The 72,089-nt window shown below is 40.3% G+C and overlaps 1 long non-coding RNA gene across 2 annotated transcripts; it reads right to left on the bottom strand.

Annotated features, from left to right (window-relative positions):
* Positions 1-30,624: 30,624 nt before the first annotated feature.
* On the bottom strand, positions 30,625-64,740 carry LOC109297092. 2 transcript variants are annotated; one of them, XR_002097203.1, is made up of 3 exons: positions 64,694-64,740; positions 37,300-37,424; positions 30,625-31,938 (listed from the first exon to the last, which is right to left on the bottom strand). It is a non-coding gene; the product is annotated as an uncharacterized LOC109297092 (long non-coding RNA). The 2 variants fall into 2 exon arrangements; XR_002097202.1 differs by lacking the exon at positions 64,694-64,740 and adding an exon at positions 39,410-39,538.
* Positions 64,741-72,089: the final 7,349 nt, after the last annotated feature.

The following is a 72,089-nucleotide window of genomic DNA, read 5'->3' as shown; positions in this document are numbered from 1 at the left end:
CAAAAGAAAACAAGCCACCATAACAATGCACCACTGACCCGCCTCACGTTTTTCACACCGTATTACCTCTCCAGAAGCAAAAAGTCCCATATGTTACTGATTAGAAAAGAAACATTTCCTTGGGCAACAACCTTGGATACCAACCTTGAAACCAAATGGGGCCAGTATGCAAAAGAACGGCCAGTGCACAAATGCTCCTGCTAGTCACACTGACAAACAACTGTGCTGTTTTGGGTTTCCCAGAAGGAAAAAAGAGTGCCCCTAAGAGATTTATAAACACATACATAATAAATGGGAGGCTGAAGTTTAAACTGTTATGAAGCATTCTCTACTCTGCTTCCGAGGTCCTCTGTGATTTAAAGAGCTGACATTTACTGTGTGCAGGCCTATTATTCAGAATGACTGTTTGTGTATAGACAATATTTTAAAATGGCTTGCTGTAGATGAAAAATTCTTATTAAGTCAGAAAAACAATTTGAGTAGGTAACACTCTCCCAGTTTAGACTGCTGTAAGTCTCACAGCTCCCCACTACACAAAACATACAGGGGGCAGGGGAGCCAGTAGGCACTGTTCTCCTTCTGCCATTTTAGCAAACTACAGAACGGGAGTTGAACCACAATCTCACTGCAAATAGATTAAAGAATGCCGTAGCATTTTTTTCCATCTCATAAGATTGGATGCAGCAGTCCAGCCCAGTTGCAGATATGGACAATAGCTGACTTTAAACTCCTTTCAACTGTGTAAGTGTTATAAATATTAGCGTTACAAGATACTGGGTGAAATTTTAGCCCCACTGACATCAGTGGAAAAACTCCCATTGATTTCAGTGAGAACAGAATTTCAGCCATTGTCTCGAACTACAGTAGTACAACTATCAGCTACCATTGATTAGACAGGCATCTTTGATCTGTGAATCTATTTATGCATATAAACATGCCCACTCTAATTGCTGCTTTGCCCCACCACTCCACCTCACCTGAACCCTTCACTTACCTATGGCTTCATGTCATAATCCCAGATTGAGATTTATCAGGAGGCAGGAAGCATCTTAAATACATTTAAATAGAACATAGCAAAAGGGACTGAAGCTTCCAAGTACCAATCAGTATAAACAATATATAATAGTTAATAATAATAAACATAATTATTAATTCTAATAATGATTACAATGAATGCAAAATTTAGTCTTGATTCAGCCCCATACTTACTGCTGCTGTAATTAAAGCACCTATAGTGTCACGCCTCAGAATGGTGACAGGGCACGTTAACTGAAGCTTGTTCAAGGAGCTTTAGTGAAAACACCCCTGCTGCCATTTTGAAGTGCAGGGAAGCTGAATACACATAAGGAGGAGGCTGAATACACACAATGTGGATTAATCAAGTCTTCTCCGATGCGTGCTAATTAGGTGCCCATATTGCCTTATATCTTTTATCGGTAGATCTTAAGGCATCTTACCAGGAAGATACATATCCTTATCCTAGGTCCACGGATGAGAGTTACTTCCACACAGGAGCCAGCATGACATGTAGATGGTACTTTGCTCCCAACTAGGCACTGAAGCAAGATCTCTCACTCATACATTTGTAATAATATATTTTGTTGGATTCATGGAGAAAAAGAAAAGAGAAAGGCCAAGGAAACAATTGCATCTAGAACACAGCCACTTACAGGACTGGCTACCTCTTTATCATATGCACTTTAGTCCACAAAAAGATTAGCTCATTAGATTTGATTTTAAGTTCATTCTATTTGACTAAAATGCCTATTATCTGTGAGTAGCTAATAAACAGTGTGTAGATCCAGCTAGACACACCTAGAGTCAGATTAGCAAAGATGGCAGACATGAATTTGAGGGAGAAATTTGTCCTTATGAAGGAAAAAAAGTTGAATACATTTTTAAACCTTAATGAATATAATAGGAGTAAAGCATGTATTTAAGTAGTTGCCTGAACAAAGGACTGTAACTGAACACCTCTCCTTTTCAGTTTCAATTTTAACACTTCTGACCAGGGTACTAAGCTTTCCTAATTCTGTTGGATTTTGATAGAGAATGGCTATTAGTCCTTCTGAAAACCAAATCACAAGTGGCTTAAATTGCGCACTCAGTATACATGGTTCTAAATTTAAGAACAATAATCCAGTTCTGGAACTGTTATAACAAAAGTGCATCTGGATTCCAATACACACAGACTGCAATACTTTTTTAAGGACAGAGACGTACAAGAGAATCAATATTAGAGTATGCAGTCTGCAGGCGACCTTTCTGCAGCTTATGTTATTCTGAACTTTCCACAGTGGAAAGCTAAAGTCAAAATCAGCCCCTAGGACACAATTTTGTAAAACGGGCTTAGGCAAAATTCTAAGGAAGGAAGGAGGAAAGACACTGAGAGCAAACTACTATGCTTTGGCCACTTCTACCTGAGGAACTGACTGCTCAGTCATTACTGCACAGGCATTTAGTATTTAGAATTTAGTTTATACAAATACTAAATGACTGTGCAGAAGTACCTGAATAGTCAGTGTCTCACTTGCATAAAGTACTAAAAGACTGTGCAGTAACTTGAGTTATTTTGTAGTAGTGCCAGCAAATGTCTTTTTTGTGACACTGACTGCACAGTAGCCTAATATTACTGAGCAGTAGTGTCACATCACGGTTGCTACCATGCAACACTACTGCGCAGCAGTATCGCACTACTGCGCAGTCACTGTCTTGTGTAGACGCACCCTTTGTAAACTTTCCTGCTAGTAGTTTAAAGACTAATTACTAACAGCTGATCAAAAACATTTCTATCTCACCTAAGACCTACAAAAAATCTGCAAAAAATAGGTAAACCTTAAAAGATGTTTCTTCATATCCTGACCATTTTGTATTAGAAATAAAAATTATCTGCTTTTTCCCTTATAAATCACATTCATTTTAATATACAATATTTTTAAAATACTTCATATGAAATAGTAGTTGAAAACAGATTTAGCAGATTTAAGGGGTTTCCATTTAACCGATAATTTATGAGAACTTTTGGCTTCCTTAGCTTCATTATGTGTAGAATGGAATATAACACTATTGTGGATCAAGCAGCAATGTATTACCCAAACTTGGCAGCCAGTGCCATAAAATTCTTAGCCCTCAATCATCTGGTTTAAGAGATTTTCCTAATTGCAAAGTCTGCATCTTACTTCCCCCCCTCCTAGTTATGCCAGTTTTACTTAAACTATAATGCTAAACACATAATTTAGACTTTTTACATTAATCCCTGCAAGGCATCATATTCTTGAAAAGGAAGATGAATGAGGAATTGTAGGTAATGATTTCAGCAACATTTAATGTACAAGATAGAAATCTACCAGCAGAATTTTCCCACGGAGGTCCTCCCATCTTTGGAGCCTGCTTCTTACCACAGTTCTCAATAACTGCTCTGTATAGACCTTCCAGAGATGTTGCAAGGCTTATTTATCCCCCTAAACTTTTAGGGATGGCATACTGAGAGGAACTGAGTTTTCAGAGAGGAAGATTACTTTCTTAGGGGGTGATGGTGATGGGGTCAATTGCTATTTGATCCCCCTTAGCAACTGCTCTATCTCCATTGTGAGATAAAAGATACTGGCCGAGATGGACTTGTGAGCTGACCCACTATGGCACTTCTCAGGTTCTTGTGTTTAACTGTTTCTTTTAACTCATCTTATAGGAACCTAGAATGTGAGAAAGGAATCTTTATATAATCATGAAATACTGAAATAAACAACCAAAAGTAAATGGTACCTCTCACTGGGAGTGAAACACTTATTCCAGAGCCTACTGAAATCAATGGAAAGAGTTCTGTTGCCTTCAGTTTGATCAGGCCCCAAATCTCTGTCTCACTGAAGTCAATGGCAACATTCCTAATGACTTCACTGGGACCAGGATTTAGTCCTGGCAGTACAGTCATGCAATCATAAATTCAGTGAAATGAAATTCCAGGAGCATATGTATTTGGTAGAAGTAGGTGAAAATTGGAAGTGAGCAGATAGAAAAAAAATCTGAATCCAACTGTCTACAGCTGCTAAAAATGAGCTGGTGTCATGTTGGTAACCCTTTAAAATAATGGCCTAATCATTATTAATTCCTTCGATATTTAATGTAATAACATTAATCATGATGAACTCATTTGGTATTAATGTGAATGTCAGACATACTTCTTCACATACATGCACATCATTTTGGGATTAGATCTTCACTCTATAATTTTTTTTTTCATATCCTTCAAAAAGTGCTGAGAGCAGTTATTTTGTGACATTGATACTACAGACAAATTTGTTCATAAACTGATTCTGCTGGCCAATTACACACAATAGTACTTTACATACACTGATGTTTACTGATTGATCTTCAGTAAGGGGAAGGGTGCTCATCATAGAGGACATTCTGGTTTTCTGCTACTCTGTCCTCTGTCCTCTATTGATACCCGACACCTTTATATCGGATATAAAAGGCATCCGGTTTTGTATCAATAGAGGACAGAGGACAACTGAACTGTCCTCTATGATGGCCACACTAGTAGGGATGGCAGCAGCTTTCACAGCTAGAGAAACCAAGGGATACAGTTTGGCCACAGACAAAAAAGATGGGATGAAAATTCAGAAGCCTCTCACACCAAGATCCCTGTGCTAGAGCCTATTGCCAATTGTGAAGTGCCATGCTCAGAGGGGACATCAAATGGCATCACATAACTGAAACTAATACACAACAACTGAGGATCCAGACCTTTAAATGGTTTCAATTAGCCTAGGGTGCGATTGCTGTGGTCATTTGTGGTGATCGGTTGTGGAAGAGTTGAAGGTATAACACAAATCTCCTCTAGCATTTATTTTTTCTCCTGAGGCTACTGGTGATACTTGGCATCCCCACAGCTATGAATCTTATGTTCCTACACTTCCACTTACCTCTGGGACATATACTTATACTTGGATATGGAAAGAACCTGATACCTGAGAAAAGGCAGACAATTTACACCGGAGCGTGCAGTGAAGTTCAGTTTACTGCACTGAAGTCCAATTGACACCATCAGGTGAATATGATAATATCTCCTTTCCCCCATGATGTCCACCAGTGGATTAGTCTCAGAATTTTTGTAGGTGTTTTATTACAGTGTAATTCATATGAATGTATCATCACAAGCAAACTGCCCTTCCCACTTGTACCTTCCCACTTGTACCCAGTCCATATGGATGGTCTTTGCTGACTTGTATTTGTTTCTGAATAGCTTGGCATCTTGTTAGTTAACATTCATTCTTTTAAAGCACAATATCCATTTAGCTTCTAGCTGTTGAACTTTATTCATTCATTATTAAACACTGAAAGCCAAAGTGCAAGAGAGACATTCAGTCCTATCGGCATTTTGGATGAAAGTAATGTCTCGGTATATTAGTGATACACAGCACTATCATACATAAAATGCTACCCAGTCCCTCAACAAAGCAGCCATATCCTAGCGTCTAATAGGATCACTTACTTCAAATATGAAAGCACCTTCTTTGAAATATTTGTTTAGGTTTCATAAACATAGGAAGGTTCTCAAACTCAAACAAAACCTCTAGCCTTCAGAGCTCAAGCTCTGAATCTAAAGAGCTTTCTGTTCAATAAATCAGCGCCTGAATCCAGGATTTTTTCCTCTGGTTTCCTTTTTTCCCCCCTTTCTGATAAAAATAAATGTCATCTGGTTTTGACTGCAGATAATGAATCATATTAAGCATTTTAAAAGCACTATTCTCTTTTTGAGACCTAATTTCAGACCTATTAACACTTTAATATGAAACAGAAGCCCATCATTTCATTAGAAAAAAATAAGGCCTCTCTTGTACCATATGTTGTTTCTTCCTTTACAAAAAAAAAGCTTTTGAAATCCTAGATTGAGCTGCATTGGAGCAGAATGGAAATTTGGCACAAAGGCATTGCATAGGTGAACAAACCTTACATCAGGGAGATTAACTATTTCATGCAGTATCACTGTTTTTGGCAAGCCTCCCTTCACATACCTTATTATAATGAATGACCCAGCTTTAAAAATCAACTATTGCAATGTAGAAATAAAATACTCTTGGAAAAAAAAAAGTACAATGTTAATATAACATCTCAACAAAACTGCCTTTGATTGCACCAAGAACAAACAGCTGCTTCTTACAACTGATTTGGCACATTATGTATTTATTAAATAGGTGAAACAAAATTATAGCTGTCCCTTTTCAATATTTAAAATTTAAAAATGATAATGCCTTTAAAATACACAGAACATGAATGCAATAGCTGGTGTGATAGCAGAGAACCTTATTGCACATAATTAACAGACACATAATGTCTGGTTACTAGTAATTTCCTTCTAGCTGAGTAAGGAAATAATTTAATCATGTTGATCAAATGAATCCCATGAGGCCAGTGTAACATTATGCTTTTTTTTTTTTAAATCTGCATTAACTGATAAGAGTCTACTTGGTGAAATCATGGTTCTCAACCTTGTTTAGCTATCCTTCATAATACCTAAAGTATGGGTGTGATTTTAGTAATTGGCTTAATTGGGCATTTCAGTAGAATTATTTCTAACTGCTGATGTAGACTGCAAAAAATTAGCATTTTCCTCATTCAGAAAGGAAGCAAAATAAAGGCAAACCTTCATCACAAACAGGTATTATTATAAAAAGCTCAAAAAGAAATAATACTCCTTAAATAGGCTAATGTTAAACAGTTAACTATAAATTACTATTATTTCCCTCCAAATCCCGAGGTACGACATCGGAAATATGCAGGTAGAGATTTTCTTTTTTTCTAAGCCATGATTTTATTTGGTAATACATCATTTGCCTTGTCAGTCTTGGATTTCACAGTAAAATCTTTTGTAGGATTCTTCTATTGTTCTCTTTGAACTACTTAGAGAAAGCACTGAACTACCTTCTGTGCTATCTCAGGTAGTTTCCTGTAATGAGGTGATATAATTTAACACTTACCATAATACATTTTATCCATCTATTGTTTGCTAAATAATTCCTGCAATAACACTTTTATTCTTTCCATAATTCTTTAGGGTAATGCTGGAGGAATAATATTTTTACTGCAGTGATTGATGTCAGATTTTGCAGCATGAATAGGCCCCATGAACACAGGTTATTGATAAGCATTAAAAAAAGCAGTATGAAAAGAATATCAGGGATCAAAGGGTTAATACCATTTTATGAGGTTGTAAAAATCTACCTCAAGATTCTTGTGTTAGCAATATTCTTTGTGTAAGATGTATGTTATTAAAACAAGTAGCAGCATCTGAATTAAAGTGACAGTATGATGGATGACTACTGAAGTAGAATCGGAGTCATTTGCAGCATTTTGGGCTAGATGTGGGAATTCTGCCTCAGAGGTAGGGAGCTTGGCAGACGCATTGATTCTGGGCTGACGCATGTTCATAAATATGCCCCCAGAGAGGTGTGGCCTAGCAGAATTTACAAAATTATGTTCATGAATTATTTAACATTTATTTATGGATGCTATATTTAAAACAGTATTTGCAAAGGTGAATGGACCATAGCATATATAGTGATCTTTAGATAATGCAAATTCTGCACAAGGCAGAGACATTGTGCATACTGCATGGAGAGGCTAAGTCTATCAGAACTAGCTAAGTAATATGTCAGTGTTGCAGCTTAATATGCTACAGATCTGCTGCACTTAAGAGACTGCTGCCAATTCCGGGAAATACCCGACAAGTTGGCAGTTTTGACCTCTGCAAAAGTGATTTTCTAAGCATTAGGTAAAGGCTGTTATAGTGTGGATGAGGCTTCCTCCTTCAAAACACTGACTCAGAACTTGCTTCTAAAGCAACCCAGGCTTCAGCCTGCCATTTAAATACGTACAAAAGTCCATGGCTCAGCTCTGCATGTGTTACAGCTAAACTTGGCTCCACTGATATTAGCAAAACAATGCTGATTTACACCAGGTGAGTAGTATCCGGTTCCTATGCTATTGCAACATCCAGGGTGCAAAATTAAGCACTAAGTCCTCAGGAAATGGAGAAAGTAAGCTGCCAAATGTTGACCCATTGTGCATATACACTATCCCACAGTATTTTCTTGCTTGGCCACATTATGTTTTACTTGATACAACACTACAGTAATTTTTCTCACCTAAATACACAGATGCAGCAGCATACATTAATTTGCACACACAAGGTAAAATGAGCGATGAAAATCACTGAATAAATGAACTGCACAAAGTGAAACGCAGCTAAGGCAAATATTAAAGGCCAAGTACAGTATAATGAAACAAGAGTATCACTGTAAGGCTTTATATCTTGCTCTAGAAGGCATTACAATTGAAGAACATGAAATCTTTCAGTTACTACATTTCTTTCTGTTGTGTTTCAGTAATATAGCTCACTGGATTGTGCTATTTAAGACCTGCTACATTTCTGACTCTTGTAATCACATATTTTCATTTCAGTGTATGGAACACCACCACCATTACCGCAGCTCTCTATAGAGAGTTTGGTTTCAGTTGTAAAGTTGGAAACTTTTAAAATTCTTAGTGGGTTGTATTGATGATTTCAGACAAAGACCGGAACAAAAGGAGGTGCATAAGCAACACCACCCCGGAAATAGAGCCAGAGATGGTGTGAGTTACAACCTCCTTTGCTTTGGAGAAGCAGTAATATGCTGCAAAGTCCATACCAAGAGTGTCAAACTTGGTCTAGGACTGGTCCACAGGCTGAGTGAATAGTGCAGGGCCAGTCCCATGGGCTGGATTGAGCCCACAGGACCCTTCCACACCCCACACGCTGGATCCAGCCCCTGCTCTGGCTACACCATACATGACAACAACTCCAGGGCCCACACTGCACATGATGCCCACCTCTGACTGACTGGAGCAGGCTATGGGGGCACTAGATTCAGCCTGTGAGGAAGGTTCTGGACACCACATGCAGTGTAGGGTCTGGAGTGACCTCCACATATAGGAAAGGTCCTGGGCCTTGCTCATGGGACCAGTTTGGTGTTTAGTGCCTACTGTCTGTGTGTCAACTCGAGACACAGGACCAGCATTCAGGGCTGGATGATATGGCTCTGTGGGTCATTTTTGACACCCTGGTCTATAACAATAAATGTTCTGGCTAGCAAGTCAGGATTGGATCCAAATCTCTACGCATTTTCCAATAATCGTAGTTTCTTTGCTATAGAAGGAGTGAAGTTGGAGTATCAGAGACTTTTCATTATCACACAGTGCCTTGTGGAGAACAGTTCTTTGTGAAGTCCAGGCCAGTTTATTCCTACATAAAGAGTTAATGCAATTCTCTCTTTTGAATAAATTTTCCAGTGAGTTTTGGCCTTTTTCCTCAAAAAGTTCCTTTCAAATGCATTTTTCATTCAGTGTGTCAAGTAATCTATCTTTTCAAAGACCTTCCTCTGGCCCTCATCCCTGTAACATCTCAGTACCTCATCAACTTTCATGTGTTTATTCTCACAATATCCCTGTGAGGTTGGAAAATTGTTATTATCTCTATTCTACAAATGGAATCTACAGCATAGAGAGATTAAGCAACCGAAATAACAAAAGTTGAGGGGGGAAAAAATCCAAACTATTAACTGAAGATACAGTACCCCTTTTCCTCATACCATGCTCCCCTACCGCAGGGGACTATAAGCTAGGGCTTCAAGGGACTCAGTATAGCTGCTCAGCATCACCCACTGAATGGATCCAAGCATGTTTCTAGCTGCTTTGAAGCAGCAGCACTCTGAGACAAAGAAACCAGGACACGGCAAAAGAACTAACCTGCATACCCCATGTTATGCTCCTGTGTTGTGTTTTCCTGAGCTCTCGGGAAGTTCATGATGCTGAATTTAAGATTAATCTTCTGTGAATATTCGCCAAATTATTCACTTTAGACTTTCTGAAAGAACGAATTGCTGGGTTAATGTGTGCAGTGTGTGCTGCATCACTGGACAAGGGAGGAGAGGGAAAACAAATATGATGTCCGAAACAACTTACCTTGAAAATTTTAGCCCTTATTTTGCTCTTTGCTTTTTTCCACAGAGAGACTTAAACAGGTGGAAAATTTCTTTCTTGGGCCAAACTCCTGTCAAAGGAAGCTTTGAGCTTAACCAGTAAATGCAAGGAGATACACAGAACTCCCCACTTACAGTTTTGTAGAAATCCATGTGTTTCAAGTCACAGCTGATGACAGAGGTAAATTTTAAAGCTCGTCTTTGAACCCTTCAGAATGTGGGGATCTAGACATACAACACACTCTGTCTACGTTCTTCTCAACCCCATATTGTCACCTTCAGCCCAGACCTGTAGACGAAAGGGGAGAGATTAATAGACTGCATCTTGACTGTCCACCAGAGCACGGAAGATCTCTCTCTCCCCGAAGGCAGGTATCTGACCAAACCATTGAGCACTATGGATGTGCAAAGTTTCGGTTCCTGATTTGATTCAGCAGAGATTCGGCCCAATTCAGTGGATGAATCTCTAAATCCAAATTGAATCAGGAGACCCTTTAATCTCTCCAAATTGAATCGGAGAAATTTGGCAATTCAAACATAGACACAGCTTTAAATGGTTTTTCTACATACCTAAAGGTATCAGGTGGCTCATGAACGCTGCAATGCTGGGGTGGATGGAGTGTCCCACAGCGCACTTGGCAGCAGATCCAGAAGTGGACCAGAAGCACTTCCGGTCCACTTCAGGTTCTGCCAGGGAGCATGCCGGCCCCCCCCTGCATCCTCCTGGCTTGGCAACTGGTGCTTCCTGGGTCTGGCGGAGCACCTGGGATCCCCCTGCGACTGATCACTGAGCCAGGGGCATGTGGGGAGCCCCTCCATGCACTCCCTAGCAGACCTGGAAGTGGATTGAAAGTACTTCTGGTCCACTTCCAGGTTCTTTGCTGAGCACGCGGGGAGCCCCCTCCCCTGCACTCCTGTGGAACTCTCCGTCCGCCCCAGTATCACAGCATGCATGAGCTGCACTTGGTACCTTGAGGTATGTAGAAAAAAGCATTTAAAGCTGTGTCTATGGCCGAATCACTGATTCTCCGAAAGAGCATTGAATCTTCCAATTTGGATTCAGCTGAATTGAATTGGGGACAGTGATCCAAATCAACGAATTGAACCACTGTCCCCAATTCGGGCTGAATCCAAATCCAAAATGAACAGGGCCCATTTCTCACACCCCTATTGAGCACAGATCAAGCACTGGTACAATTTAGATCATCACCATCAATCTGGCATTGAGAGAGCTTTGTTTTCTGGGGATTACATGACAGTTTTCTCCAGTTACCAAATTTTGGAAATCAATTTATTAAACATGAAAACTTTCCCAAGTTTAATACTGTAGAATGTTTTAGCTGACAAAGGTGATTGCATTTTAACATTTTGTTCTACATTTATCTCTCCTCTCTGCCAGTGTAAGGGCTTGTCATCCCCAGTCTTGCTGATAGTACCAATTGCATAGTATCAAGTACCACTTCTGGCAGCAGATATGTGATTAAAACGTCCTTTTTAAATTTAATTTAAAAATACATTTTAATTTAGTTTTTTTTAAACAAGGCCAAATGCCTGCTCTGATTTCTTTGTCACTTTCTCTAATGAATTAATGACACTATTATACAACTGTCTAATGAATCTCCTGTATTATTCAATCCCAAATCACAACTTTCCTAAGGTTTAGGGGGTGTTTGCATGGGTGACTTTGGCTTGGACCATTGTCCCAAAGTTATTTGAGGTGATCTATTTTGATTTCCCAGCTTATTTTACCTCTTCCTGCATCTACTGTTGATTTGGAAGCAACTCCTGTCTCTTGTCCAGCTAAACAACTGAACTAGCATGAGCATGCATATGATTAGTACTGTCATCTCAGATGGTGGAAAAGAATTAAATGGAAAAAAAATCTTCAAAAGTTTAAATTACAGATTTGGCCTTTATAAGAGTGAAACTGCCAAATGGTCTTCTATCAAAACTTTGAATGACAAGTCAACAAGCCACAAATAATGGGAGTAGGGGATCTCTGTGATCAGATAAATCACCTAATTCAAATTCTGTTATTCTTTCCTCTGAGTGCCCTTCATGCAAGTCCTATTTTTACTTTTCTGACAATGAGAGTGTGGCTGAGTTGAAAAATTCAGACCCTCCTTTCAAATACTTCTCCCCTTTAACCATTGGGACTAATTCTGAAAGGTTCTGAGTATCTCCTTCAAAGTCTGAGTGCTTAATACGACACAAAACTAGAGCACTCGATGAAATCAAGGTGCTGACCAGGATCTGGGGGAACGTCTGTTCACCAGAGCGCCCCAGGGGATGACAAGGTTGAAAGGTCACAAACTCCTCCATGACTGTTTCAGGCTGAACATAAGAAAGAACTTCTTTACTGTCCAAGCCCCCAAGGTCTGGAACAGATTGCCGGCAGAGGTGGTTCAAGCACCTACTCTGAATGCCTTCAAGAGACATTTGGATGTTTATCTGGCTGGGATCCTATGATCCCTGCTGACTTCCTGCCCCTGGGGCAGGGGGGCTGGACTCGATGATCTTCCAAGGTCCCTTCCAGCCCTAATGTCTATGAAATCTATGAAATACAAACAACTGACTTGGTTTCAAATAATTTTATTTTTTATTATTATTATTTTTACCAACGTGATACAGCACAGTTTCCCTTAACTTAGCTATCACTAGCCAGTGTAACTGAAACTTGTTAGCCTTAATGTAAATGACGACGAAATCTATTATATGGATATTCATTAAATTCCATAAATAGGTTGAGGCAAAAAAATGATGCCCTTGCACTAGCCATCAAACCACTTACAATTTCTTTTGGCTACTGGTGAAAATCCAACCATTTCCTTCTTTCTTTCCCCCCCCCCAGCACTACCTGGCCCCGGCCCCCCACCAAAAAAAAAAAAATCAGTGAATTACAATTCAAAGAATATTCACAATGACAAGCTGAGTTCTGGGATGGCAAGTGATTCTCTTACAGGTATAGACTGGTTTTATGTACTGAATTCCTGCTCTGTTATGGGTATAGACCAGTTTCCAATCACTTATACCAGTAAAAGCATTATGTCTGTATCTGACCTAGGCCAGCAACCTAATGGTAATGCATAAATTTTTTGAACTTGTATATTTGACTTTCCATAAGAGCAAAGAAAAATAGACATGTAGCCATGATACCATGTTCAGTTTTCAAAATAGGAAGAGAACAGAAGAGGTCAAAAATTTTTATTCAGTGACTGTCTCTTTTGGCTGATTAAGAAAGGGAATATTTTTGACTCCTTATAGAGTTGAGCCAGCTGAAATGAAAACAGTGTGTCTCACAAGAGGCCTTGCTAGTGGATGGGTTAGCAGAAGGTGAAAATGGTGGCTACTAAGTCTTGAGAGGTTCTACAGAAATATCATCCTGCATTTATAAAAAACATATTGTATTTAAAAAAGTAGCTTTGTAAGCTATGAGACAGTTCTTCAGTTGGTACCCACAGGAAGTCAGTGCAGTTACATTCAATTATACCTGCTGATGATCTGCCCCAAGTACTTGTCACATCAGTAAGCATAGTTCAGGAGCCTAGGACTCTTTCCTTGTGAAAACAGTGAAGAATATCCATGCAGAGCATAGCAGGTGTGACTTTGGCTCTAATACCTCCCCTGGAAGGAGTCTATTTTTGAAGGAGGAAGGAGGTAAAGGACTGAAAGAGTTTAGACTGAGGTCCCCTTCTGATGGAGAGGCCAAAGAATCCACTTTTATAAACAGAATTATAGAACTGGAGATTGAAATATTTTTTCTTTTAGAAAATGTTAGGATAATTAATGTCAAGTCTATAGAAAAAAACACTTGGAGTTAACTTCATTTGTACCAAGAAAAGGACAAGAAATTGGAAACTGGAGCCCTACTATGGTAGAAGAGGAGCAGGACAAGGGCAACCTATTTGGGAGTTTGCAAACTTTCCCAAGTTTTATTTCCTGCAACTTTAACCCATTGTTCACCGCAAGCACGATTTAATTTAAAAACAAGAACATACACATCAGATTTTTTTAAGCTAAAGGGAAGCTTGTGGAACAGTATGCATGAGGGATAAAAGTTGACTCACTTCATAAAGGTTGCCCAAAGCTCATTGAAGTCAACTGAAAAAAAAATGCTGTTGAGTTCAAAGGGCTTTGGGTCTGAACTGATGGAAGAAACCATAATACTATGAAGTCAATGGCAAAAATCTCACTGGCTTCTATGGGCCAGTGATTTCACCCACTGTGCGGTTTATGGTATTCAGATTTTGTACTTTTCCCCTCCTGCTTTCACGCTCTCTGTGTTTGTTTTTTCACTCTGCCTGCTCCATTTATCACCTTATTTATTCACTGGATTATTGCCCTCTGATTGTTCTTTGTTCTTTTAGCCTCAGGTTCTCTTACATGAAACTACAATCTCAGTAACAGTCAAGTCTGAGTCAGACTAACGAACTCAAAGGGTTCAAGCGGGTTCAGATCTGGATAGGCCAATATTGTCCACTCTAAGTTATTGTTTTGTGCAGAGTCTTACAAAGAGACAGCTTTTAATTTACCCTGTAGTCAGCTACACACACAAATAAATCCAAAGACAAAAATATTCACCAGATCAGGACTGGTGCCATAGTCAGTGCACACACATAATTCCTGCTGGAGTTAGTTTGCACGTGAAGGTCTTCATACAAAAAGGTCTTCAACACAACAAAAAAACTTCTGCATTGCAGAACTGATCACCCATTAAAATGAATTAAGATTCTTCTCACAAAGGAATTCTACCCTGAGCATTTTCCTATTTTACTTGTTTCCACATGAGGTAAAATCAAGAATTAAACGAGAATCTCAGATTTCATTAAAAATATATCCAGTAGCCTCACAAGGACACAACGAGATTTCAGAAACCAGACAGAAATAATTTAATTTTTTTTCCTTAAAAATTCTTATGATTTTTTAAGACAATTTCTTGCCTTTTGGAGTGGGGAATCCTGATTTTTAATGTTAGGGTTTAGCCATCCTGGACTGAGAACAGGAAGGAGATCCAGGAGCAGAATGGTGTAAGCCAGAAGTCCTGATATTTCATGGCTGTTCCTTTGATCATGGAAGCGCCTCCTGGGGAATCTGTCCCAGCAGTGAGACAATGTGGACTGCATAGAGCAACTCTGCAAATATTCAATAGCTGAAAAGATGAAGGAGTTAGGAGAATAAGGACAGAAATTTTGCCTTCAAACAGGATCCTGCCCCTGTGTAGGTAGCCATTCAGGGCAGCAACGGTGTATGACAGTGGCAATTACAAGAGTTTCTATGCTTTGTATACAACTACTTCGTACATAAGTTTTATATGAGAAATCACAAGTTTCCTCTGAAGGAGGTGGGGGAGGATTAGGCAAAGGGGAAGGGGAAGGAGAAGAGGAAAGGGGAAAGGAAGGCAGAAGCATAGCCAGGCAGCTCACACCCTGGGCAGTCATGTGATGCACAGAGTACAACTGGCTGCCATGGTGCCAACAGCAACAATGTAATTGGCCAATGCTGTAATCACAGTTATTTCCCCCACTCTACCCCACTCCTCTCCACAAAGGCAGTGTCCAGGGCTGCTGCCCCACTTAATTATACTACTAGGGAAAGGGGAAGGGGAAGGGGAAGAGGAAGAAGAAATAATCATAGGACTTGGCTTCTGACCTCCCCCTGCCACACTCCAATGTGTGGGAGGTGATTACAGATTGAAAACTCATCTTTAGACAAATACGTGACATACATACAAATATGCTGACCTGGGTTCCCCAACCTGCCCGGCCCCCTCTCTTCTCACGTATGCCAGCTCCCTAACTTTTCTCTCCCTCATCCCCAACCTTTCCTGTCATACAGATACCACCAGCAGTTCTTTGCAAGCCTCCTGTGTCCCCAACACTCAACCCCCACCCTTAGAGGCTCCAGCAGCTGCCTCCCACTACAGAGGAGAAGATAGGTCCTACTTCCATTGACTGTACTGGGATGAGATTAGACTGCTTCTGCCAAGCTCAGAGTAGGATGGCTCTCCCTGCTTCAAGACCCCACTTAGGAACGCACGAACATAACGCAGATCACAGCTACTCATTGCAAAAAGCAACATGGAGGCCTCTAGTGACCAAAAAGAAAAGCGGCAAGTAGCTCAGCCAGCATTCCTGAACTAGTGGTGTAGATCGTTAGAGCCTCTCCTGAAAATGCCCCTCCCCAAAACCATGATATTTATGATATTGTTGCCAGTGCTGGCAATGTTATCAACGGGGGAGGACGTGATGGACTCAGGCAAGACTTGCTGCAGGAAAGTAGAGTAAATATAATCTTCCTAGGGTCAGTATGAGGTAGCAAGTATTAGCTGTCCTAGTCACCCGAGTATAACTAAACTCAGCACTGGATTCCTGGCTGACATATAGCTTGAGAAAGGTGCATGGGGCAGAGCAAAGGCAGATGTATTCCTGCAGAGGAGAGTGTATCAGTATAACGAGCAAGCGGCAACAGCTCCTCTGCATGCCAGGTCTTAGCTACCCAATGCCTGACAACTCAAGCCAGATGTTGACATCTAGATTAACAATTTCTACATTCAGCAGTTTAGCTGAAGGTAGACATTCTGATGATTAAAAAACAAGTTTGTAATTCACTTAAAAGCAATGTTACACTCCTAAGTCAATATTATCTTGCTCTATGTGCATGCATATTTTGCAGTTGGATGTCTTTCACTATTTGTGAAACCTCTATGAAAATTATGTTTGAAAATAAAAATCTGTTGTATGGCTTGGAAATGCTTTGCTATTTTGGACTAAACCTGTTCATTTATAAAAAGGTAATACAGCACTGGGCATTCAACACCCACATCTACACATGCAAAATTTCCTTCTTCCAGCCCCTGGCAAGCTAAAGTCATCACTGATTTTGATAAGCAGACAGATGATCCCCTTGACATGGATTCTCTGGGTGGGAGTCAATGATGAACTTTTTTATTGTAGAGAGTCTGCAGAAAGGGCATAACCATTCCAGTTCATCTTGTTTGCCAACAGCCATATTGCTCCTGCTTCTGTTGAAGTCAATGGCAAAACTCCTATCCACTTCAGGATTGTGGCCAATGATATTAAAAGAATGTACTATCTGAAAACCCTTTTTAATGGAAGGAAATGGAATTTCCTTCAGTTTGTTTCAAATACTATGTGCAATCATTATCCATAAAGCTATTGTAGGAAAGGTGGACGGATAAGCAGATGAGAAGATAAAGGAAGAGTACAGAGTGTGCTGGCAGACAGGGGCACTAGGAAATGCAGACCTGAGGCTCCTTGTGTCCTTATCTGAAGTGCAAACTTTCCTGTCATCCATAAATCAAGCAGTTTATGAGGCTGCAATATTTACACTCTAATTAAAAAATCATAAAGCCAGACCCCTTCAGTTTGTAAAAAGAAGAACTCAGGAACTGCTACTGAAATGTGGCGTTAATCAGTAACTCCTAATGATCTGCTCCATGGCCTTAGAGGTTATATGCTTATTCAGCTACACATAACAAACAAGATAATGAGAGAAAGTAGGAGAAGCGCAAAGAAATACGCTGCAGCTTACAGCTCTGCTAGTATCACAAGCGTTTCCTGACCCTTTTGATACAAGCCACACGTTTTATTTTCTCATTTTCACAAGGCTATAGATTTATAATGTAGTGCTTTGATAACACATTATACAGAGAATGATCCCGAGATGCCTTCCTTATGTGTAACTCCCAATGAAGCCAAATACACCAAGGAGAAACACCTGTTTTTACCTTTATAGGGTCAGAATTCAACTCCCATCCACATTCATGAAAAATGAGCCCTGAGAGTCAGTGTTTCCACGTGAGTCTCTTTCAATTCATTAGGGAACCAGCTGATCTCTGAATCTGATGATTTCTGCTTATGCAGTCAAAAAGGTCTCTCCACAAAACAGTGGGGGAATCCAGGCATGGACAGGACTGTACATCATTGAAAATTAAAATTAGGAAACAATATGTCAGCTGTAATTAATGCTCCTAGTTTTATGTTTAAAAGAGGATTTATCATTTAAACCTGCTGCAACAAAATCAGACAGAGCCCTGAGCTCTTCGCTTTCCAGATGCTAAGCCAGCCTCTCCCCATGCATATGAAGCAGCAAGAGCCCCAAAACACCCTGATGGTTGCCTCATTCTCCCTGCATTGCCATTACTCTGAAAGCAGTTATAAAACCTCTCCTTTGCCCCCCTCCTACCCATGAAACCCACTTTTTCCCTAGAGAAAATAACCACAAAACCTCTTCTCAGTGACCCAAACCTTTAGGTTGGTCTACCCACTTCCCCACCCCTCCTCATTCACATTTATGAAGAGTTTTACCCTTCCCTACAATGCCTTTCAGACTCAGTGCCCTCCACTGGAGACACAAACCTTACACCCTCCTTATTGCTCTTGGAGGCAGGGTAGTCAATTATTTACCAGCAGCTGTAAAACTTCCACTTGCCCCAGAAGGGACAAAAAACAAAACACCTATTTCACCTGACCACAGAAATGGCAGTGTGTTGTAGGTATCATTTATCTTGTATAATAGAAATCTTAGGATCTTAAAGCAGAAGGTTGGTTCAGCGGAAGCAGCACAGAGCCCTGCTTATGGGGACAAGCCCTACTAGGCACAGTTTGGTTTTTACAGGATCCTCATCCTTGCTTCTTGTACTCTTGTGCCCAATAATTTTGTAGCTCTTCTCCACTTCGGGTGAAATGACAGACTGCAGAAATGTAATAGTTCTCCTAAGAATGGTTAGCTGTCTGTATTCTGTACCCCTGGTATTTCATGGTTTTAAAGTTGATGATAGGTGTAAAATTGCCAATGAAAAATTATACAAACTAAAAAAAACCCAACAACTACTGGTTCTTAGTCTTCTATACCTAAGTTTCCTTACCATCCAAAAAGAACTGTGGAATAACGATTTCAGGTGAATAGGCATGGTGTTACTTCTGTCAGCCATTATATGATGCTGTCCAGAATGTATCATTAAAAGGTCCAGCTAAATTAGTTTTGACTTGTGTAGTCCCAGTTCATATATTTTTGTCAGTATTTCAGATTGATAAGAATTAATGGGAGTCACAAGTGCATATTAATTTGAAAACAGACACTTAAAACAGCAATAATTTATCTTGGTTAATAGCCACAGTTATAAAAAAAACTTACAAAGAATCTAGTTAGTTTTAAAAGTAACAGCGTATTTAGAGGGAGCTTGATGCAATGCTAAGAAATATAACAGCATAAATGACGGAAGCCTAACTGGCATTGGGAACAAATATAATAATTTCAGATAGCTTTTAAAATTATGGAGGAATGAAGGTATTTTACCTAACTTTAAAACTACTCAAACACGGCAGCTTGACCTCAACAGGCTATAAGGTCTGTGTTCCATTAAGGAGACATGATGCAAGAGGAGTGGAAAGGGAGGAAACAACTGTAGTGAAAAAATTAACTGTATGTCGTGCAACCACTGAATACAGCTGGTCACAACATAGATAAAGAAGATATTTTTCATCATAAAATGGTGTTCTTGACTAAATTAATATCTTCATCAAAAGAGCGCATTATCAGAAAACTAAAAATCTGAAAAAGAAATATTTTCAGTCAATCTGATGTTAAAAATCTGTGATAGTATCCGGCTGAAAATATTGTGCCAAAACGTCTAACATTTAAGCCAAACATCCTCACTTTCTAACCATTTTAGTGCTAAGTACTCATAGAAGTTCCCCAGTCTGGCTTTAAAAAGGTTCTTTTATCCTTAATACATGCAGCACAGCTAGACATTTTTGTTTATGTGCTTGCTGACTCTCTCACAGTTGAATCATCCCCAGAAGAAAAATATTGGCTTAAATGACAGAGAAAGGATATTTGCACATTTGAACTGTTTTTCTGAATAGAAAAAAATATCATCTGAGATGTTTGTAAAGCTTCCATTAGTAAACCCATTCTTCTTTAAATTTATAATAGGCTCTCATTCTTGAGAAAAAAAGTGTACTGCTACCAATACTTGAAGCTGTTTTAAGACTCACTTTTCAAGGAAACCATATATAGATGATTCTGTACAGATGACACTGCATGCACATGCATCGCTACACTTTTTGGATTTCTCACACACAAACACATGCACACACTCCAATCATTATCCTTTCTGGATTTTACAAAGTAAGCATGACAGCTATTGTTCCAAGCCATTTCCAAAGGAAGCAGTTGAGTGACATACCATAAAACATATGAGCCTTATTAGCTTTAAGTATGCCCATTTTACAAGGCTTTTAGCAAATAACAATACTAAAAAAAACTAATTCCATTTCAAGACTTGGGCTTTAACCATTTGGGCCGCAGTTTATCTAAATGATTATAGTGGAACGGTGTGTACTGTCTTTCGACAGCTGTATTGCTTCTTCTCAAACTTAGTGACCTCCTGAAGTAGACAGACCACAGCTAGAAGGTGACTCGGAAGAGCAACACTGACAATAACATACATAACGAGCGTTTTGGTTTTTTTTAAAGACCCATTTTCATTCAGGGCCAAACACAGTTCCTCAGCAACAAGATGTAATCAAAGCAACTTTCTTCAAAGTTTAGGCATGGTGCTGTCTAATCGGCTTCAAACGGTCCTTTAAAAAAAAAAAAAAAAACATAACAAAAGTCTGTGCAAGTTTCTGCTGGAGTTTCTCAAAGCCAAGGCAGTCCTTTCTTGCTTTTAATGAAATTCCTTTCTATTTCTTCAGGTATGACTCCCCTTGGACATGCAGGGCATATTTTCTCCTTGAGTTAGGACAGCTTATGACAAATAATGATGAGGAATCAATAGACAGGAGGGAAATATTGGGTGAGAGGCTGAATGAATCTCAGAGATAAATTATTGACCACGGGCATGGCCCTCTCTCCTTTCTCTTATATGTTCGTATTCCATCTCACTAACAACCTGAAAGAAAATCAAATATTTTGTTTGGGGGCTTCACTAATATCAGCAACTTTTACTATCTTAATGGCATTTTTATTGATCTCAGCTTTAATGGGAGCTGTATATATTTGATGTTGGTCATTTAAAGTAGATGTGAGTAATAGACTTTCCCAGTGAGGATCATAAAGCAGCCCCTTGTCTGGCAAGCACGGGAAGCAAATAGAAGACAGCATTTAATCTACTGTTCTACTGCAGTTATCAGAGACTGAAAGGGAAAAAAAAATAAAATGTAAAGGTTGGCTCTTTTTTTTTTTTCCATGCCGACTCTCGGGCACAGTGGTCATCAGCAAACTAACAACAAAAGGCCATTGGCGCAATGACCTTGGCTGTGGCATCACGCACTGGAGGAAAGAAATGAAGCCATTAGACTGAGGCGGGAGAACAGGTTATAAATCAAGCCATTTCCAATAAGCTGCCGTAATGGTCATCCATCATTGCCAGGCACAGCGCACAGCAGACCATGGAGACATTGGAGCTGCTAAAGCTGAGACATAAACAATAATAATCCGGGCTTGATGTTTCAGCCCTTCAGGAAATTTAGGAACATTTGCTTTTCTTTTGTTTGTCAGAGGTGATATTTAAAGCATAAGATGTAATAAATAGAGGATAGTTGACACATCAGTACAGTTTACAAGCACTGCATTCTGGGTGTGATTAAAGCAGGGTGGGGGAGAAGTTGAATACCAAAAATATCCAGAGCATCTGTGACATACAATCCTCTTCCCAGAATGATAAATTTAACCTTTTGGGTGCATTATACCTCACTTCTTTCCTTTCCTTTCAAAGCAAAGGTAAATTTTTTCACACATTTTCAATACATTCACAGCACTAGGCAGTTTTTTGGGGGGCGGAGAGAAAGCGATTAAAATCTGTAATTAGGTAACATGTGGGTAAGTGGAATTGGATATGCATGGACTGTATATTTTAATAACGTTTTATTGATCATTTCTAGCTGCAGAATGTTACAGCAGATGAACTATTTATGGCAAACATTTCAGAGAGAAAAAATTATATTCATGTGCAAACAATTTTTTAAAAAAGCCAAACAGACTTCTGGATTTATACAGGGACATATAATGTGACAGAAAAATTACTTAGAGACTGGTCAATCTTTTGTTGCAAAGAGAAGGATCATTATCATTGAGCATTAATATATTTATAAACATCTCCCTTCCCTCCCCTGGAAATTTTTACAATTTTCTCTGGTATTTAGCAAGACAATTTTTTATTATACAGTTTATATTTTTTCTACTTGTCATAGATATTCTTCTTTATTCTTCTGCCACAGTGACAATTGGTTTTGCTTTTATTAATCTAAAATACACTGATACTCAACCGTAGTTTGCATTATAGTATGGGGAAATACATTTTACGTAGGTGTCATGTGAAGATCGGTATGTGACATTTCAGAGGCAGGAGAGCTGTAGAGCCATACGAAGTTGTCAATAAGGACATTGGTGGTCCCTTCCAAGCCAGGATGTGGGAAGACCCTGTGTGGTGATCCCAGGAAGCATATACTGTGTTATGTGCTGAGACCAGTATAAACTAGACAGACTTACAAGATTTTATCCATCCGGTAATCTCTCTGCAGGACAATTTCATAGCTTTGTAGGATAAAATCCTGGCGTCACAGAACTAAATGGGAATTTTTTTCACCGACTTGAAAGGGGCTGAGTTTCATCCACAGACTCTAAAACCAGCAGAAACTAAACTGTTAGGAATTTTTATCTCACCTCCTGGATAACATGAGAGAGAGAATTTCATGAAGTGACTCCTGTACCATGCCTGTTGTGGCAGCTATAGCATGTCTTTCAGACAGACATGCTATCTTGGTTTCAAGGCACCAGGTGACTAAGAAGCTACTGCATGCTAAAATAGTAACTTGGTTGTGTGGCTTCAGTACCGTCAAGTGGGCTGAGCTGCCACCTTGGTTGTGCAGGACAGAAGGGCTCCTACTGGCCTGAGGGCAATACAATTTGAAGCTCCCCTTACTTCTGTCCTAAAAAAAGCAGGAATAGCATGTCCTTTTTCACTGCTGGTTGCTGGTAAATGTACACAAGGGGGTAGGGACTGATTTAAAAATATCCCTTGAGACTCTTGAGCATCACCAGTCCCATTAGCAAAGTCCTTGCCAGGTAAACAAAGGAGCGGTATATACGCATGCTTCCTTGCTTCTGCATAGGTAGGATGAGAAAGAGCCTGTCTGTGCGCTGTTCATCTCCTAATGTAATCACATAAGGTAGGCCAGAATTGTTATCCTTCTACTGTAAACTATAATACCTGGTTTAAAATTATATTACATGCCATTAATACAAACGGAGGGCTTGGGAGGATTTTATAACCCACCAGAGATGACACTCATTGGTTATGATGTCATCCAAAACCACTTGATAATATACTGCACTAGCTTGCAATATTCCAAAAGCAGCTATTATGCTAAATATAGATGTGGAACATGTTGCTACAACAACACAAAATATTATGAACCATTCTCAGAAATGTTCTGCTGAAAACCCGATTATTTGTTTTTTAGTCACTCTGTACTTTTTTTACTGTTCAAATATGGAGAGAAAAAAATATGTTAGGCCTTTAAAGGTGCTTTCATTGTGAGTTTAATGCAAAATCATGAAGGTGAAAAAAATAAAAAAAGAGAGAAACCAATCAAATGGTGAAGTAATCCAGGGAAAAAATATATGATGTATGTAGGCTGCGACACTCCTTGCCAGAAATAAATCAGGTATGGCCATTTAAGGCAATTCAGTTGCATTAACTTTCTTTTCATACCAAACTTACGAGCAATAAAAAGAGAAAATGTAAATACTTGTTCCTACACTTTTGTAAGTCACCATTATCAAAACAGAGTGCTTTAATTATATTGCGAGACTAGGGTATGACTGGGCGACATGATTTACTGGAGATCAATGTGAGCAATAACCATTTTTCTTCTCAGTGAAAAATAATACCATCAATAGCACTTGTTAAGACCTATTAAAATTGCTGAATTTAAAAGTTTTTGTTGGATATTTAATCAGAGACATTTGGTCATTTTGGTTCAACATAAAGATATAACTGTTGCCAGTGCTGTGATGCTCATTTTGATGATTTGATACAGTGCTCTGTTTGTGACATAGTGCTGTGCAGCAGTTAATCTGTGCCAATGTGTCCCTGCCTTTAAAAGTTTAAATCTCTTAAGGAATACATTGAGAAGAACATACTGTTACGCATCCCAAGACGGAACATACACATAGTAGGATCTGGCCTGTGGAATGGGAAGGCTTCTTGAATTTGCCATATTTTTAAATGGTATCTGGGATGAAAAAATGGGAGGGCCCTATCAAATACAAGAAGATTCATGTAAGAATCAGAGTCATAGCTATGCCTTCTTATATGAATCAGGGGATCTATCTAGTCAGGGCCAAATACAAACCTGCTGAAGTCAGTGGGATGACTCCCATTATTGTTAACAGACTTTACATGAGACTTCCACTGAGCTAAGGGCTGCAGTCAAACCTGCTTGCTTGCTCAGGCAGAATTCCCAAGAGGCCAAATTAAGACCAAGTTATATCAGCAAATACAATAGTGAGAGCAGAATTTGGCCCATGGGTTTGGAAGGGATTATTGCCCTTGTAAGAGGCAACTGAGGCATGCTTACCAGAGCCCTAATTCATTGCAATTTGTTTTCCTGGATTTAGTAGGGAACATAGCAGCATCCACATTCTCAGCTCAGCATGGCCGCCTGACACAAGCCGGCCAAGAGCATGTGGTTGGCATGCATTTTTTATGCTTCAGCTAAATATTCTCTCTTATAATTAAGCATTTGAGCATGTTTTAATACAAATGTAATAGATTGTTTTCTCATGAGCTGCTGTTTAAATACTCATTTATAATAAATATTTTAAGTATTTATAAATAAAATATTAATTGCTTAAAATGACATTTTAATGTGGTGCTAAATGTCCAAGGAACACTGTGCTACATGAAGTAATCTCAGTTTGGGATTTGTGAACTCAGAGGCAGTAATGGCATCCAGTTAGAGTGCTATGAATAATCTCTGCCTGAGGAACCTTCTGTAAGAGTTCAGTAAAAGTAGTAAGTAAAAAGGCTGCACCCAGGGACTGAATTGCCCTATCTTTAATGCTGTATAAATGAGTACTGATAGTGATCTGAATTGTATTCAGAGGTTCAGAGGTATACAGTCTAAAGTTGGTTGGGTTAGAAATTGGGTTTCTGGTGAAAATTTAAAAAAATGAGAAGTAAATAATACTCTTTGATGATGTCAGTATCACATGGATGGCAGTTTTGAAAGCACTCAACTGTTGGCTTAACTGTGCTCCCAGCTCCACTGAAAGCAGTGTCAGGCCAATGCTTAATGTCCCACCCATTGCATAAATTTGTGTTTCTATAAATGTGCCTGAGTATGCAATTGCAGATATGCAATAGTGTTCAAAGAAGCAATGTATATTTTCAGAGTCCAGTGCTATTACTGAAAAACATGAATAAACAAATACAGCATCCCAGGTTTCATCAGCAATGGTTTGAAGACCTTCATCCTAGGAGGTCAACCACTGGCCACTGTAGGACTGGGTTCACTTGTCTTCAAAAATATTTTATTCCATTTATTTATCCTTGGTCACAGTGGAAGAGGTTGTTTGTTGCAGGCAATCTGGATGACTAAACTGGGAGAGAGTTCAGTCTGCACAATAATACTCACTGCTCATGAGGAAAGCCCTACATTTAGATCCAAATGACAAATGACTAAGGTCCACAATGAACCTTTGGAAGGTGCCTGTGTCAATTAGTTTGGATCCTCTCTGTCAGTTTCTGACAGGCTGGTGAAAAAGCACCATATTTAATCTACGTAAAACTAGACTGGACAAAGCACTTGAGAATATTCTGTAGAGGGCAAAAATCCTGACTTGGCAAGGGGAAGTAGGAGATGATGTAATACAAAAGAACTTTTCCATTTCTATTTTTTATGATATGCTGATGGTATTCCATAATTAATAGGCTTGAAGAAATATTCTGAATACTTATTTGGACATGATACACACAACTGAGGTGACTGGTATAATCTGCAGTGGAAGTGAGTTGTAAAGAAAGGGGAAACACCTGGAACAGAAGTAAAGAGATTAAAAATAGGGGATACATATATTGTCAGCTCCTATTTGAGGAACTCTTCTGTACTACTTGTCCCAGTATTTTTAAAGTTTTTTTAGGCTGGGAAAAGGGCTAAAGGGGAAACAAGGATGGCCTCAGATGTTGGGCCCTAATTTCCAAACTAGCAACCAAAACTGAGCCTGCAATATTGAACGCAGACCCCGTGACCTGTAATAAGCGGACATTCCCATAAATGACTAAAGCCCCAAACTGAGGAAGGTATTTGAGCCCATGCCTCAGTTTAAGCCTGTGAGTAACCCCGTTAAAAAATCAATGGAGTCATCCAACATTCTTAAAGCTGTCTCCAGGCTCATGTGTCTTGCTGAGCTGAAACTGTATGTGCATGCTAGAATTTGCATACATTCATCCTGAAGTTTACAACCTGCTTCTGAAAGCACGGCCCACCCTGTATCCCTGATGTAAGCCTTATCTACAAGGAGGAATATGGCCCTGTCAGGATGAGATTTCATTTAGGTCTGCTGCAGGTTAGCTTGCTTTTAGGTGTGGTGATTATATATAGGCCAGCAAATTAGCACTTGGGTAACTAGGTCAGTTAAATTTCACTTACTAAGAAATAATATATTGCACCACATCTTGCTGCTTGACAAAGCTATTGCTAGTGACAAGAAACCACATCATTAGATGTGGTCATCTGCAAACCTCAAGGAGGATCTCTGGGATGAGGAAATTGCTGCTTACAGGGGTGTCATCGAGTGCAGGCTGAGTAGTTTCACTCCTTTTATGTGCATCATGCCTGCTTTCTGTGGTCAGGAATTCTTTACTCCTCTACCGTATGTAAAAAGGAATTTGGTTAATGGCTTGTGTTTGTTGAAGGGATGTGATTAGCATACAAATAGCTGATATTCTGAAGCATTCATATTTAATCAACAACTGCCAAAATAAGCCAGAATAGCATGCACATAACTTCCCACTCCCAGTGCCCTGTCACTCTAGGCTGCCCCTCTAGGAGGAGCTAGAGTTGCATACATTTCAGTCAAGAAACAGAGCTATTGTCCCCCACCCCACTTTTTGTTTGAGGCTCCCCTTTCCCTCCTATCATCTTCCCATAATCTGATGTTTGATACCAAGAATACTGATTGGTCAAAAAACATAGGTCCATGTCACAAAAAACACCTCACAGCCAGTACCTCCTGCACTGGCCATTCCAGATGTTGATAATGGGTACAGAGACTGCAATATCTTTTGCCTCTGAGTGAAAAACTAGGATGGCAAACTAACACAGTAGGTGTGTCTACACATACATTTATGCCGGCTTAAAGTTACTGTGCCATAAGTGGGAATGGACTGGCTTAATGTGCAGGCGTGAAAGTGCATTAACACTATGTGTAGACTGACTTGGGACTAAAGTTAGTCCACACACGGTGTTACTTCTCTGTAAGGTGTCTACAAGTGCATTACTGTGCAGTAGCTAATCAGCCGTAAATTTGATATCTGCATAATGCAGATATGGAATTTATGCCCAAGTTGCCCAAAGTATTTATTTCACAGTATGGATGTGCATGTGTAGACATACCCCCATACTGTGCAATAATTTCAGTTACTGTGCAGTAAATGTGCATGTGTAGACATATCCAGTATGTAGGCTAGCAGCACTCAGCCCCATTGCTTCCAGGGCCACGTTGTGTTTTAAAGGAGGAACAGGGGCTCTACAAGTGCTGGCAGAAATATTTCATAATTAGAAGTTTAGGATGAAAAATGTCATTGAAATTTCCAAGGAAAAAGGGAAAGGAAATTTAAATTATTTTTTGCTTTTTCTCTTTCTTTTCTCTGGCCTAGTTTCTAACAATTAGATTTTTGTTTTGGTTAATCAGACGTCAAAGGACATCGGGCCATAGACCATCAAAAATATAAACAATGGGTCTTTTGTTATGTTTTAAAAAATCAACTCAGTTATGATCACCTAGTTTTTATCGTATTATTTTTACATCAAAGTTACACTGTTCTGAGCTGTCACGTTATTTGCTTCAAGAACAGACATGTCCAGAAATTTAACAGAAGGTTTGCCTTTGCTACTTATAGTCCTGACAGATATTATCTTTGTGATACTTCTCCTAAAACTCAGGCTAGCTAAGGAAAACTCACTCTGAGGGAAGTATTTTTGAAGCTGCGATTTTAATCTTAAGGTTTACATACCTGTCAGAGGATAGCACATCCCTAGCCTTTCCTATTGTTCACAGTTTCCGTCTTTTCTTCCAAAGTCTACACAGAGCTCTCAAGGGTTCTTGCTCCTCAAGGCAAATTACCTCTGAGTTTACAGTTTCACCTCCAGCTCCTTATTATTTTTGCTCTTCACATGCTTTTTTCTTTGTGTTTTTTGTCCTATCTATTCCTTATATCCAACTCCTGATCTGGATCCTTAAAGGAAAGAAAAAAGCCACTCAGATACCATGGTGATGGGTGACCTTATAAAGACACAGATAAATAGGCAGGGACACTGTTATGTTTCCCCCACACTGTTAAAATGTGCTGTCGTCGTGTGAAAACATTTGTTCTACAAAGAAAAGAAAACCTTTCAAGCAGCATTTGGCCCCAGCCTTACTCCCACTGAAGCAGCTGGGGAAAGAATTTGGGACCGCTTGGGCTTTCATCTCCTTAGGGATGAGGTGAAGTTAGTTGATGGAAAGATAACTAACAGTAGGAATGATAGGCTTTCTCATCCATTTAAATGACACTGTGAAAGTATAAGGCTTGTAAGTATTCTTTGGAAGCTCAAAACTGTAGTCTCCTTTCCAATGTTTTTTTCTTTGTCTTTTCATAACATGTATATTGATGTGCTATTATAGGGGTACCTTTGAATACAGGGACAATTATACTTACTTTTACTTGTTTTTTTTATTGTAACCTGTCTGTCATTATGATTTATTGCAATATTTTTCCCCAGCATAAGTGCTAGACCAATGGTCCATCTAGCCCAGTAGACTCTCTCTGACAATGGTAGGAGTGGATGCTTTTGGCACCCTCCCTGAGTACCATTCCAATCCTGTGAATTTCAGTGCCTCCTAGTTCTACCGTTCTGGGACTTGGTGAATAATAGTTCCCTGCTCATTTTGCCCACACCTTTCATTAATTTAATAGACCTCTAACATATCCTTAGCTTTCTCCCTTCCAAACTGAAGAGTCCTAGCCATTTTAGTCTTTCCTGGTATAGCAGTTGCTCCATACCCATCATTATCTTGTTATGAGTGTTAAGAATTTGCTTTAAAAGAAAAAAAGCCCCATAATACATGAACTCTCTTCAGTAAAATATTTAAGCATATTTCTAACATTAAGCCCATGAGAAATTCTGCATGCTTAAGAACCACACTGATGTGGGTCCATAACACAGACTATGGACTCCGAAAAAGGATATGACAAGAACAAGTCAACTCTAAATATGAGGAAGTCAGTTTACTTCTTACGGTCATAACAGTAAGGTGGTAATAATTTTGGTTCATGCAAATATAATCTAAAGCCAGTGGGCAGACAAAAAAATCTCTCTATAAACCATCATGTTCTTGGGCTAAAAATGGGATATTGCAGCTCTCATTCATCCTGAATCACTGCTGCCACACTGCCCAGTCTTAGCACTGAAGACGAAAGCATCCAATCAGCTGGGACTCAGCATCAAAGAAACAGCGTGTTGTAGTGCAGTGATGGCAAAAGAAAAAGGGAAAAATAAAAAAGGATCAAAGAAAAAAAAACTTTTTTATTTAGGACGACACAACCAGGCTGATGCAGAGGGAGTGTAGTGTGGCTACAGTACTCAGCAAAGTTTGGGGGTGGAAAGGTGAGCCAGGAAACAGCCATTTGAAACACAACTAGGAATAGAGCCAGAGACAGCATTGATTTTTTTGGCACAGAAAAAGATGTATGTGTTTAGATCAACTCATGCCCTTATTGAGTCTTAAGTGTAGCAACGTCTGACTTTTTTGATACAGTCAGTGGGATTCCAGGGTATACTCCATGCAGATTACTGTAGGCATGGGATAAATGAAGACCCTGACTGTGGCCTTAACCTGTAATGCAGTGGGAGAGAATTGTTTTGTTAAGTGGTAAAAAGGAATCTGGCAGATCTGCAACAAATCTTTCTAACTGCCAGGTTAACATGGTGTGTAATGTCTGTAAGACAGATCATGAAAGGAGGTGACACACTTTAAGACCTTGGCTAGGAAGGAACATCAGCTGGAGGTAGCTCATTTCTGTCACCATGTAGGCCTCATGCAGCCAAAAGAATGACAACCTAAAGACTTTGCAAGATTTCTTTAACCCAGAAGTGATGAAAATACTTAGTGATGCTTAAAAGCAAAGATTAGAGACACATCAGCAGCCTAGACAGAGAAAAATGGATTACTTGAACCGAGACAATGGGAAACTATAGCCTGATTCAGTGCTCTTCCTGATGTATCCCTGTTCTGTCTTTTATATATGACACCCTTTGGCTGCTCCACAAACAATTCCAGCCTTGATATCCTTCTGCAAAGTTTTCCATCTCACTATTACCTTGGGATCCCCAAACTCTGTTGAATCTACCTGTTAATTTTCATCCTATGTCTCGATGGCAGGCTCTTCAAGAAAGGGACTGTATTTTGGTCATATGTGCATACCGTATCATGCACAATGGGACCTGGATCCTTGGTTGGTGGCTTTTATACACTATTGAAATACAAGTTTATAATGATAATAAATAAATAAGCTCCCTTAGGCTCCATTACTATGGCAAAGAACAGTACAGATTCAGCCATTCAAATTCGCATACACCTTACCTGGGACATTTTAAAAGACTGCAGCATTTTGTTTCCAAAGTGGTATTGAGAACTCTGGTACATCCTAAGATGTATACTTAGATCCCCCAACTATGACAGAAATTAATGGAATCTGGTAAAAGTAAAGATGAAGAGAGAGTTCTTACAGTTGTCCCTAAACACAGTTAAACATACATTTCATCATAGAAACATTCAGAGTTGTGAACCTTGAACTAAGAATTTGAACATTCCTAGTGAATACTAATGATATGCCAGGCTACAAACAGGAAAGAGCCATTTCATTCAGTGGTTAACTGGCAGTCAGTGCAAGTGGAGTACAAGAATAAGATGCTCTTGTCAGTTTACACAGCTGAGAAGATAGGCAGCTGTATTTTTCCCAGATGGAGTTTCCAGGTGGCTTTTATAATTAACTTTTGCAGTTAGCTGCAAGTTAGCCTAAGTGGTCACAAAAGCATGGATGACTGAAATAAGCCCCAGCCTGAAAAGGAAAAATGTTCATCTGAGCTGAGATCAAAGGTTGTAATTTTAGGAAGTGTTGGAAGCACATGGACAGTGATGAATCTATTAAAACACTGAAATTGTGTGCCATGTTTGATGATGATTGATCACACATCTCCAATGCCTGGATCATATGCAGATTTCACTGATTTTTCCAAGCACTTCTTTTGCCAATTAGGGCCACTTCTCTCTTGTACATGTTGAGATGTTGCCAGCTGGTTTTCATCCAGATACGAATTCTACCAGATATCACATGATTTTGGAGACTGTTGTCTCTAGGGTCAGATGAAGAGAAGTCAAATATACATATACTTGGGTATCATCAGCATGCGGATGAAGCAGTAGTTTAGACTCTTAGGACCAATCCCTACTGTGAAAGTCCAAAGCTGAACAGTACAGGGAGGGGGACCTGACACCCAGCACCTCATGGAATTGATCATAAAGGAGTAAGTTGTAAGCACTATGAAAACATATTTGCCATACTTAGATGATCCTTCTTGGTATGTGCTGTCCATTTCCCAGTTTCTGCCCCACTTCAGGTATACTCCTGAAAAAAACATACCTTCAGTTTCAGTTCACTTTTATGATTCTTTCCATTCACATGGCTCTACAATTGGCTGAAACTCTGAAGGTAGAAGAATGAGAAATACTGAACATGCCAACTAGGCTATACACAGGATATACTAACCTAGAGCATTACATCCATATAATACGAAAGAGAAAAATCTAACTGTTGATCCAATGCTAAACTGCTGCTAAACTGCTGCTAAACTGCTGCAATGCCTGGGTGGGTGGGCTGGAAGGTACCTTAGAAGGTCACCTGGTCCAACTCCATCATCAAGAAAGATAACACTTGTCTAGATAGGGATGATCCTAACCTATTCTTAAGATTACACAAAAAAAACCCCAGAAAGTTGGTTTGGCCCAGCTTTTTGTGTAATCCTAAACCAATCAGTTTTAATGGTTAAGAATTATTCTGAATAAAAGCAGTTATCAAACACTAAACAGACGGTAGTGGGCTTGATTCTGGGGATGACAGACAAACTTGGGTTTGATTCTGAGTTCTCTTACACAATTTTATATTTATCTGTTAGCTTTAGCAGACTCCTTCTTCATTTATGCTAGTGGAAGGGAGAAGAGCATCAGGCCTATTCTTCAATAAATCCTTTAGCAGAATCCCTGCTATCAAATTTACATGCAGTATCTCCAGATTCATAACTTTTCCTACATCTTTTGGCTGTCACACCTACTTCTTTCAACAAATACAATGTATAGATTCATTGAAAGGAAGATAAAAGTAGCAAGGTATGCACAGCTAATGCTCATTATATGCAAAAGTTAGCTTGCCTCCACAAATTCAATGTATAGTGAATGACTCATCCAGCAGGCTTGGGCTCAACCGATGACACATAAAGACTAAACTGTATTAAGGTTAATGAACTTCAGAATGATGATTTATACTAAAGTGAATGTAACACTTTATGGCAGCTAAAGCTACATTCACTCCTTTTCATTACTTTCTTGAGGACAACTCACATTAAAAAGAATCTGACACAAGGGGCTGTTGACAAGCATACAAAATGAAGCACAAATGCTACCTACTATCTGTAGCTGCACCCAGGGGACCTTGACAAAACATGTGAATAGCCACTGCTCTTATTCAGTGTAAGTGGGAAATATAGGCTGTTTACCAAGGGGTATGTCTGAATTTCTCTATAAGATACCCTCTGCTTACACAGTGGTTAGAGTCAGGGTGGAAGCTTGTTCTGTGCATGAAGCCCACAAAAGTGATTCTATAGACAAATATTTTAAAAGCCTTTAAAAATGTGATGATTTAAAGGAACTTAGTATAATTTAAAGGAACTAAAGACTGAATGGTTCCTGATTATGTCATCCATATTTGTGATGTAAACAAATTGTATTGTTTCTCCTGAACAAAATATTTTGTATGGCCCCTCTGGATGTTAGAAGAAAGTGCTAAGAAATATTTGCAGTTTTGATGTTTGAATCTGAACGGTCTTTCCACCCCATTTGTGCATGTCTTATAGGAACACCCAAATGCATTTCCTGTGAAGAGCATATACCTTGATATTACAGGCATATACAAAATTATCATAAAAAAGGCAATTTTTGATGTAAAGAAACCCTACTCATAGCAGTTTGCTTCTATACATGCTCAACGGATAAGAAGAAAAGTTATCCTTTGCTGGTTTCACTATATTCTGCCCTTACAAGACACTCTAAGTTCCTGATATAAGTTAGTTGTTACTAAAGGAGGTCAGCATATCCCAGCTCATCCCTGTTGTAACTTCAAGAACAGAGTTAGCTCTATGTATTTTTAAGCACCAAAATACTAACAGCATCAATCTTTCAAAGAGTTAGCCAAACATCAAAGAGATGAATAGTTACCTTCAGGCAGTGATGGCCCAGCAGACTCTTGCTGACCTTTGGGCTCTCTTTTTCCTCAGTTAGGGAAACCCTAAGGCAGATACTAGGAGGAAGAGCCAACACTTGAAGAAGTCCTCTGGCTATGATCTTGCACTCTCTAAACAAGTGACATTATTAACATGCCTTGTAGAAGGAGGACTCTGGCACTTTAATTTCTTATTTGAATTCATTTCCAAATATGACTATTTATAACCTTTATTTAAAGTCACATTATACAATGCTTGTTCTCTAGTCTCGGCTAGGAATATACCAGAAGCTAAAGGAAGAATCCAGGTTTCTTCCGAGGGGGGGAGGAAACAACTAAATTAGGAAATGCCTTTAGACAGATAAATGAAGATTTCAAGTCAACTGCAATTAATGAGCAATGAGGTTCCATGTAAAAGAAAGGTCCTCCATGAAACTTAAAAAAGCTTTAAGCATGTAGTATCCAGCAAGTGGGCCCCTATCTCTACTTTGTCTAGCAATGCTGGCTCCAAGAAGGAAATGAAATGACAAACAAAGCACAAATTGAAACATTAAGACGCACCACACTTCAAACAGCTCATGACCGTCACATATGTGAGCATGGGCTTCCTAGGGAATTAGCCACTTTTGGTCTGTGTATGTTTCTTTAAATCCTGTCCACCTTCGAATCACTTTGAAAGGATATGGACAGACTCCCCCCAAACCATACAATTGCCCTAAAACATTCACGAAAAGTCATTAAAAAACAAACAAACCCACAAAACCAAGCAAAGGTAGTTATTGCATTTATAGCATGAATACCCTTGTTGAAATACTTTTCTAGGCAAGTTCTCCCCTCCTCACACTACACCAGCTGTCTTTCAGGCTGTTTCCTGCAGCCTCCCAATGGGAAAAATGTGGGGCTATTATAAAATTGGCTTTAGAATTCTCTAAAAGCCTCAGAGTCCCATGTAATAGCAAGAAGACTTCCAAGTATCTTTCTTCAGTGTTTCCTCCCATTCACTTAGGAAAATAAACGGCTCCTTATTCAAGGAAAGATATTTTTTAAAAGAAAAAAAATCTCCCCAGAATTCTGCCTGTTCTTTTATATACCTGTTGTTGATAAAAATTGAGCCTTTTAAGAAGCTAAGAATTAAGTTGCACATGTAGAAATACAGGAATATCAATATCAAACAGACCAATGGTTTCTGTAATCCAGAATCCTGTCTTCAATAAGATGCTTTAGAGGAAGGTACAAGAAACCCTACAGTAGGCAAGAAATCAGCTAATTTACCCCAGTCTGAACAGTTATAAGTTTACATTGTAGGAGTTTACATTGTAGGTTTATGTTATGCCCCCTTTTTGTAGCCTTTCTATAACAGTCTATTTTTAGCATTAACTTTGGATAGCCCTGTTTGAATTTTGATGAGTTTTTCAATTGCTGTTCTGGAGAAATGACTTCTGTATCAAACATTCCCCTCATCAAGTCTGTTTACTGAATGTCCTTCTACTCTTGTGCTATGAAACAGAGAGAATAGATCCTTCTGATCTACCTTCCCCACACCACACTCATTTTGTGCATCTCTATCAGGTCTTACCTTTTTCTGAAAAAAAACAATTTCATTCTTTTCAGCCTCAGAATATTTCCATGCCTCTAATCAATCTTGTCATCCTTCTCCAAAGCCCTTTTATTTATGCAATGCACTTGGCAGAGTTGGAGTTACTAGTATTCCACATGTGTGTGTGCACCACTAATTTATATACTTTTTATGTTATTCTCAATCGTATTTCATATGCCCTAGCATTATTGGGGTTCTTTTTTGACTGCAGCTGTAGTGTGGCATGGGCTCTCATTTGAACAGTGAGAACCCACTCTTTTTCTTTTTCCAAATTTCCAATGCCCAACTTGACACAAATGAAAAGGACCTGATTTTCGAAGTGCAGGTGTTCAGACTTTCTAAAAAGTGGCCAGAGCAGGTAGGATCCAGATAGCATCAGTAAAGGGTAGAGGGCAGGAGTCAGAAGGCAGAACAGAAGATCAGGCATAGAAAAAGGATCAGATTGGCACTTGGGGAGGGTGCAGGGCTTTGTGGCATGTCTGCCAAAAAGGTTGCCTCCCACTGACCTAAAGAATATAACTGGTCAGAATACAAAAGCATTTGCAAACATTTGTTTAAGTCTCAAATTGCTGTTTACAGTATGATGAAGTGTTCTACTGGGTAAGGATGGGAGTGCTCAATTCTTATAGGATCAAGCCATAGAAAGGTACAGAAGAAACAGAATAACCCAGTGAGGAAAGTCATATATTATTAGGAGTCATGGAAAAGTCATGATCTGAAAAGATATTTGAATCTAAGGACCTGTTTTAGAGAGAATACTAATAAATGGGGCCACGATGGAGCTATATTGGGCAATGGACGATATAAAAATAAGTCAATTGGTTATTCTTGCTGCTACTGTGGGAGCAGAACTTCAGCCTATATACATTTTTCATATAACACAAGAACACAAGAATACCCAATGACATTAAATGGGAATGATTTAAACTAATAAAAAGGAACTACTTCTTTGTACCATATATAAATTAACCTGTGCTACTCATTACCGAAATACATTAATAAGGCAAAGTATCTAGAAGGTCTCAAACAAAGATATTATGTAAAATGGAATAGCATAAACCATACAAGGCAGGGCATAATCCAAATTCAGCCAGGCCAGAGTTAAGCAACTCAGCTGTGGGCTACTGAAGAATTTATGAGCATTTCAACTCTTCCTCCAAAATGCTGGTTACAGAGTACTGGGACAGGCAACATTACAATCAGCATTTTCAGAAGTGGTCCAGTTTAGAATGAGTCTATTTTGGGGTATCTTATATGAGATGCTGTATACTGGATGTTTTTGTAGAGGTTCTAGATACCTGTTTTTTCCTACTGATTTCCACCAGAGTCACTGGTGCTTAGCACCTCCATATAGCAGTCACAGCATTGGTCACTACAAACTAGCCACGACTTTGAGAACACTGGCCTGAACCAGAAGAAGAAGGGATGAAAAGACAATTATTTAACTAGAAGCCCTCCATTTCTCTTCACTTAGAAACTTAAAATACGGAGATAACTATAGCTGAGGGATATTTAATGGGAATCTTGCACAGTTCATTTTTAGGATATATAAAAAATCTGATGTACTGTAAAATTTATAGCTTCCTTGCCCCCCAAAAGAAAAAAAATCTCGTGGTAGAATATATAAATTTTTCTGAGACTCTAAAAGGTGTCATAAAATCTCTCTGCTAGAGATACTGTAGGTGTTATAGAACCACATACTGTAATGCAGATTTGCAATAATTTCAGCTTTGGTTCAAAACCATATGCAGACACTGGGTTCTAATGTTGAAATGCTCTAGGCAAGAAGCATATAATGCCCAACACAACAAAATGCTGTTGGATCTCATTTGAAATATAATCTAAACAAACACAAATGGCGGGACATATGCAAAGAGTCTTAATATTTCAACACCTACATTTCTTTATGTGTCCAGGTTATTAGAAAGGTGGTTGCAAAGGATTATTTCTTTACCAAGTTCACATGGAGTTGTTTGCTCAGTTTAATAATAGTCTATCTTGTTCAGCCTGAACAAACTGGTCCCTGTGGAAAAAAAAAAAGGCAGTAATAAATCAATAGCCCAGATGTAATCTTAGGTGTCTAGAATGCAGAGAGGGATTTTGGAGCATAATGGCACTAGTTGTCTATTGTCATTCAGACATGAGCTGCATCAGAAAAGGGCTTGTGGGAACCTGATAAGAGTTGGTCAAAAGTGGGCTATAAATCAAATACAGGCAGTATTCTGCTGATTTCACACACACGCTCACTGGGGGGAAAAAAAGTGATAGATCTGCAATTTACTGCTTATCACATCTGCTAGAAGTTTCATAATACAAAAGGCTGACCTTGAATGAATAAACACCCTAGTTGACTACCTGTTTCTGCCTAGAAAATATGGCACTCTGCTCACCTAGAGCTGGAAACACAGCTATGAGAATGATGTTACATCTTCAAGTTTAACAAGCTTCCTTTTGTTGTTAGCAGTTGAGTAGTTGTCACTTTAGTTACTAGTAGCCACTTTAACATCAAATGTATAGTGTTTATTGAAAGAACTAGATGCTTATTCAAAGGAACTAAGGGCTTAAGGAGAGAAAATAGCTACTAAATAGCTCACCCAGCCACTGAAAGTATGAAAAAAGCGGTAGGCTCAGGTCCTTTTGTTATTTTCTTTCATATAAATGACCTGCTCCCTTTTAAAAGGAAAATGGAAACTACTGCTACGATGATACATTAAGTAGAGAAGTTCAAGCACAATATATTGATTTAGATTGTGGTTCTGAACTCACTTATATTCAGGAGCTAGCAAAACTGTAAGCTTAGTTTTGCCCTGCAAAACTGTAGGCTGACTTTGGCCCTTCATATTAGCCATTTGACAATTTAAATATGAATTGAGATTCAGACTTCAAAGTTCAGGCTAATCTGATCTCTTTCTTCATTAACCAGAAAGCATTAAACTTTATAATCTCTTTATAATTTTTATAATGAAGTAAACTTTATAATCTCCTCTTATTAAAATTAGGGATGAGGCCAAACTAGACTAAAAGCATCCTAATCTTCTTTTCCTTCCTTCTATCTATAAAAATGTATGGTGGGGCTAATGAAGTCATGCAATACCCACTGCCCTGCCCCCCAGGTTTTGCCTATGTCCACATGAAACTCATTTTATTTTCCATGTACGGAAATTGTGGAACGCATTTTCTGCTCAATCAAAAAAAGATTTCATTGTTCCAAAAAATATATATATATTTTCAAATCAGTTGCGATCATTTTTTTAGTCACTACACACACAAGTACTATACCTCATGTTTCCAGTCTCACCTTCCTCAGAGCTTGCTTGACAGGATGTTTAAAGCTCAATTAAGCCACTGTGCATTGATCAAGTTGGAGGGAACTGAATTTAGATGTTACAGGAAACATCCTAATAACCAAAGTTGGAATGCTTATCACTTAGCAACTCCCGTGAGGCCTGCAAATACTAGCCCACATGAGACAAATCCATTCTCCACCCCAACATCATACAAGAAGATAGCGACTGTGATTAAAAGAAAAAAATAATATGTTAACAGCTTCCTATGGATCCCTCAGTGTCTTGTCTTATCTGCATCTGTCTTTTAGATTGTCAGTCCCTTAGGGCAAGGGTTGTCTTTACATTTGACTTCTCCAACAGCACTGAGGATATTAGGTACTTAGGAAATAATAACTAGGGAATACATGATGGTCTGGCAATGCATGACTGTTTAGTGGCCCAAGTGTGTCCTGTCTGCATTACTTGTAAGTACATCAGCCTTGTGTGAATTATTGAAGGTCGTAACAAACTGCTGTTTACCTGAAAGAGTCTATAGCTGCTCTTCTGGCTATAGGGTTCAAAGGGTCATTGCAGTGGTGGATATGGGGAAAGGAAAAGAGACGGAGATAATTGGGGGGCTAGAACATGCATTCACTCAGAGACCACATGAGGGAATTGCATCAACATATCAGTGTGGAGTCCTGTTGCAAGTGAAGGTCTCCAGCTTATAAACAGGACAAACCTGGAAGCATCACAACATGTCTTCTTTAGCAGTGAAACTCTTCTCCAGTGCAAAGGGCTTTGCCGGCATAAGACGTAAAACAGAGATAGGCTTTTCACCTCCCTAATCAACTGTAGTGAATCTGATATATTATCTTGGCTGCTAGCAAGAATAGAAACAGAGAGAGGAGAGAGAAAAAATATGAACTGCTGTTTAAAAATAATTCCTTAACAACTCTACTTCAAAGTTATAACAACAACAGCAGCTAAAATGCTTAGTGAAACACAAGTTCTCCACACATTTTCTGGTCCCCTTGCTGCTGCACCATATACTGTAGGGCAGGAGGGGACAATGACTGTCAATCTACTTTGACTGTTTTAACATGGAACACAAGTTACAAAGGCCTTTCAAAATTTGTTTCAGGGGAAGAGCCATTAATTTGGATTTTCAGCTTCCTGTTCAACCAAAATTAAAAAACAAAACATTGAATATAGGACCCTTTGATTTAACACATGTAAACAGGTAATGGAGTGTATATCTTCAGACTTCTCCAAAGAGAAAAGGCATAAATATCTGAGCTTGGTTTTACAAACCAAACCTGCTCTAGTTATAGGCCAAATCAATTAAATCCTTTCACACATGTTCTGTATATCATGGTTGGCCAGAAGGAAGAGAGACTCATTTTAAAAAGCAAAAAAAGACTGAAAACCACAATATTTCAGTTATAGTAGAGTGCCTTCCTTTCTTGCATCTGGTAGCTAGCGTTTGGTTTCATGCTCTGTGTGCGCATATGTAAGGGCTATTTTATATTGAAAGTCTGCTCACTTCTCACACAAAGATTACCCTTTTGATGTTAAATCACTCTTATATCACTTGTGAGCAGTCTGTGGCAACCCCAGGTCTACTTTAACAGGAAGAGGAGGAGGAAGGGGAGATTGACCAGACTGACTGTGAAAATGCTAAAAATCACACGTCATTCTATTCTATGAACTTCCTTGAGGAACATGAGAGAGAGATAACAGATTTTCATTGCAAATAGTTTGCAGAATTCAGGTCACTTAAAAAAATAAAAAAAAAGAAACATTGGTTTAGGGATGGACTCTTGGACCACCAGGCAAAGGTCCAGATTCAAAAAGGGATTGGACAATTTTTTGGTGGAAACTATCAGTAACTATTGAGCATAGAAGTTAGGATACAGCCTCTGAATCAGAATTTCCTGGACCTTATATGCCAGAAGCTGCAAGTGGGAGAGGAACAGTGGAGAAAACCCTGGTCATACCCTGCTCACTCTCCTTTTTAGCATCTACTCTTTGACACGGTGTGACACAGGATGTTGGGCAAGACAGACCTGTGGTCTGACCCACTTAATGGCAGTTCTTATGCTCTTAAGTCTCTCTGTTTGAGGATAACTGTTTATGCAAGAATCCCCCAAATAACCACTTCAAGCTCTCACCCACGACTACAAGGAAGAAAATCCAAAATACCAAGAAAACCTTATAGCATGCCACAACCCTGTTGATACTCTGCCACAGCAATAACAAAATAGTTACTTAGTGCATACTTAGACAATCATTAGAAAAGAACCTTGTTCCATGTTACTGAGAAAGGCAAAACCCCCCTGACTATGCTAATATGTCACAGTGAAAAAATTCCTTCTTGACCCTAAATCTGGCAAATGGTATGGACCTGAGTGGATGAGCAAGACCCTCTAAGTCTGGGTTTCTAGTAGGGGTGAGCAAAGTGCCCTATTCAATTTGGATTTGGCCCGAATCAGGGACAGTGATTGGATTTGTTGATTCGGATCACTGTCCCTGATTCGATTCAGCCAAATCCAGATCTGAAGATTTGATGCTGATTTGGACAATCAGCGATTCGGACATAGACATAGCTTTAAAAGTTTTTTCTACATACCTCGAGATACCAGTGTGGTTCATGAATGCTGTGGTGCTGGGGTGCATGGAGCATCCCACAGGAACGTGGGTGGGGGTGCCATCCACGTGCTTAGCGGTGAACCCGGAAGTGGAGCAGAAGTACTTCTGGTCCACTTCCAGGTCCACTGGAGAGCATGCAGGGGGGCCTCCCACACCAACCTGGTTCAGCAGTCAGCCACAGAGGGACCCTAGGTGCCCCCCCGACGCAGAAGGTACCAGTCACTGAGCCTGGGAGGTGCAGGGGAGCCCCCCAGCATGCTCCCCAGTGAACCTGAAAGTGGACCCGAAGTGCTTCTGGTCCTCTTCTGGGTCTGCTGCGAAGTGCGCTGGGGAGCCCCCCCATGCTTCTGTGGCATACTCCATGCACCCCACCATTGCAGTGTTCACGAGCTCCTGGTATGTAGAGGTATGTAGAAAAAACATTTAAAGCCATGTCTATGTCCAAATCGCCAAATCTTTCCGAATCTCTCCAAATCAATTCAGAAGGTTCCAGTTCGATTTGGAGAGATTAAAGGGTTCTCTGATTCGATTCAGAGATTCGGCCACCAAATTGGGCCAAATTGAATTAGGGACCAAAGCTGCACACAGCCCTAGTTTCTAGTAGTAGAAGAAACATCAGAGTATCCCATTAAAACACTGGCAGCCTTAACTGGGGCCTATGCCCCAATGCATGAGGGAAAGGCAAGGGAAAAATACAAACAACCATGTCCCTCTGCATGTTTCCCCTCTTGTTCCTTACCACTCTTGGTACTCACAAGGATATTACATCTAAGCCTACTTCTCTAAAGTAGCTTCTTCTCCACAGTTTGTTCTGCTATCCCTCTCCTCACCCACTCCCCTTCTTTTCAACTAGCTCCAGTCAGACTATTTAAGATAGCTCAGGTATGATCCAACTTGCCCTCTTTCTACATATTATCTTCAAAACACTTTTACAGAGAAAAATCATAGGAAATAATCCCTTTGATTAGCTTCTGCTTGAAGGACCTCATCTACTTTCAGAGATTTATAAAGCATAGTGGCCATCTTGAGCAAAAAACAGTTTGTTTCCACATACATTTAAGGTATGCAAATTAATACAGATTCCAGAATCCAGTCTCCCCTGCAGTGGATGGCAAAGGCTTTTATTCCTAACATTACTACAGAGGAGATCATTACTTTAACCATCCAGAGCCCAAGATAAGTTACAACTTGTTGATGCAATGCTAGAAGCTCTTCCAGCTTCCTTAGAATAAGCTGTTACACGCTTCTGATGAGCAGACACATTGACACATTTTTATAAGACAACATAGTGGTTGACTTGTTCAATCCAAAAATAAAATAAAATAAAAGAACCTGATTGCCTTCACCACTTGGCAGATTGTACCAGATTAAAAAAAAATCTAGAAACCATATGGAGGAAATGCAGATTAATCTGTTTAGGAAACTCACATTATATGTACGTGCATATTAGAAAAGGGGTGAATTAGAAACACTGCGTTGCTGAAACAGCTGACGTATGTTGTTACAGTCACACACACTTGGGGTCTGATGGGAATAAAACCTCTCCTAACCCTGAGCCAAATAACTGTGTACTACCTTTAGCCTGTGTATTCTATACACAATGGAAAGATGTCATATCTGAAATCTAACAGATCTACCTTCGGGCTTTGAGACTAACCCACACTCTTCTCCCACCCACAAGGAAGTAGAAGCTCTCCCACAAACACCAGTGGGCTTTGGCTCAGGAAGTTTGTATGTTGTCATTGGCAGCAATATTAATAGAGAAAGGAGGAAGAGAGGGATATGCTTGTTCTCTACCAGACTGATTGTGAAACACAGAGCTGCTGATCTGGGTGCCAAATGGGATGAAGGAGCAGATCTTCTTGGAGAAGAACGGTGACAATCTGAGCTTTGTGTGAGTCATTCTCTCTTCCCTTTTAACACTGATGTCTATTGGACACACATGGATAAACACAAGGGAAGAAAGGGGAGGGGGAGAGACAGAGAGAGACACACACACACACAGAGAGAGAGAGAGAGAGAAAGAGAGAGAGAGAGAGAGAGAGAATGTGCACCACTGGGCAAATATTTCATCTCAAAATGTTTCATCAGTGAACTCAGCCCTTCTTCTTCCTCACTGCTAACAGATGGCACTTCCTCAGATAGAAGATCGTTTGAGACATGTGGGGATGGAATGGCCACAGAAATTTAAAAATGATTTTCTGTTTGGCAGTAGTACAGACTTTTATTTGCAGAATATTTCAGATTTTTGCTCCTTACAGAATTATTATTTTTAATTTCTGATTCTATCAAATCCCATCTACTGAGTAAAGTGAGCAATTAATTGTAGGTTAAGCAGTTTACCATGTAAAACACTGAATAGACACACACACATGCACGGTTTTCCACTGACAACTTTAAAAAATGGAATATTATAATCTGACAATAGTTTCACAGAAGAAATGTTTATGTAAAACAGATGAATTTTAGTGACACTCTTAAGTTAAAAGAATTGTCACAGCTTATGACTGAGACACAAAACCTAAAGCCTGATCCCTTGTGTTTGTGAGCATCTGTTTAATCCTGCTCACAAAAACAAGAGAAGTAGCACTAGTTGTCCCAGTCAGTCACATTTTAGCTCTGGAAATCACATTCTGACTACCTAACTCCCTCCTGTCACATCAAAAAAGGCATGGAGTGTTTTTTCACTTCTTATCTCATGTTCTGAGTTGACAAGGAGATGTGCATTGATGAAGCCAAGCCTACACAGCGATCTAATGTCATCAGAATGGCTCTGCCTGGGAGCTCATTGCAAGTTTGGAGATTTAAACTGCTCTATACTCTCTGTTGGTAGAGTCAGCCAGCTACTGGAGGTAGATCACTTTTATTTAACTGCCATGGCTACAGCAAGATCTGTTTCACTTATACGTCCAGGTAGGAAAGAATTAAAAGGTTCTCTTTTACTGGCTTTATCCTGCGCACCAAATGAAGCAGCAGTCCCTAGGACAAATATCTCATTTTATCATTAATGATTGCATCACAACATACACATACGCAAGGGGCAGAGTTAAGGGTGCACAGGCAGCACCAGCTCCAGACATTGAGAAATAATGAGATAGTCGTGAGAATGTCTTAAAAACCACGGGATGTTTAACAAATAGTAAAACTTTGAACTCTTATCTGCCCACTGGTTTGAATCCTTAGTGCGTGTTTGAGTCACATGATCAAGCTTTTTGTCAAAACTATTAGAGCCAGAAACTTATTTAAGTGAAAGGTAAGCTTTGGATAAAACAACATGGCTCTGAGGAAGGGTCTTTAAGAAAAAAACATCAAATATCATTAGATGTGTGATTTAGTCGTGGGGATTAGCAGCACAGTGGTCCAAAAATCCTAATTTGGACATTTTCTGTCTTTCAATTGCTTGCCTCTTCCAACCTTAATGACATCATGCTTCTAGTATAGATATTTTGTGTATAATTTATATGCAAAAAGTGCTCCCCTATGTCTGTTAAAAAATGACCATAGTGCAATAGGCCAACAGAGTACACAAGGCTATCACCATACCAAACCAGCTTATTATAATTATTGAAAAGAAGGATGTATTATACCCTGGCTCCCAACACCATTACTGATCTCAGGCAACCGCAGTCTCAATCAGTGCAAAATATTATTATTACTACTATTATCATTGTGATAGCATAAATAGACCTAACAGCAGGAAGGTATGTTGAGGGACTCAGCAGCGAGCGCTTTTCAAAGTTCTATTGTGGACTTCCAGAAATAAAGAGCACACAGAATGGTTTTCCTTCAGCAGCAGCCTGTGCTTCCCCCATGTAAACCATTTCACAGCTTGTCTCATTATAGCATTTGTAAAAACACTGTCTGAAAGCAGTGGTGCATAAATGAATTATTTAAGTTTTGCAGCAAATCGCCCTGATCTTGTGTGCAGCTCCTTAATGCACTCTAAGTGAGCCCTAGGAGGCAAATCATAGCAGACAAGGGGTGTAATGTAAACCAAGTTTTATTAGCCACGAAAAGCCACGCTATAACATTTATTAAGTATCAAAGACGGTGCATTTAAATAAGTTTGATTTGGTGAATAATAGCCAACATTGCATCTATCTTCCCTAGTTCTTAGTGCTTTCCTTTCAAAAACATTTATTTTCTTGTCAGTTTGGTTAATCTAATGGACTCACATTTTTAGCAAATAGTGATTTTCAACAAATTACCATGTGTCACAAACAGTCTGCTGCTCTCCAGCTTTAATAGTTTACAGAAAAGTGAAAGTGCATTAGTGTTATCATTTGCTTCTTATCAGTACTAGCTCCAGGGTCTCTGGTGCCCTAGGCAAACTGGAAAACATACACCTCCTAGATCCCACTAGCACTCACTCAATCAATGGGCACAAAACATTTTGTTGCCCCTAATATTTTGCTACCCGAGGCAACTGTTCCTTGTACTGATATGACAGAGCAGGATGTTCAAAATAAAACAATGTATAGTTATATTTTCAACATTTTGGGAAATTAAAATACAGACAAGCAGGGTCTTTGTCTATGCCACACCTTTTTCTGACTCCATTAACTATATTTGAGAAAGGACCTACTGCTGTACTACATTTCACACACATGATACAAACCATCTTGTATATTTGGCCAAGGAGATAATTCCCAGTCCAGACAAACAATAACACTAAAAGAAAGAAAAAAACAAATATACAAAAGTACTCAATGGGCAGACACTTGCTGATAAATATTTAATGGATTTGATAACACAAGTTGAATATTTGTAAAATGTAGCCAGTTTGTTCTTTGTCTCTCTTTCTCTCTAGCTACCATGAATGATTGGTCATAAAAAATGGTAATGTATTTGTATGTCTTTCACTTCAGAGCTGTTTAAAAATAATAAAGGAAAGCTAGGTAAGGTAAGCAGCAAACAAGCCCACTTCTTGCCAATTTTGTAGGGGGTGGAGAAGTGTTTCTTGTCTAGAAGAGGTGCCAGTTGCTTTCTTGTCTCTATGCAGGAAAGTGAGCCTTACTGAATCTGATGGCTTTATAGGAATAAGGACTTTTTTGTTCCTCCTTGAAAATGTATGGAACAAAAGCAAACCTCCAGTTTGTTTAACATTGTTGGTATTTCACATTCCCAGAAATAATGTTTTTGAAAATATTTTTGGACAATGGCTAACATTTTGTATCTGGTCATCCAAAAACTGACAATCAAAGCACGGTAACAGTGTAAAAAACCATACATTAAGAATTGATGGAAACTTAGCATGCCTTTCAGGAAATGGATCCTACATGCTTCTTATTGTCCCAGTGAAATATGGCAATGATTGGACTGCTTGAGGAGGGAGGTACACAGAGCAGCATTTTGCAAGAGTAAAAGAATTGGTCTTCTGACCCAACACACTTCTGAGTTATGGATCTGTTGTCTTATCTCTCTCTCTTAGGGAGGTTGAGAAGCTCTTGCAAACTACTGGGTTCCCAAGTTGGAATTCGAGATAAAGGTTAGGTGGTTAGGACTAGGTTCTATTAACTCTACTTACCTTGAGAGGAGCAAGTAATCTCCCTGACTGCACTGGTGATATTCATGGACTAAGGTAACAATTGTCATGAGCAAGAGGAGCAGCATCTAGCCTTTATTCTTCTGCAGCATGAATTTCTCCTCCTCCTTTCCCCTTTAGCAAAACCTTATTGGAAGCATGACTATATCCTATATGGGTTCTTATACTGGGCTCATTTTCATCAAATAGCACATTAAGCAACATTACTAAAATGTGTCAGATATTGATTATTCTCTTGTCACCTCCCTACAGGAGGCGAAGCTCCCCCTCAGCATTCAGGAAGATGGGAATAGATGTCTGCTGTCCCTCCGTTGAGAGCACCAGTGCCACTAAACTGACTGAATTTCAGTATCTTGTCTTGAATCTTGATGCAGTTTAGAAGAGACTGTTTGGACCAGAAAGGAAATGAGAAAGAAAGCATGCATAAGATGACGTGGGAAGAGAAGCTCATGGTAATAAAGCCTAAGGCTGTTCTTCAGAGCTTCCAGCTTTACGTTAGGTGTAGTCATAAAGCTCAACCTGGTCCTCTTGGACCATGCATAGTGACTACATCGATGTGGATGCATTACACGAATATCAATAAAAATATATTTAGTGCTGCAACTGGGTGAGCCCATATTCAGTAGAGCCCATAATGGCAATGACAGCAGGAATGTATAACAGATGTACAGGGACAGCAGCAATTGAGGGAGAACTGAAAAAATGTGTCCTGGCCCCCTACTAAGATCTTCTTCATCTGTTTTGATTTTTAGACAAGGCCTCCATGAAAGTGATTTGCTAAACAAATCATACAGACAGTAGACATTTTTCTTTCTTTCCCTCCCCTCCCCCAACAAAAAAAATTGCCTTTTTCTAAGGGAAATTTTTCAACAAACTTCTGTCTTTTTTTATTTTAAAACAAAAAACTGAATTTTTAAAAACTATTTTTCAATTAAAATGGGAATTTCAACAGAAAAAGTACAATTATGGCAGAAGCTAGATTTTTTCTAGAAAATGCTACGTTCATATGAATTATATTAGGGATAATTAAGTGGTAACAGGTACATAAGTAAAAGTTTAATAAATTGACAGCAGAGACAATCAGATAATAGCAACAGAGAACCTGTCCTTTCCTACAGTAGGATGCAACAGATGTTTCAAAGGAACACAGTCCAAATATGTAAATATATAGTTAAAACAATGGGAAAATATGATGTCATTTATACCCATCCATGAAAATTTTAAATTTTTGTATATAAAGGAGAGCTATTCCTTTCCATTTAGTACCCTTTCTCTCTGCAAGTTCATTTGTAGCATCTGACAACCTATGCTGTTACCTACCAAAGCTTATGCCTTTCTGAATGAGTTAGTCTCTAGGGGCACTAATATACGTGCTCTGAGAATGCAGGGGGGAAGGGGGGCAGAGTGTCTTATGTATAAGTGTCCCCATGTCTGAAAATGTCAAATGAGCCTTAGATAAAGTGCCCCCACCATCATTTTGAAGCATAGGGATGCTGATGCACAGGATGTGGGAGGCTGCTGGAATGTGGAAATTGCCACACTGCACTTGATTAATCGAGTCTGCTCCAACGTGCTGGAATTACAGCACATCAGAGCAGCCTCCCTACTTGTGCACAGGCACCCTGAGGTTCTGTCCTCCCCTGCCTTCTGCCTAACTTCAGATTAATGTGGCTAACTACCTCTCTCAATTTAAAGCTAGAAATATTTCATCTTGTAGCTGACTAGATTTGAGGAGATGCCAATGGACTCTGATGAAGCAGCTTTGACTACAGATCAGGGCAGAATGCATACCAGATATAATACTATTTCTTCTTTACTTCCATGGATTTATTTTTCATATTATTATTTGTGTGTGATTGTATGGAGGATAATAATATGGAGGAGTAGTCCAACACTATTTTCACTTATGGCTGCTCTTCAAATCCTCTCTATTTATCGTTTCAAGACTATTTCCTATCTAAAATGAGGGGTGTTCTACTAAGTATTTAGATATGCCAAGGTGCAAAGTAAAGTTCATTAGCAATTAACAGTATGAAGAAGGCCTCTCTTGACTGCTGCGTCTCTTTATCTTGCATGTTTCCTGCCTGATGAACACCATTAACAGAGAATTGTTTTAACGATAATTTTTAGCTTGATGGTATGGTAATATACAACTGCTAGATTGCTCTGTAGCTATGTTTTGAAAGCAATTTTACAACCCTGCCATTTTCTCTATTCCTGTCCTTTGTATAGATTCTGATAACTTGTATTGATTGACAGTTTTTTAAAGTGAAGGCAGGAATATACCCTGAGCAATCAGATCACATTTAGATATATAATTTAAGTGTTTCTAAAAATACTCTGGTATTTTTAATATTGATTAAGGGAACATGTTCAGTTTATAATTTTATGCTTATATGATGGGAATGGTTTGAGCAAGCCCAGCATCAGCAAGTAATCAAAAACTTATTCAAGGTCACCTTATCATGTGAGCTTCCATTTTTTCTTCAAGTGAATAGCTGTAACATGAATCTATAGGAAAAATTCACCCCTCTAATGCAGTATCTGGTTGCTATAGGAATTCATCCATCATGCTGAGAGAAAAGCTAAGTTTATAGACCTACATTTTCATATCTGATAAATTATTTTGGTTGGCCAAAAAGAATGCTCAACTCAGGGAGATCATCAAGGACACAATTTCCACAGTGAGGATGCTCAAAACTTTTTTAAAATCAGTTCTTGTAAGATGTCCCAAGCTAAGCTTCTAAACCTCAAAGCACCCAAATGTACTAGTCACTTCTGAAAACTTAAACAGTTTGATCCAGCCAACACTTCAACATTTGCTTCACATTGGGCATGTCTTGTGCTATTAATATGCTGTAAGTCTTCCCTGGGAGCACATCTATACATGCTACTCCTGCCCTGCTCTGCCCCTCTACAGCAGCTGGGAGGAGCTCCAGGTTCCCCCCGGATGCCAATCCCCAGCTGGCAGGGAGCATTGGGGTCAGACCTGTGCTCTGTGGGGAGCTGTCCTGCCTCCGGGGCAGTCGTCTCCCAGCCCTACTCCTCTGCTCTGGGCAGCTGCCTCTTGCCCTCTGAGCCACTCTGAGATTGTTCCCTGCTCCAGGCAGCTGCCTGCTGCCCAGCCCCAGTTCTGAGGTTGAAGCAGAGGCTGTGACACTATCCCCTGTGCCAGGCAGCAGGCAGCTATGCCCCAGCCCCCGCTCCAATCTCAAAGCAGGGTCTGAGCAGCAGGAAGATGCCTGGGGCAGGGGACAGTTCCTCCACCCCCTAGTGCCTGGGATGACCAGAAGCAATTTGCTCCTGGTCAGCTGTCTACACATGTACTACTGCACAGTAGCTACTGTGCAATAAATCTACTACCTGTCTTTACAGGTAGTAGCCAACCACCCTGTAAACTACTTTAGTGAGCAGTAAATGCTGTATATGTGTAGACAGAGATGCTTTACTGCACAGTAGATTAGTCTACTGTGCAGTAAAGCATCTCATGTAGATGCACCCATGATCTCCCCAGTGAAGTGTTTGAGATTTAGAGTGCAACATCTGTGAAAGAGAATGATGTTCATAATGAGCATTTAAAAAATCCCACCTGTATAATAACAAAGCATGCAAAGTCAGACATATTAAAGATAAATTACTTTTCAGTAAGTCTAAGACATCACTAGAAATATCCCACCTAAACTGTAATAGATATTACAAAATATAGATATTACAAAATATCTATTATAGATAATGTTGCCAGTACATAAATATATTTTAGGATAATGAAAATTATCCTGTTCAGGATAAAAAGTCACTGCATTTAGTTTGCTTTCACTGTTATCTGCAGCATTTCCTGAAGTAGAGAAAATAAAACAAAAAAAGATATTCATTAGAGCCTGATGAATTAATTACTACTTCTCATGTTTGCTAAAATTAAAGAAAAACTGGAACTGCAAATATCTGACAATTATGCAACTGTCCAAATTACTATTTGTTTTATGACTTTTATTAATACATAAAAAAATAAATGTAACATATGGTCTTCACATGAAAAATCTGAACTAATAAATTTATACATCCCAAAGTTATAGTCATCTGACAGTTCATATACACAAAAACTCCTTTGAGAGCCAAAACAATAGTATAGTATAAATGTATCATAATAGCCCAAATGAGACCATGATCCTGCACATTATGTACAATACAGTTACTCATGTTCATAAATGTTTGCAGGATCAAGGCCTTAATTTTAACAAACCAGAAAAAAAACTTGATTTTTTTATAATCTTGTCAGTAAGTCAACCGCATTTTAGAAAATCTCATCTAATGATTCCAAGTCCTTTCACGGAAACAATATTTGAAGTATTTAGAGAAGGAATCTCATGAATGGACTGGAGGAGAATTAATAACACACTTCCCTCAATTATGTGACTCCTAACAAACTATTCCCATCCTTATCCTGTGCCCTTTCTTTATGTTGTTTCTAGAAGGGTAGAACTTCAAAGAAAAATTGAGGTAAGCTCATTGATTTTGGTTTGCCATACCATGTATTTTTAGGATACCCAAAACGACTCTTTTCTACATATGAAGCTGCACTAGCTCTGCATGAGTTTACTCATAATTTGCGTTTCATAAAACATGCACTCTGACCGCAGAAGCCCAGTGTGCATTTCTTTGCATTTACAGATGAATTCAATTTGAGGAATTTTGGAATAAATGTCTTCACTCTTATTTGGGTTCTGAGCCTTCAGTAGGAATAAGGAGATCCTTAAATGCCAGAGGTGGGTTATTCATTTTTAACTTGTTTCTCTGAAATTTCCTAATTTAATTCATAAGATTTGCTCTAGATAAAAGCTGGACATTCTTCTAAAAGTTGTTTAGAGAAAAAATGCTGAATATTGACGAATTATTTGAAGATATGCTATAAAACTCCTTTTGATGGTTGCAAAATAACCTTTCATAAAGGAGATACTTCCAACTAGTTTTTGTTGAGGGTGTGACCATACTGCTTTTTTTAAAGCATATTTTAGGTAGAATTTTTTTTTTAACTTAAAACACTAGGGACAGAAGCATCAAACTGCCTAGCAATTTTTATTCTTTTTTCTGGAAATAATGTATTAGCCTACTAATTCTGGTTTTTGAGAATTTTGCTGACTAGAATCTACCCTGAACAGTGGAATGAAGTAGCTGAGAAATCACAGATGTGAGCTATGATGAGTCACTTTTTGGTGCGATTTCCCATGGACTTCAGACACAGCTGCCACTGTGCCAATAATCATGTGTGACTTCATGGTTTCTCAGTGCAGGGAAACTACTGCCCAATTTCCACTTTCAGCCAAACACATGCCAACATAAACAACACAAACAAAACTAACAAAGTTACTCCATATTCATCCTGTAAAAGTGAAGTCAAAAGTTGGCCTACCTTCTCTCAATGATCATTACAGTTTTCACTGGAGGATGTGTTTAGATCATAGAGGAAAATATTTTTCTTAGCTAATGTAATGTGGGAAAAAAAGGGTGTACCTGAAACTTCGTATTTGAATTTATGCTTCGAATATTTGTGTTTGTGTTTGTGTTTTGTTTTTGTTTTGTTTTTTTAGCTTTAACACCCTGGGGACCCATTTACATAGCCAGAATAATGCAAGATGTGGGCTTATTACAGTATTTCAATTCCTGGAAGGTGAAAACATGGTGAAAAATCCAGATTTTGCCTTATATCAGGCCCAAAAATGGCTCCCAGAGGAGCCTATGAAAAACAAACACACAAATACTGATTCCTTTGGGTTCACCTGCTTTCCTGAGGAACACTTCTAATGAATAGAATGAGTTATAAGGAATTATAAGTTATAATGATATTTTGTTAGTCAGAGGATGTAAAGTTAGTCGTGGTATTATTAAGGTTTCGCAAACATATCTCATTAAGGATTTTTTTTATGTCTTTCAATATCCATCTCAACATCAAGTTCTGTGAAGCACTGCAGGAGGCTTGATCTACTAGCCTAATGTTTGGATCCTCATTTGCAGAAAATACAAATCTCCTAAACTCCAGGAATCTCCAGAATAAGAATGGAAATCTAACAAAGAACAGAGTCTCTCATAAACTCAATTTCCAGTAGAGTCTGCTCAAATTAGACCAGAACCCAATGAGAAGGGATAGCTAGAAATAAAAAACATCAATAAAAAAGCAGACCTGACTTTCTTCACAGGCCCAGGAACATTTGGAGATGCCTTAAGTTGGTTTGTAAGTGCTATTTTCAATCTTCACTTGCTTAGTTTGCCATTAAGGTGAGCATGATTTGCTTTTAAGAGGAAGGAGGACTTGAAGATGATCAGGTGCCCAGATAACTTGCTGACAGTAACATTTGGCTAGCTCAGAGGACCTACCTATTACACCTTTAAGCCCTTTAGACCAATACAGGACTGTCCAGCCGGTGGCCTGAGGGCTTCATGTGACTCATGAGAGGTTAAGTTGTGGCCCCTGGGCTTCTGCTGCCCTTCCCATCTCTCTGGCTCTGACAGCACAGATGGAGTCACCAGGCTTCCCTTCCTCCTGCTTTTGCTACTTCCCCATGCCCCAAGGATGGGACCATGGCCCAGGGAGCTAAGGGTGAACCTGGGGCTATTCACGAACATGATGCAGGTGTGGTGATGTGGGGAAGCACCCATACAGGCATACAGTACAGCAGTGAGAGGTAAAGGAAGGCCTCAGTGCAGCAGTGGGTGGCAGTGTGCAAGTGGCTTGTGTCTCAAGAGGCACATGGTTCATTTTGGTGTGACCCAGGGGTGGGCAGGCCATGCTGTGTTGAGCCCTTGCTGATGTGGCCCACAGGGTATTTGGCCCTCAGCTGCTTAGAGATTGGACAGCCTTGGACTGATGTGACTTTTCTCCTTTGTGAGTTTGTATCAGTTACAATGTGCTTCATTGTACCTAAGAAAAAATTGCTCTAGTAAGATATCATAGAAGCAAAGAGCTTTTAACAGGAATCAAAAAATGACAAGGTATCTCTATGGATATTGAGACTATCCATAAGGACATTAGATAGTATTTTTTAAATGACATAGATATTTCAAAAGGATATAAATCTTCATATAACAAAGGCAAAAGTACACTTATAACAGATAAAGTTGGAATGAAATGTCCCTGTTGAGAAAGCTATTCTATACATGTTGGTCATGTAGCTTTTTGCACCTTTTTCTGAAGCATACGGAACCGGGCATAGTTGGAGACAGGGTAGTAGACTAGATGGGCTAATGCACTGATCAATGATGACAATTCCTATGCTATTCAAACCAGACTTGAAAACTTTTGGAAGTTCCTACAATTCTGCTTTTACACAGGTATTCAAGGAAATCAAATTATTAGAGCATAATAAGGATTTGCTGTACTCCTAGCAACTATAACTCTCTGTGTCTTGAGGTTGAAACCAGACAAATCCAAACTAAAACTAAGGGATAAGTTTTAACCAGTCAGAGTAAGCAACCATTGCAGCCTCATAGGAAACATGAAGTAGTTGGGAATCACTTAAACTGTTTAAATCAATACCAGGTATCTTTCTAAGAAACTGATACTCATTCTCAGTTTGATGAAGGAATTATGGAGAAAAGCTCAATGACCTGTGTCATGCAGGGGGTTAGACTACATGCCCCTGAAGATGACATCTGGCTTTACAATCTATGATGTCACCAGATTGTTAAAAAATTGACAAAGACTGGGTCCAGATTTTCTCTCAATCATGTGAGTACCATCCCTGTGATTTCACCACTGCAACTCAACTGAAAGCATGGCTTAATTTTGTTGTGTCAATATGTGTGCAGGTGTGCTTAAACTGCAATGCTCTATAGCAGGACAATAGTGACATAGCCAGAAAAAAAGTAGAGAAAAAAAATCAATAATAGCTGGACATTCATTTAAACAAATGCATCATCCAGTAAACAGTGCAGCTGCTATAAAATGTAAACAAGAAAAGGTGAACTTTGTTCACACTGTATATCCAGCTGTTTTGTGTTTCAAGACTGTGCACCACAGCTGGGCTGATGAGCCCTGAATCCTGGGAAAAGGGGAAATATTTAACCTAACTTAAACAGAAAGAAGCAGCCCTCAATGGTGAGAGATAACAGGTGGGAGCCTTGCTCTGCCGCTGTGCCTTGAGGGTAAAATCTGGCATGCAGAGGTAGCTTCAGAACAAAAGTCATTGCAGCTGCTGTTTGCTGCTCTTCTGAAGTCCTTCTCTATTTATTCACCATCACTGACAGCACCCCTACAAGCATAGTTGAAACTACCATTAATTTTTATAAAATTAGTTCACAGATCTGAACCTGGGATGAGAAGTAGGCCAGATTATATGCATGCTTATATTTCTGCCATCTAATAAAATCATGCTTAATGATGGTTTTTAAAACCCATCTTTACTAACAGTTTTGTAGGCTGAATAAGGGGGTTTCTTTTAAAGCTAAAGTTAAGAGCGGGGTCTCTCTGCTAATGCTAGCAGAAAGTAGGTACGAAAGACCAACTTCAGAATCATCCCTAAAATGGTTGCTTAACTGACAGGGAATATCATGTAGATGAAACACTGAATAGTTCCCTCACCACTTTTAACACAGCCTTTAAGGTACGCTAAGATGGGATTTTTTCTGAGAAACTCTTGGCTCTATTGGCTTGATGTCCATTGTCAGGTGCTGGATATATGCCCAATAATTAAAAGAATTGCTATAGAGTAAAACTGATGCAAATGAAAGGAGAATCAGCCTATACTGTTCAAGTGTTTGCTTCATTTTGCATCAATACAACAGATCTCACCGTTCCCATACCAGCACATTGCATGAACAGTGTGAAGTCAATTTGACACAGTCCCTCAGTGAATTCTAGCACATATTTTGATCTGACAGTTACTTGAGAGGGAAAAGAGAGGGGACAAAATATATTTAAAGCTTTCCTCATGATCAGAAAGTCACTCAGACACTTGTTCCATTTTCTTTGCTTCTCTTGTCTAGTGGAATTTCAGATGGCCAGACTAGCATTCTCAACGGAGAGTGAACACTTCATTTGCCACATCTGCCTCCATTTAAACCAGTGGTAAGAAACTCTTGATTTCAGAGAGAGAAGGATCAGGCAATGATGCACGAGAGAGACTATCTTGGCATAGCAGGCCCTTTCAGGCTGCAAATCTGAGTGGGGACACACTTGTGTCCTGATACATAGTCCAGTAGTATAAATATTGTCAAGAATCCCAGCATATAACAGCAGTAACAATGAGCTGCAGATGCTTTACAAACAGAAAGCTGAACAAGGCTGCAGTCTGAGTGGCATTTCTTGACTATTTACTATGTCATCCCAACTAGTATAAGCCTCACCATAGTCAACAAAGACCCCTGAGGATATTAATGCCCTTACTATTCACGTGAGACCTAACGCTATCAAAATAATGACTTCTGTAGGCTTTCAGCCTGGAAAGTGCACCTGGGTGGGGAAAGGAATGGGGGAATAAATGCTACTGCCTTAGTAAGGGTTCATCACATATCCCTCATTCCCTGGCCCTTTTACAAGCTGCAGCAAAACCACTTCCATGCACACATCTAGGGCACAGAGGGGTCAGATTTTTAAAAATATTTAAACCAAGTAGATATGACACACCAATATACCTTTAAATACTTAACTAATGCCTCCTGTCTGCCAGCCAGCATAGACAGAGGTAAGCCATGGCTTTGCCCAGTTCAGAGTGTCTCAGCCTCTTCAACTGCTTGTAGTGAGAGAGGACAAGCACCGTAACTCTTGCTCTCCCTTTCTTTTTCTGTTTACACAAGAGTTACCAGAAGCAGGGCCAATTCCATTATATGGGAAAAGAAAAATGCCCACTGAAGACTAGCTCTCTTTAATTCTGCTTTATGGAAGTCCTTCTATCAGAAGTGCTGCTAAAACCACCTCTGAACATCCCAGTTACGATCTCAGCTTCACTAGACAAGATATTCATTGTTCATTGTTCAATTTATAGCTTGACTGTACCTGTAGAAATGTATTTCACATTAGTATCAGATTGGCTGGGTGTGGGGGTATGTTGAGGGGGTGGAGGTAAGAAGAAAGAAGCCCATTAGGTGTTTTGCTTCTTTTAAGTCCCCAAAATAAAGATGCTTGTTAAGTTGAGTGAATGCGTGTGTCATTGTCACTACAGAATTCACATTACAGTAGTTACATTTCTAAAGACACAAAATAATCAGTGAAGGGGTTCTAAAAGGAAGTTTCCAACACACCAAAAGCCCAAATTCTGTTTTCAGTTTCCTCAAAGCTCTCTGGCAGCCCCTAGCTGCAGGATATAAAAGCCTGCAGTTATTTTCTGCCTTGGGGGACACACTCCAGGGAGCCAGCAGGAGCTGCTTATGGCTGCAGCACCCCAGCAGGCTTATATGCCCCCCTTTACAGTCCACAGGCTGGGTCTGCACGGGCTGTCCCCCTCCCAAGCTGCTCTCTGGCCACAGGTGACTGCTGCCAAGGGCTCTAGCTGGTTTCATTCTTTGCCCAGACCTCTATCTTTTTGCAGCACCATGATGAAGCACCTCAGTCACTTGGCTGTGACTCCCTGGCAGTGCCCCTGTTGGGGTGCTGCTCCCAGCCCTCCAGGGCCAGCCACATGGGGGCCCAGTCAGCTGACATGGGGCATGATGCACTCCTCCCCCATGTCTGACACCATCTTTGTGCTCCTGCCTGTGTGGAGCCCCAGGGGTGCAAACTGGACCCGGGAGGGGTGTGCACCCTTGTGGCATTGTGGGGCAAGGAGGATGTCCTGAGGCAGTTTGCCCAGGGCAGGCACTCAAATGCCCACATTTACTAGACCCTAGCAGCTGGGTTGCATGTGGGGCCACTCCTAGTCAGTGTGGCAGTGCTGGGTGAAGGCCAAGGACCTGCAGGCCCAGTGGGTGGCTATGACTGGCCACAATTCTCAGTCCAGTGGGGCCCCCAGGACCATGCCCTTCATATGGGAGCTGACCTGCATTTTGGCACCCTGGGAACCCATGCCTGCATCCCACCCTGACACCTCTGGTGACACATCACCAGAGGAGGGGTCCTTGGGCCTTCAGGTACCCCACCCTGCACTCTTCCCTGGCTGCTGCACCTACCGGCAACCTGGGGAGCCCTGGGCAGTGGCTGCCATGGCCTCATCCCTGCCCCACAGCCACCCCTGAGAAACAGCCAGCCATGACACTACCAGCTGCCAGCAGCACAAGCTCCTCCCTGTGGGGGCCCTGGCTGGGCAGCAGCTTGCCACACACCGCCATGGAGACTGGGTGGAGCCAGATGCCGTACATGATTGGGAGCCCTGCACTGAGTATCCAGCCTCACAAGCCCCAAACCTGTAGTAAATCCTGCACTGGGGGGCAGGCCTTCCCAGCCTCAATGCCACCCCCACCCCACCCTTGGCCCTACCCCCTGCCCCCCTTCCTTGCATGGCACGCCTGCACTCCACTGGCCCCAGGTCCACCCCCGCAGCATGCAGACAGCTGGCACACACTTCAGACCTTTATTATGCAACCTATGCCCCTGCAGCTGCACGGGCATGGGCATCTCACATACAAAGGAAGGTGTCAACTCCAGCAGAGATCTCTTCCTTGGCAGCCAGGGGCAGGAATGTGTAGCACTGCAAAAGGTAGCCCTCCAGGTCGTGGCAGAGGTTGTGGGGTAGGCCAGGTTTTCCCCCTGCATTGTCATAGCTCAGGGTCCCAACCTGCGAGTGCAGGTGGGCCTGGGGCACCAGCAGGATCATCATCAGCAGGGTATAGTGGCTCAGGCATCCCTCCACTGCACAAACAGCTCATCATGCACCACCCACAGCATGGGCATGCTCAGGGTGCAGTGGTGGCATGGTGGGAGGCTGGGCCCAGGGCACCTCCCTGGAAAGGCCCCCACCAGCCCCACACCCCAGTTTTCTGGGAGCCTCACATGCTCCAAGCCTGTGCACTGGGGGCTGGGCACCAGTGCAAGACAGCAGTGGGCCTGCAGGGCTGGGGGGGGCGGGGACAGTGGAGGCTGCAGCCATGACAGCAGGTACTGCCACCAGCTTGGCCTGGCCCACCCTGGGAAGGGGGCAGGGGAGGCAGGCAGCACGAGGCCAGACCTGGGGAACAAGTAGAGATAGGGGGATCAGGCAGCAGCCACTTGGGCCCAGGCCTGCCTAGCCAGCTTACCATGTCCCTGGGCATGCACACATGGCTGAGCTCCAATCTGAGGCCATGCAGTGCAGGCCCCTAGAGCCAAGCATCTTATTTCTCAAATGTTGCAAACTCTCACAACAGCCTTCTGTCTCTTGCCTCTGCAGAGTCAACATCTGGATGTGGGGGAGAGACCACAGGAGCTCACAGAACCGCTACTGCAGACTCACTGTCACCCACTGCTGGAAATGCCCAGAGGCACTGGCTGTACCAGTGGTGCAGCCAGGATGGGACCCACCTGCTCCATCAGCTGGTGGTCACAGTGGAGGGCTGCATGGCAGACCACTGGACATAGTGGGCAGAGGATCTTTCCCAGGAGGCCACTCAGGAGGAGGCACAGCTGCAGGCATACCATGCCCACTAGGCTGAGGTGGTTGGCCTGGAGCGGCAGTGTGTGGAGCTGACAGAGCAGCTGGTTACCCAGGGCCACCCAGGGCTGCCTGTGCCCATGCCTTCCTGTACTTGGCCCCCCACCTCAGCCCCACAGTGCCTCTGGTCCCACCCACTGCCTCACAGCAGGTCCACAGCAGTGCCCTGGAGGAGGTCCTGCAGTGCCTGACAGCCACAAGCATCTCTAGGCTTTGCTGCAGCTCCCAGATCCATGGGGGAACTGTTTGCAGCTGGGGTGCTGGCCACCTACCACTGCGCTGTCTGCCCTGGGTGGCCCTACCTCTTAGCCCCTCACAGACTGACTCCAGAAGAGAGTCCAACAGTTGACTGATTGCTGGGTTCAGTTTGGGACTGGAGTTTTTACTGTGGGGAGGCACTGTTGTAGAGGGGGTAGGGGGGAAAGGGCTGTGTTTGTTGAGCGGGGATGGGGGAGGGATGGGAATGGGTTCTGGACAGAAAATAAAGTTTTTTATAGTTTTACCCATGGGCAGGGGTATGTGGGCAGTGGAAGAGGCAGGCTGGAGTGGGGAGTGCAGGAGGACGGGTTGGGCCAGAGCTTCCCACAGCCAGTGTGCTGGGCCCAGCTGGCAGGGGCATGGCTGTCCTGGGGCCTGGGCAGGGATGGGCCTGGTGGGACCAGCAGGTCGAGCAACATGGCCAGCAGCAGTGTGGGGCATTGGTTATTGCTGGCAGGGGCTGGGCTGGAACAGCAGGGCAATGGGTACCAATGGCAGGAGCAGGGGAAGGGGCTGGAGCAGTCACTGTGCAGGGAGGCAGGGTGAGCAGGGAGGCAGCTGCCACATGCTGTTCCTGTGCTGGGCACACAGGTCCTGGGCAGGGGAGGGACTGGGCAGGAATCAGAGGGTAGGGTTGTGCTTTTAAGATGGCCACAAAATGCTGGCAGCTGTCTCTGGTCTCAGCATGGCTGCTAAAGCCTGGCAGCCATGTGACTGGAGGCTGGAGCTCTCCCCCATGGCCAGAGGGGCACAGGGCAGGCTACTCTGACCTGGAATTAAAGTTAGTCCCAGGTTTCCTGCATGTGTAGATGCCTGTCCATTCATGCTTACTGTGCAGTAATTTACTGCACAGTAAATTTAAGCCAGCATAAATGCATGTTTAGATGTGTCCACAACCACACAGATGTGAGGAAATTACTAAAAACAGGAGTTGCTTTGGAGGCTTTCAAAACTACATTCCAAGTAACTAGCCCCCAACACAATGTAAAATCAAAGCTTTAAACCCTGTCAGAAAAGATATTGATACTGTCCTGATTGTGAAAGCTCATAAAATAAATGTGTTGGTTGTTATGGATTACAGTGAGTACTAAAAGGACGAAGGAACACCTAGCATCTGGAGCCTAACCTGTAGTCCCTAAAATTCCTAATCAATCTGTGTCAAAAAAGATAAACTGAGATTAATAGGTTAAAATGAAAACATACCCTACTGAGACATGACGATGAAAAATGCTTAACTAGAAGGCATAATCCCTAGGATTTATGTACTTCCAAAATTTCACAAGACTGACATTCCTCAGTGAGTTTCACTATGAATGATATTTTAAACTTACACTGAACAATTTAAATACCTAAATTCTGGATTGCATTTAATTAATAAAGACAAGTTGTGCCCTGTGATCCCTTCATTCCTCATAGACTCTGCTAGGACAAAGCTGCATCAGTGTTTGGACAGTCCCTAGAGTGTCCTTAGAAAATTTAGGAATTGATGTTGATAATTCAGTAAATGAAATTTTTCCATCTAAGTCAATACTGACCCAATGTCTCATTACAGATCTTAATGCTCCTTTTACAGTTTAGATTCTAGCTGGAGTCAATGAAGTCTCCCTGGGTGCATCTACATATGAAATTAACACAATGCAATAAACTCCATAGCAGCTCGACCAGGGGTCAGCTGCTCCCAGGTGCAGCATCTACATGTGTGCCCAGGACAGGAGCAGTTTGAGCTGGGGCAGAGCAACCTTGGGATTGGCAGCAGGCTCAGGGGGTCATCCCTGTGCTCTGGGTGGCAGCTTTGAGTGATGGAGGGGCTAGCTGGGGCACAAGGCTGCTAAAGTGTGGAGCCATGCAGTGGGCACCCCCACTTCAGGCCCTGTCACGGTCTACATGTGTAAGTGCACTTAATTACTCCACCGTAAGATAGTACTGTCCCCCAGACTGCTGTCTTATGGGACAGTAAGTTTACCATGCCCTAATACCAGTGCACATGTAGACAGTGATGCAGAGCTAATTAGTCAACTCAGCAGTAAAGCACATGTGTAGGTGCACCCCCTATCTACATTTTACTGTATTTTAAGTTGGATAAAGTACTCTTAATTTCCTGTCTTAAGCTATATTTCTTGTGTAGCACTGTTGTGCACTGCTAAAGAGTTACTGCATTTTACCAATAAATTGCATGTATTCCATGTATAGCTTTTACTTCTATTTATTAAATACTTTGAACCTGATTCTCTTTCAGACTCTTTGGCCTCTATATATAGGTATAATATAAGGCTCCTTTACACTGCCAGTGCAACATGAAGAGCCTTCACTGTTAATGAGAATCAGAACCTCTGTGATTCCTTCAAGTGCAAGTTCGCAAATATCATATTTACTTGAGCAAAATTTTTCCCCAATTAGCATAGGGAAAAAAGCCCCTCATCTTATATTTGCATACAGAAAAATGTCATTATTAAATACATGGTCTATTAAACTGCTGCCAGAAGCAGCATTTGCTCAGTAATGGAAACCAACCATGAATCTGAACACAACACACACTGAGCATGCCTGTAAAACACATGGCCCATACTGGGCAAACCTACAGATAGGAAACTTTTTTGTGTGTGTAGCCCTTAAAAAATATGGCAGTTGCTCCCCAAGGAGGCAATGAGCACCAGGCCTGGATGTACTACAATACCAGGCTGGCAGTCAGAGAGGCCAGAGCAAGCTTTGACACCTTTCCCTAGTGCTAAAAATGCTGATGGGAACCTACCATGAGGATAGGTTAGTGTAACCCATCTCAATAAGATATATTGCCATTGCTCTCAGTCCCCTTCAGTACTGAACTTTTTCAAGTCATGGTGCACCACTACACTTACTACATTTCTACTTCTTTTTCACTCCCACAGATTATAGACGTTGTGACCAGAACACCCAGTTCCAGTTGGGGGCGCTAATTAGCACATGGATCCTTTGTGGGGTGGGGGGTATTTGGAGTACACACACATAGTGAGCAGTGCTGGGCTGTGGGGTCACCATGGCTTGAAATGTTACTGACTTTTCTGGGGCCCAGTCCAATGTATTACATCAGAAATCACGAGCCTTTTGGTTTTGGCCTAATATCACGTATAGTTTGTACTACGTATAAGAACTGCTCAAAAAGTGTTGCTCAAAAGTATGTTTAGGGAGTACCTATGCTGAAACTTGCAGCAGTTTGCAAAAAAAGGTAAAATACAACAATTGTGTATTAACTAAATCTATAGGCACCCACAGTCATTTGCCTATATGCAATAAAGTTATGTTTATTTCAATGGCAGTGTTTTTGGTCCCTTGTATTTCAAATTTGCCCCTCACTTCCACATGCTCAGGGAGGGAACAAAGCCCAAGTGGGGTCTGAGAATAAGAAGGAAGAAACTGGGGGGCAGAGAGAAACAGGGCTACCTAACATCCCAGCCACTATTTCCCCTGCTGTAACAGTGGAAGGGGAACAAACTCAAGACAAACATCTGATAATTATATTCTATACCTGAAAAGAAAATCACAAGTTTATAAATTTTCCAAATATACAATCTAATTATTGGGGATCATCTTAAAGTGAGGGTCATTTTAGATTTGAGTAAATATGGTAAATGCAAGGTATTTTATTACCAGTAATAGTTTTATTATTGTAATCTGCCATGCCTTGGACAGTAGTTGTTCAGAGACTGTCACAAGCAGAACCTAATCAAACATATCAACCTGATTCTGCAGGTTCTGGTCACAAAGACAAGCATTAAATCAGGTGCTTGAGGTCTATTTGGAGACTGAGGTCTTACCAACAACTCCCCATACCAACTTTAAACTTACTGAAAGCAGGTAGACAAATGTCTGCTACTCACACCTTTTGTAGATGCCCAGCACTTCTTCATTAATCTGCCTTGGAAAACCCTCTGTCCTTGCTCATTTTGATAAAGGGATCCAGGGGGGACAGGGAACTCCTGCTGTCTCCACCCCATGAGGCAAGAGGAGCAGGAAACCATATTCTCTCTCCATGTATCAGCTGATAATCTAAATAGCAAGTAAAGTATCTGAAAGTCAGCAGCAAAGTAGCATCCCAAAAAGCTTAGTGCTCTACTTTCCTGCTCTACCTAGCACACTTCTAGATAAACTTCCCATAGATCCTAAGGACAGGTATAGCACTAAGCTTTTTGGGATGGTAGAAAAGCTGTTTGGGCTTTTCTGCACAACAGATGACACCACAGATGAAAGGACAATTGGAAGGTTGTGTAATTCTTGGCCTTAGACAAGCTGGTTGGCTAGACACCTAGTCAAGAGAAAAATTGCCTGAGTGGAGCCAATGTAGGTAGTAATGAGCATGCTAATCACATGAGCTGAATTGCATTAATTTTTCTTCACTTGGGCTGATAGATTGTTGGTTTAGTTAGGGATCTGAACCAAACATGACTTCAGATGGATCCTAAATTTGAGCTTAACCTTTCACGTGGCATTTTTTTTTACTGAGGATCACTTGTTGTCACAGCTAAACATTGGGAATTTCCTTTCCTCAGGATTTTTCCTTGAATGCTATATTTATGAACCAAAATGTAGATATCAATGTTCTCTCAGATTATGTGATCCTGCAGATGGAAATGTTGGATTATAGCATGTTCCATTTTTTGTTTTATTAAGAGAGTATATTGTATTTAGCTACAAGCTTTCTGTAACTTTTTCTTACATCTACTTTTCTCCATGATTCACTGCCATCAAAGCATAATGTTACTTTCTATTCACTATAGATTATCTACACCTTATGCATTAAATACAATATTATTTAAATAGTACACAGGAGCAAAATATGCTTTTCTTCTTTCCAAAGGAGCAGCTCAAAAATCAATTAATTGGTGTTTTATGATACTGATAAACCCAGATTAATAAACTTTATATGGAGGATTTCATCAGAAAAGTTTGAATCCCATGGAATTCAAAGTATTATGAGCCTAAATATTTTCACAAAACTCTGAGCTTGTAAAAAATATTGCCATGTTGAAAAAAACAGTCTACTCACAGTACTGGAGACTAGGAACTGTATTCCAGAAGGATGATAAGGCAAGCTCACCTAGCAAAACAGGAGGTAGGAGAGGGAGAGGTAAAGCATGCCTCCATCCCATAATACTTTTGATAACCCAGTTAACCCTTTTGTGGCCACTTTACTAAAGTACTTATTAAAAAAAACACAGAATGGACTGATCTTTCATTATTACATGTGTCTTTTGGCTTCAACAGAGTTACCCTACTGTAACACATAACTCAACAGGGATCTACAACATTTGAACTAAAGTCAAATCTGCACTATGAATTAAGGATAGTAAGCGACCCTTCATAAACCAGAATGTCACAAGCACAAGTGTTTGTCTTGTATGAAGTGTGTTCTGTATATACATAGAATTATAGTATCTTTATATCTATATAGCTATTGTTCCATATATTTTTCTCTGTATTTGCTTGTCTTCTCTTGATGCAGTTTGCTTCACCTTTTACCTTATATTTTCATCAGGCCTGTTTTTCCTGCCTAAGAAGGTTGCACATATGATAGTATATGAATTGGAGTCAAACTTTCAAACCCCCAAATTTCCAGTGGCAGATGATACTTGATAAAACAGTTGAGCCACCTCTATATTTTATTTTAAAACAATAATAACAACCACAGCCAATGCATTCATTCACTAACCAAAAGTTGAAGGAGTTTGCCATTCGTGTAAATAAATAGAGATTAGTATGTGTAAAAAATCATGAAAGGAACTGTAGACTTTATTTCATGAAAAATACTGTGTCATATGACACAGGATACTGGGCAAGATGGACCTATGGTCTGACCCAGTAAATGGCAGCTCTTACGTTTTTATGGGTTTTGGGGGGGGGGGGGGTTCTAAGCCTAAAGCGTATAACAGTAAGGTAGCCTAGTCAGTTGTATGCCTAACCACCTCACCAATACCACTTTTGACTGAATAACTGCTCCACTGCAACTCTGAAATATGGTGACATTGTAAGGGAGCTTTAACAATGATAATGAAAACAAGGCTGCCATTTTGTATTTGAACTGATCAAGAAGGGGCCTGCATTATACATACAGCTGCTTATACCCACTATAAAGGATAATTTTGTTGTATTAACTCCATAAATTTGATAGAGCCAGCAAGGCTTCCACTGCATAATAGCTTAATTTTTCATTCTAATAATAACTGGCTGCCAGCTGAAATGAATGGGAGCAAAAACAAACATTTCTGTTCCATGACATGATCCATGACAGATGTACAGTTTAGGAGGCCCTGGGGCAGGGTATTCCAAGCCTCCCCTCCCTTTACCCAATGGCGGTAAAAGCATTAACACCAAGAAAAGACTGAACTGTAAAGGAACTCCTAGGAAAATGACCCAGCTATCCTCTACTTAAATCCACAATTGGCAATATGCCTGATTTAAGACTACGCTAAGCAACCAGGATTTTCTAAAGTGCTTACAGACGGTGTGTACAGTACAACATACGTCTATAATCTGTGGAGTGGGAAATATCCCTCTTTCAATCACACACAAAGGTTTCTTGCTTTGCCTTTAACTGATTTATTTATCCTCTCCCTCCAAAACACCCCTCTCCTTGAGAATATATAGGCAATGCTAATAATTCCATTATTACAATTTATTATTTGTATCGATTCAGTGTAATGTCAGATGAAAATATGCATCCCTTTTTAAAATAAAAAAGCCGACATGCTTGAATCTTGACAAATTTAGATGAAAATAGGGTTTCAATGGTTAGTGCCAACAAGTTACTCAAGCTTTATGTGAATATTGATTTACCTACTAAATGAAAATGAATAGCTACCATATCAATGGCATTGTTTTGCTGCCTCTGCAGCAGACAGTACTATCTTAAAGAAACCCTAGCCAGTTTCAGAAAGTGATTCAATGCTTGTAGCATGATAAGAAAAAAATCCACCCTAGTAAATATACAGATAGTCACACTCCTATTTTGTAATGATGTTTGGGGGAATTTATGCACAAAAATTTTTTTAGTTAAGCAAGAAGTGCTACAGGAATACCTGCTATAAAATCCAGCGAAGTGGCTGGTAGATGTGTATAGTATAGTTGTGGATAGTGTGTGGGTAGTATAGCTAGGAGAGAGACCACAGAAGAAAAGGAAATTCCCTTCATTAAAATGGCTTGCCAGTGGGTCATTCCTTTGTATTGTATTGGACTTAAAATTCCCCAATGGCTTCAAGTAAAGTGGCCATTATACAAGTCAATAATTATAGTTGTGTCTGAGAGGCTATCCTATTACAATGTGATATAAATGAAAAAACATATCACCAAAGCCCTAGAGATTCAAGGATGTGATAAAGAACTAGAAATCACCCCCAATGGAAGATGAAATTGAGGGAGGGAGGGAGGAAAGACTGCACACTTAGTGAATGAAAATGGAATGTAAAAGAGCAGCACAGATGTCGGAAGCTGTCTTTAGACACTTTTAAGTTGTGGTCCTTCAAACAAGGAAAAGCAATTTGTGACTGCCTATAATGGTCTACACTAAGTCTACATTAATTTTCTGTGTGCACCCAGATTTTACTAGGGAAGTCTTGATTTCCTATATCTGATCCATTTTCCCAATTCTTCTGTTTTTACCTATTGCCAGGCAACAGAAGACAAGATAACTAGCTGCTGGTGTTAAAATCTTGCTGCCTGTAAAGACACAGGTAAACCCAATGTCAAACATGTGCCAAGGGGAAGCACTAGATCTTCATCTCACAAGAATAAAATGCATGCTTCCTTTTTGAAAGAAATAAAGTAACTTACAGAGAAGACTGGGGTTTGCCATTAGTACATAATAAACCTGATCAGTTCCTAATCATAGATGGACACTTGCACTGTTATTACAGAGACAACCGTGAAGACATCAAAGGAATTGTGGTCCATGGGCCTTGTGCTCACAGATGATTATAGAAAATAAAATGATCATGACTAAAGTAGAAGTAAGAGAGCTAAATCCATGGGAAGGAAATTGAGAGCTGCAATGTTGAATGTAAAGGAGAATTTTATTCCATCTTTAAAAAGTTGACTGCCTGGTGTTTATAGCTAAAAGCAAAGATTGACTCTTAGAAAGTATATTAGGTATGCAGACAAGCAAACATAGTGACAGGCTGGGTCTCTGACTTCCACAAGAAAGCTAGTTTACTAGAGGCCAAACACAAAACTCTAAAGTAAACCCACCCCAGGCAGCTGTCTACATGTTCAGGGAAGTGGAAGCAGATTTGCTGCTCAAGGCAGCAATCTGATCTCACCCCCACTGGCCCTGCACTGGCCCCCTGCAGCAGCCAGGGGGAGGTCTAGGCTCCCTCTGAGTGCTAACCCAGGGACTGGCAGGGAGCATAGGGCCAGGAGACAGCTGTCTCCTGGCAGGGGCTAGGAGATTGCTCCCAGGCCTTGGAGCTGCCTGCTGCTGGGTAGGGCTCTGCCACCAGAGTCGAAGCAAGGAAAATGTCCCCCTGCCCCAGAAGCAGGGAGCTGCCAGCCCAATCACAGAGCAGGGGCTGGGAGAGGATTGTTCCGAGCCCTTGCTTTGCAATTGTGGAGTTGGGGCTGGAAGCTCTCTGCTGCTGTGGCAGGGGGACATTGTCCCCATCCGGGCTCCAGTGGCAGAGCCTACCTTAGCAGCAGGCAGCTCCCAGGGGCAGGGAGCAAGCTCCCACCCCCTGCTGCCTGGCTGACCAGAAGCACATTTGCTCCTGGTAGGCAGTCTACACTTGCCATACTGCTCAATAATTACTGCCAAGTAAATTTGCTACTTGTATTTACAGATAGCAAATTTGCTTCCGATTACAGCAAATTACAATGCAGTAAGTTTCTGTATGTGTAGATGGTGAAACTTACTGGGTGTATCTACATGTGCATTTAAGCGTGAGGACATTTAATGTGCATTAAACTAATGCGTATTAACTGATTTTTGACAGGCCTCTTTGCCTGCAGAGACTTGGCACTAAAGTTAGTTCACTTGGCACTGAAGTCCCTGTCATGTGCCCCAGTGGTTGGGCAGACCGGGCACTAATGTTAGTGCCAGGTCACTTCCATATATGTGTTAATGCGCTTTAATGAATCATGTCTAAATTTGATACCTCCAAATGCAGGCATCAAATTTAGGCACAATTAGCCTAATTTCACCATTTTTAATGAGCATTATGGATGCATATGTGTAAATGTGCACCCGTAATGTGCATTAAATTAGGCTACTTTGCATTAACATGTCTTGTGTAGACACATCCACTGCGCAGTAATTTTCTCTAATCTCAAGTAAAGCATTTTGTGTAGAGGTGCCCACTGGGAATCAATTAAGCACAGTTAAACCCATTTAGGTTCAATGCTTCAAAGAGGAATGCTTCTCTCATGGTTTGTCTTTACTAGGAGATTACGTAAGAACACAATCTTAACAAGTTGCATAAATTAATATAAAATTAAACATGGTTTAGTGGTTGCAGGAAGAGACGAGTAATATTTTACATCTTGTCAACTTTTCATGGTGAAATCATTGATTCTAGCAGCATTTTACTGAAGACCAGCTAAAAATGTTAAACATGTCTACACTGATGGTTAAACCATTTACATTATTATAATTTTTTACAGGACTCTTCAAGGATGGAGTCTAATGCATCCTAATTTTCTAAGGGAGGCAAACCCTGGAAGGGGAGAAAAAACAGGGAGCTGTGCTAGCTAGACGTTGAGGCAGAATAAATGGGACATCCCCCTCCTCCCCCCTGCTACACATACACACACACACACACATACACAACAAGGCCAGAGTTAGGCAACTCTGTGCTTTTGGAAATCCAAGCCTTTTTTGTTATTGTTGGAGTTTTGAACTTGCTGCCTATAATAGCACATAGAAGGAATGCAGCTGGAGACTAGTGCCAAACTGATGTCAGTTTGGATTAAACCAGAGGCCCCACAATAAAAACCTACCCAGAGTGGGTGATTTTGCGTCCAATTTTAAGCTTCCCTTGAACACTTCTCTCTTGACATTTTCTTTTTGGTCCTTTAACAGAGACAAGTTTTTCTGTGCTCACAGTCAAGTAAAAACTATCCCCTTTCAGACAAGCTACTCATTGCACTGTTGTTGTTGTTGTTGCTGTCTATACATGCGCTTGCTATGTGAAGCTTTAACTTGTCACCTGCTTCAAAATCCCTGTTCAACCAAATGAATATCACAGATTCCAAATAGATACACTAAGCAAGAGGATGGCAACCTCTCATTGAATGCTTTGATAGAAAAACATGATCTCTTTTTGTTATTTGTGTGTTATTTTTGTGTCAGTTGCTATTTGCATATCACATTGAAGATTAGCAACATTGACTATTGAAATGATCCAGTGCCTTTGTTTTGTGAAAACAGAGGCCCTTTCCCATGTCCATATTTTAAATTTATTCATAAATGCATAGATGCTGAAATAAGTGCTCAAAAGCCTCTGGGCATGTCCATATGCCAGCTTTTTCTTTCATCATATATACCATTCTCAGGTAGACAATATTGTGAAGCCTACATACAGCCTACACATGCATGTATTTTGTGCACTGCATGTGTGCGCGCATTTATGTATGCGTGCCTTCCTTCAACCTCCCCCAAGCCAATAGATCCTCCGTCTGTCAGCTATTTCACTGAGCCAGACTAGATCATTGAGAGAAAAAACACAAATGTAGCAGTTGTGTAAATGCCTCTGAAAAATCAACATAATCATAGTGCTTTGCCCTGACCCCACCAACTCTGGTGGTCCTTTATCTTGATCACTGCTATGACATTAAGGAGCCTATGTCTCCTTGATCACATTGGAGTACCCATCCACTGTTTTTCTTTCCTAATGGTAATGGGCCTTTGCTTGACCAGTGACGATAAGTGAGGGGGTTCTCCAGCTTCCTATTAGCATCCTCATTACTCTTTGTTTCTTTTCTTCCTTCTTTTTGAATTAAAAATGTTTAAATTAGTTCAATATGTCTTGAACCTTTACAATGTGATGCTGTCTGTCTGACTCACTTCCAAATTGAAGTGCATATATAAAAAAATTGAATCACTTCAGTGATTTTAAATCACTCTTCAATGTGCAAAGTAATTTAAAATTACTGGAGTGCTTCCAATTTTTATTAGACCTTGAATTTGGAAGTGATCGAGGTTCTTCTGGGCATGAGCAGTGCACTGTGACTTAAAATTATTATACCCTTATTTTTTTTTTTAAAGGTGGAGTTCACTTTACAATGGAAACCATTGAGGAGGCTGTGAAACAATAGTGAAGAACTGAACAGGGGTCACATAATCTCAGAAAGTCTCAATCCAGAAAAAATCCTTGCACATTAAAAATCCAGAAGCACTACAATGTTGAAGTATTCTACATTAAGCTTAGACTTCCATTTCCATTCCTACAGCACTTTTGCATTTAATTACTTTCACTATATTTAATTGCTCTAAATTTAGCAATTTACTAAAATCAATATTAGTACAGAATAAAGAGGTCTGACTTTCTCCTTAAGTCTTCCAGTCCCTTACTGATATGAATAGTCTTTATGCTCAAGACTCCTCCTTTTGGAGGTCCATATTTCTTTATTTCTGCAAGGAGTGACCGTGAAGTTAATGTTCCTTCCTTACACATATGAGTAGATCTACTAAAGTTAGTGATTCTTTCTTGTTCACTTGAAGCATCCTGTTGAAGACAATGGGATTTGCTGCTGAAGTGAGGACTGTTCATGTGAGTAAAGTTTACAGGACTGGGCCCTATGTTTTTCTCTCAGACATTTTAAAACTAATCTGATCACTTCTTCTCAGTACATTTTGAAATTGTGACCATTCACATATATGATCTGTATATTTTTTGTAGGTGAAACAGACTTTTAGACTGAAGGCCCTGACCATCAGAACTGTATAATTCAGAATAAATGAAGACAAAAAATTTATAAATTAACATGAACAAATACATCTAATTAACTGTCTTGAATCCAATTAATCAGAGAAGGGCATTTACCTGGGGGAGATCAGCTCTGTCAGCCTGTTTCCATATTTGCCAGGCTTCACAGAAATAAGTGGTTGGGCAAGGTCAGCATTGGGGACTCTAATTCTGCCCCTATTTTTAAAACTGCATAAACAAAGCTTAGTCATAACCCAAATAGGCTCCATGGAATATAACTGCAAAAAGGTTTTTAGGAGAGGATGGTTAGTAGCCACAAGTGGACATCCTTGATGCAATATTTATGTGCAGAGTAGTCATTTAGGTTAAGATCTGTTACCTGAGACAACACTTGTCAAGCCTGCTGTGGAGTACTAATACCACTTGCTCTGGTGTGCATTTATCTCCTGTCCATGTGCACCTCTCATCACTGTTTTTTTTCCCCTAGGATCCATCTCTTAAAGGAAAAGAGTTTGATTGTTCAGTGCAAAA

Source organism: Gavialis gangeticus, unplaced genomic scaffold (assembly GCF_001723915.1).
Source record: "Gavialis gangeticus isolate Ggan-Ray unplaced genomic scaffold, GavGan_comp1, whole genome shotgun sequence".
Taxonomy (NCBI): domain Eukaryota; kingdom Metazoa; phylum Chordata; order Crocodylia; family Gavialidae; genus Gavialis; species Gavialis gangeticus.
The sequence above is the reverse complement of the archived record's forward strand: the minus strand, read 5'-3'. Positions and strand labels throughout refer to the sequence as shown.